Source organism: Sorghum bicolor, chromosome 5, assembly GCF_000003195.3.
Source record: "Sorghum bicolor cultivar BTx623 chromosome 5, Sorghum_bicolor_NCBIv3, whole genome shotgun sequence".
Classification (NCBI taxonomy): domain Eukaryota; kingdom Viridiplantae; phylum Streptophyta; class Magnoliopsida; order Poales; family Poaceae; genus Sorghum; species Sorghum bicolor.
The window spans coordinates 61,913,011-61,984,591 of NC_012874.2; the positions used below are offsets into that span (position 1 = coordinate 61,913,011).

The 71,581-nt window shown below is 41.9% G+C and overlaps 4 protein-coding genes and 2 long non-coding RNA genes across 18 annotated transcripts; 3 read left to right on the top strand and 3 right to left on the bottom strand.

Annotated features, from left to right (window-relative positions):
* On the top strand, positions 14,473 to 19,923 carry LOC8058597. Its single transcript, XM_021462195.1, has 2 exons — positions 14,473 to 14,625; positions 18,360 to 19,923. Exons 1-2 carry the CDS (start codon positions 14,570 to 14,572, stop codon positions 19,654 to 19,656), a joined length of 1,353 nt encoding a protein of 450 aa, XP_021317870.1. The 5' UTR covers positions 14,473 to 14,569; the 3' UTR covers positions 19,657 to 19,923.
* LOC8057032 lies at positions 27,306 to 30,547 on the top strand. Its single transcript, XR_002452846.1, has 9 exons — positions 27,306 to 27,393; positions 27,475 to 27,719; positions 27,797 to 28,173; positions 28,250 to 28,348; positions 28,416 to 28,745; positions 28,825 to 28,986; positions 29,283 to 29,522; positions 29,599 to 29,665; positions 30,100 to 30,547. It is a non-coding gene; the product is annotated as an uncharacterized LOC8057032 (long non-coding RNA).
* Positions 41,543 to 47,702, bottom strand: LOC110435567. Of its 9 annotated transcripts, none has more exons than XR_002453313.1 (7): positions 46,725 to 47,698; positions 46,403 to 46,603; positions 45,740 to 45,831; positions 45,444 to 45,629; positions 43,682 to 44,435; positions 43,302 to 43,542; positions 41,543 to 41,852 (listed from the first exon to the last, which is right to left on the bottom strand). It is a non-coding gene; the product is annotated as an uncharacterized LOC110435567 (long non-coding RNA). The 9 variants fall into 9 exon arrangements; XR_002453308.1 differs by having other exon boundaries at positions 41,733 to 43,542; positions 46,725 to 47,356; positions 47,407 to 47,702; XR_002453311.1 differs by having other exon boundaries at positions 41,733 to 43,388; positions 43,490 to 43,542.
* Positions 48,144 to 52,695, bottom strand: LOC8058598. 2 transcript variants are annotated; one of them, XR_002452861.1, is made up of 8 exons: positions 52,163 to 52,695; positions 51,874 to 51,995; positions 50,737 to 50,848; positions 50,574 to 50,623; positions 50,047 to 50,104; positions 49,857 to 49,918; positions 49,583 to 49,740; positions 48,144 to 48,960 (listed from the first exon to the last, which is right to left on the bottom strand). XR_002452861.1 is itself a non-coding variant. In XM_002450898.2 (8 exons), exons 1-8 carry the CDS (start codon positions 52,221 to 52,223, stop codon positions 48,851 to 48,853), a joined length of 774 nt encoding a protein of 257 aa, XP_002450943.2. In that variant the 5' UTR covers positions 52,224 to 52,442; the 3' UTR covers positions 48,144 to 48,850. The 2 variants fall into 2 exon arrangements, 1 of the variants encoding a protein (XP_002450943.2); XM_002450898.2 differs by having other exon boundaries at positions 49,583 to 49,781; positions 52,163 to 52,442.
* LOC8058599 (putative disease resistance RPP13-like protein 3) lies at positions 58,147 to 60,054 on the top strand. The gene has a single exon (XM_021460692.1). It carries the CDS (start codon positions 58,449 to 58,451, stop codon positions 59,280 to 59,282), a length of 834 nt encoding a protein of 277 aa, XP_021316367.1. The 5' UTR covers positions 58,147 to 58,448; the 3' UTR covers positions 59,283 to 60,054.
* Positions 62,765 to 64,419, bottom strand: LOC8057034 (protein yippee-like At4g27745). 4 transcript variants are annotated; one of them, XM_021460695.1, is made up of 4 exons: positions 64,178 to 64,419; positions 63,855 to 63,967; positions 63,207 to 63,211; positions 62,995 to 63,129 (listed from the first exon to the last, which is right to left on the bottom strand). In XM_021460695.1, the coding sequence occupies exons 1-4, from the start codon at positions 64,402 to 64,404 to the stop codon at positions 63,079 to 63,081; spliced, it is 396 nt and encodes a 131-aa protein (XP_021316370.1). In that variant the 5' UTR covers positions 64,405 to 64,419; the 3' UTR covers positions 62,995 to 63,078. The 4 variants fall into 4 exon arrangements, with proteins under 4 accessions (XP_021316372.1, XP_021316371.1, XP_021316370.1 ...); XM_021460694.1 differs by having other exon boundaries at positions 64,088 to 64,419; XM_021460697.1 differs by having other exon boundaries at positions 62,765 to 63,211; positions 64,178 to 64,391.

Here is a 71,581-nt window from a genome sequence, read left to right on the forward strand (position 1 = left end):
TAGCGACGGTGGGTTATTTTCTTTTGAACTTTTCTGAATCATATTTTAAAATTAATCCCACCTATTTATGTTTTTATTTCTAGTCTTTTTTTACCAAGACTCACATGGCAAGACTAACCCTTCTACATTAAAAGTATTTTTCATATGGTGATGAAGTCTATACCTTTCTACTTCTAAGTTGATTCATTTGAAGTCATCAAGTCGCTTAAAAAAGGATACAATGTTTCTGCATCATAACAAGCAAGTACAAAGAGTCCAATACATATGAAAAGTACATAAAAATATAGCTCTCGACAAGATATGCAAAGTTTTGTTATTGAGTTTTTATATAATATAGTTATGAGGTGTTTAAATAATTGATACAAACTTTCACCAGCATATTAATAATGTATTGGGGCTTGTCACCTTACAAAAAAAAGAATCATAAAAATTGCATACTTGTATGTAAAGCTATGGGCAAAGTACGTACCTCTTGTATAAGGAACTACTTGCCTCTAAAAATGTTCTAGTTTTGGAGGCGATCGTCTTAAAGTGCCCGCCTCCGTAAATTGATTTTTAGAGGTGGGCACACCGTAAGGCCTGCCTAAGAAAATCCTGGCCCAGCACCAAGCCCAGCAGAGCCCATATCCAATCCTACTGTATCGGGCTTATATATATCTGGTTAGGATTTCACCTCTCCCTCACTTCTCCCTCCCTCAGCCACAATTCTCCCTCAACGCCTGTCCTAGTCTCACTTCTCTCCCTCGTCCTCCATCCCTCTCCTTCAGAGGCCCCTCCCTCTCCCTCTGTCGCAAGTCGTCAGCACCCTCCTTCCCACTTCCAGGGAGTTCCGACGACGCACCATGTTCGTCCAGTCCAAAGTAGAAGAGAAGATTCCAATGAGTGCATAAGGTAATTTGCTATCTATGACCCCTTTCTATATCAGCGACCTCCAAGTTGTTTCAATTTTTCCTTATTAATCTGTTATTTGCTCCTTATCTAAATCTTATTTAGCATTAGCATCATGAATAATGTTGCATTCACACATGTTTGCTGGTTTATGCCTCCGTGATCTGTGTCTTGGACTCTTTGTGGCGACGACAATCAAAAAAAGAGGTGTCCTTGTTCTTTTATTTGTATTACCTTTGTACTAGTATTTATTTGTTGTCTTGTTGAGCAAGTTTTGGGAGTTCTTGGCACATCTCTTAGATACGTCGATGATGGGCAAATTCTGTAGACTTCATATGTATATCAATTAGTTTTTAATAGTTTATATGTTGATTTGTTGGTGCCTTCATTTTTCCTAGTCATCCACCGCTTCCTCATCATCATAGTTAGCTGCTTCAATGTAAAATAGTCGCTAAAAGCAATGTCCATCCCAGTTGTAAGATAGCCCCTGCTTACGGTGATCGGCCAATTCTTGTGGTGTGAATCGGTGGTGTGGCTTTGGTGGTACTAGTGGATGTATTGTTAAAGTGGCCGCCGAGGATGTGGACTTGGTAGGGACATGGGTGGAGGACCTGACAGATAGGGCGATCGTCGCGATGAATCACAAGTTGACGACGCCGTCGTGACTGGGCCATGGCATTCATATAGGCTTGTGGCTCGCGTAGCTCGACCTCGTATTTGATGTGCTCTAACAAAACCAGTCGTAAACAACTCTACCTTTTGAGATGACAAGAGGTGTTCGACATGGCAGAGCAATGCTAGGATGCGCTCCATATAATGCTGCACCATTGAGGTGAATGGAAGTCTTGCCAGCCTGCCAAGGCAATTGCTTCAAATTGGTGGTCCGAACCGCTGAATGCCGACGTCCTTAAAGTATGTCCACAAGGGCATGCCTCTTTTATGCTCTAGAGCAAAGTACTAATCATAAGCAACACTAGTGAGGTGGTAACATGCAAGCCAAACTTTGTCCGCCTCCACCATGTGCTGCTCGTGGTGGAATTGTTCACATCTTGTGAGCTAGCCGAGTGGATGACCCTTCCCATCGTAGTGATGCAACTCGACCATATGGTACATTGGAACCGTCAGAGTAGGCTGGGAAATTCCACTAGCTAGTAGCAGTTGAGAATGTTAAAGATATGAAGACTTCTATATTAGGCCTTTATGGCCCAGTCTCCTAGAGCTCTAGTACTCTAAATATAGGCTCTCTAGCCTCTATATAATTTGAGCTCTACCTCTGGAATAGTTATGCTCTCAGATCCCAAGGTTGGTAACATGGTACCAAAGCCATGGATTAGGGTTAGGTTTAGCCACCTCTAAATCACCCACGATCCATTTTTTTTACTTGGGATTCGTCTGCTGTTCTTCGTTGCGGCCGTTGCCGCCCATTCATCCCGTGGCCCGTCGCCACTTCATCTTCGCGTGGCCTGTCGCCGCGCCGTCCCTCCGTGCGGCCCATCACCGTGCCCTTCTCCGTCCGCCGTCCGCCTGTGATCCGCGCATCGGGGTTCCAGTGGATCGTCCTCGTTCCGCATCCGCGGGTGGCCCGTCGACCAACCGCGCGCCGCGCCGTTCCCGTCCGCTACTTCACCCGCGGGCGGTTCGTCACGTGTCGATCGGTCTACACGCGCGCCTGCGGGTCTTCACGCGCGGAACATCACGCGCCACTTCTTCCTCCACGGGAGTCCAGCGGATCGACAACTCCCAGCCGCCGGTCCTCTGTTCCCAGCCGCCGGTCCTCTGTTCCTGCTCCTGCTCGGGTCTGCCTGCTTTTGCTGCTGGTCATTCTCCTCTGTCAGGAAACAGAGGAAACAGAGGATACTTGTGGTGCTCCAGGACTGCAAATCTTCATCAATCCTCTGTGCTGGTGGTAACTCTTCTTTTTAACATCAACAATGTCTCAGTCTGAGAAGATTAATGCAATTGTCATCAATATTACTCTTGATGGTCCGAATTATTTGGAATGGTCCTTTTGTGTTGAAACTGCATTGAGAGGTGTTGGTCTTCATTCTCACTTAACTGATGATCCACCAACTCTCAAGTCTGATGGTAGTAATGCTGCTGCAGTCAAAAGCTGGGAAATCAGTGATGGTAAAGTCATGGCTGCTATGGTTAACAGCGTTAAACCCACCATGATCATGAGTCTGTGTAAGTTTAGACAGGCTAAACCCATGTGGTCTTATTTGAAGGGACGCTATGTTCAGGACAGTGGTGCTCTTCAGCACACTCTTATGCAGGAACTTCATGTCATTGAACAGAGGGACATGTCTATTGATGACTATTATTCTGCCTTTGATCGGTTGATGGGTTCTTTGATCTCCATGGTACCTCAATGTACAGCTGGTCAGACTTGTACAGCACTTTCTTTTATTGAGCAGTTTCTCACTTACAGATTTGTCATGGGACTTAGGGCAGAGTTCGATTCTATCCGTACAAGGCTGCTTCATACTTCTTCTACTCTGACTATGGCACAAGCATTGTCAGAATTACTTGCTGAAGAGACACGTCTACAGTCCCTGTCCTCTTCTGTGTCTCAGCCTCACAGTGTCTTGGCCACTTCTCGTAGGAAGACCAGTACCACCAGAGAACCCTGTCAGCATTGTGGCAAGAACACTCATAGTTCAGATGCTTGTTTTGCTAAGTATCCAGAGAAATTGGCTGAATTTCGTGCCCGCCGTGCTGCTCGTGGTCGTGGTACCTCTTCCACTCCTCGAGGTTCAGGATCTGTTGGATCAGTTTCTGTTGCTGCTACATCATCTACTACAGCTCCTTCGTCGTCTTGGGTGCTTGATTCAGGTGCATCTTTTCATGTGACATCTGATTCTTCTAGCTTGGTTTCTTGCAAACCTGTCACAGATGGTGCTTGTGTTCAGACAGCTGATGGTACATCTTGTCCTATCACTCACAAAGGGTCACTTTGCAATACTCATTTTGCTGTACCCAATGTTTCTTATGTGCCACAATTGTCTATGAATCTCCTTTCGGTTGGTCAGGTTACCGACCAAAATTGTTTTGTTGGTTTTGATGACTCCTCTTGTTTTATTCAGGACCGTCGCAGCGGACAAGTGATTGGGACTGGCCATCGCCGTAAAGGTGCTTCTAGCCTCTACGTTTTAGACACCTTGCGCCTTCCTTCCTCTGTTGGGTCTCCAGCTTCTGTGTCATCTGCTGCATCGTCATCTGCATCTTCCTTCGCTAAATGGCATCATCGTCTTGGTCATCTCTGTGGATCACATTTGTCTTCATTAATAAATCAAGGGTATTTAGGTTCTACATCTATTGAGTCTAGCTTTCACTGTAAGGGATGTAAACTTGGAAAACAAATACAACTTCCATATTTATCTAGTGCTTCTTCTTCTGCTAGACCTTTTGATCTTATTCATTCTGATGTATGGGGTCCTGCACCTTTTGCTTCAAAAGGTGGTCATAAATATTATGTTATTTTTATTGATGATCATTCTCGTTATACGTGGGTCTACTTTATGAAACATCGTTCCCAGTTGTGTTCCATTTACCAATCTTTTGTTCGCATGGTTCACACACAATTTTCTACTCCTATAAAAGTTTTTCGTTCAGACTCTGGTGGTGAGTATTTATCTGATGCTTTTCGCCAGTTTTTGTCTTCTGAAGGTACTCTTCCTCAGCTTTCTTGTCCTGGCGCTCATGCTCAGAACAGTGTTGCTGAACGTAAACACCGTCATCTTATAGAGACAGCTCGCACACTATTGATTTCATCCTTTGTTCCTTCTCATTTTTGGGGTGAAGCTGTTTCTACTGCAGTCTATCTCATCAATAGACAACCATCTTCCAAACTGTGTGGCAAATGTCCTGGTGAGGTACTTTTTGGTACACCTCCCCGCTATGATCATCTTCGAGTTTTTGGGTGCACATGCTATGTTTTACTTGCACCTCGTGAGCGTACTAAGTTGACTGCACAGTCTATTGAGTGTGTTTTTCTAGGGTATAGTCTTGAGCATAAAGGTTATCGGTGTTATGATCCATCTTCTCGTCGCATACGTATATCTCGTGATGTGACCTTTGTTGAGGATCGTCCTTTCTTTTACAACCCCTCTACTCAACCATCATATTCACCTACAGAGTCCACATCCTTTTTGGGTCTTCCTCCTATTTCTATAGATGATAACATCCCCACGCCTTCTCCTATTGTTACACCCATTCCTACTCCGCCGCCTCCACCATCTCATTCTTTTTCCAAACCACCTATCACACAAGTCTTCCGCCGTCGTCCAAAAGACCCAAATACTCTTCCACCTACTTCTCCCACTTTGGCCGGTCCTGATGACCTCCCTGTTGATGATTCGAATAATACTAATGATGAGTCACCTATTATTTCTAATGAGTTACAGGTTGGTCCGCGATATAATCATCGTGATCGCAGCACTATCCATCCTGAAGAAAAGTATGGTTTTCCTCGGGTGAATGCTACTGTTGTTGAGCCATCCACTTATCAAGAAGCATGTGGTATTCCAGAATGGCAGTTGGCTATGTCTGAGGAGCTTGCTGCCCTTGATCGTCAAGGAACATGGGATCTTGTTCCATTACCGTCTCATGCTGTGCCTATCACATCTAAATGGGTATACAAGGTTAAGACCAAGTCAGATGGCTCTATAGAGAGATATAAAGCTCGTCTTGTTGCTAGAGGTTTTCAGCAGACCCAAGGTATAGATTATGATGAGACATTTGCACCTGTTGCTCATATGACAACGGTTCGCACTTTACTTGCAGTGGCTGCTTCTTCCTCTTGGTCCATCTCTCAAATGGATGTTAAGAATGCTTTTCTTAATGGTGATTTGACTGAAGAAGTATATATGCAACCACCCTCCGGTGTTGTTGCTCCTCCCGGATATGTCTGTCGTCTTCGTCGTGCTCTATACGGCCTTAAAGAGGCTCCTCGTGCTTGGCATGAGTGTTTTGTGTCTGTGATACGGGCTGCTGGCTTTTCACCTAGTGATCATGATCCGGCCTTATTTGTACATTTGTCACCGCGTGGTCGTACCTTGCTTCTCCTATATGTTGATGATATGCTGATTACGGGTGATGATAAGGATCACATTTCTCATGTGAAGCAACAACTCAGTGCTGAATTTCAGATGTCTGATTTGGGTCCTCTCACTTATTTCTTAGGCATTGAGGTCAAGCAATCTAGTGAGGGATACTATATTTCTCAGTCTAAGTACATACACAGCCTCATCGCTCGTTCAGGCATCACTGATAATCGAACTGCTGCCACACCCATGGATCTTCACTTGCAGCTTCGTCCCACTGATGGAGTACCCCTTAAGGATCCCTCTCGATATCGACATATTGTTGGCAGCCTTGTTTACCTCACTGTCACTAGGCTCGATATTGCACATGCAGTTCATGTTTTGAGCCAGTTTGTTTGTGCCCCAACTTCTGTTCATTTTGGACATTTACTTCGTGTTCTACGCTACTTACGGGGGACATCATCTCAAAGTTTATTCTATGCGCATAATAGTCCGCTTCAGCTTCATGCTTACTCAGACTCCACCTGGGCGAGTGACCCGACAGATCGTCAGTCCATAACAGGGTATTGTATTCTTCTTGGTTCTTCCCCTATTGCTTGGAAGTCCAAGAAACAGGCTGCTGTGTCTCGTTCTAGTGCAGAAGCCGAGCTTTGAGATCTTGCCACTACTACTACAGAAATTATATGGCTTCGATGGTTGTTGGCTGATTTTGTGATTTCTTGTGATGTCGCCACACCCCTTCTGTGTGATAGCACTGGAGCCATACAGATTGCTCATGATCCTGTGAAGCATGAACTTACAAAGCATATCGGTGTAGATGCTTTCTTTACTCAGTCTCACTGTAATCAGAAAACTATAGCTCTCAAGTATGTGCCATCAGAGTTGCAATAGGCTGACTTCTTCACTAAACCACAAACTCGAGAGCAGCATCGGCTTCACTTACTCAAACTCAATGCTTCCAATCCTCCGCTTCCACCTTGAGTTTGAAGGGGGGTGTTAAAGATATGAAGACTTCTATATTAGGCCTTTATGGCCCAGTCTCCTGGAGCTCTAGTACTCTAAATATAGGCTCTCTAGCCTCTATATAATTTGAGCTCTACCTCTGGAATAGTTATGCTCTCAGATCCCAAGGTTAGTAACAGAGAATCATGAGGCCTGCCAGGAATTGGCAAAGGGGAAGGCAGAAACGGGATTTGGTGGACGTGAAGGGGTAGTGTGATGGAAACTCCAGCATAGATCTTGATGGCCGAGGCGGGTGTGGCGTTCCACCTCTAACACGTGCGAGGGAGGCCGGCCAGTTGAATGGCCATGTCAACTACGAGATATGTCAGAAACCATCTTCGACAGCTGCTCCAGCACTTAAGGGAACGACAGGTGGCATCAACGCCGACTTGCCATCCTTTGATTGTGGCATCTTTGATACCAAATTAATAGAGCCCAGGGATCTAAGACTATAGGTTGTGCGGTGGTTGTGCGGTCGAGTGAGTGCTGGTGGCTGTGCGGTGGTTGCACAACGTCGTGCGGGCGCCATTAGAAGAAAAAATGCAGGAACTGAAACGAAGTATCCTAATTGTACTCGACAACAACTCTGTTGCCTCACTTCGCTTGTCTTATAAGCCGTACTTTTTCTGCAAGCCAACAATATTTTTCTCTCATAATAATAAATCAACGAATAGTATTTTCAGCCATGTTTTTTCAGACGAGCAAACAAACGTTGGATGCAAACAAATGCACACACCTGAACTCCCTATGCCACGCCTCCTATCGTGGGTGAGATCATGGGAGCACTCATGTTTTCTTCCAGTGTTCTGGTCTTCCCCTTTCTTCCCCTTCTCTTGGACACAATACCAGTCATAAGAATGGGGTGCAGCACATCAAATGGGAATCCTCACTAGCAGGCTTTTGGTAGGAAAAGTTTATACTAAATGTTGAATGCTAAAACACCAAGACAACACCACACCACCAGGAGGGCAAATTCTGGTTGTGCAGTGAAGCGGGCAGTAGCACTACCGAGGGCCACTACTGTGAAACTTGTGCAGTGGTGGATAGCGCATAGATCCTTCAAGCAGGGCTTCTCAGTGTCCTAAGGTGGCCACACATGCATGCACGAGGGCATCCCCATGGAAATAGCTGTGGAATCATATCAATTTTTGGATTTTATTTTTGCTTAAGCTTTCAAAAATTTAGGATTTGGGGTCTGCTCCACTGACATCCTACCTGTGTGGACACACTCCTGCTATGACCGGACCTAGGGTTAGTTTTTCTAAAACAAATTTGTCTGCAATTTGGGCTGCCGTTCAGGGTCATGTGCTTGGCCCATGGGCTCGATCGGGTAACTGCAGCATGGAACCCTAGCCCACGTCTGACAGCCCTGATTTTATTTAACCAGTGATCTGACCGAGGCACATTACCAGCGACTTGGCGCTATCAGCTGCCCCACTTTTGGTGCAATTTTCTATAGTGAAGATATACGAACATTCTGCACATTGGATTTAGGTCATATTGCAACTCTATTTTACACCTTTTTATTCAGAATATTTTTTATAGCCTAGGAAGTCCAGTTCAGAATGAAATGCAAAATATGGAAAACTAAGATAATTTGAACTGGTTTGCTTCTGATTTTTTTAGGCAATTTTCTTCTGAATTCTCTGTGGTTACTGCCTAATGGTTTGTGTGCTCTAAGTAGGAGGAATAGAGTTGGACAACTTGAACAAAAAAATTTATTGCTTCCTTTATTTTAGTATCTGAACATCTATCTTTTATTTTGTTTAAATGCACAAAGTCTTTGTTAATACAAGGCATGAGAGCATTATTGCCAAACATATTGTAAATTTACAAAATTAACATAGTAGTGAACGTGTGATTATATACAATATTCATTATGCACAAGCATTGGTGTGTGACAGGCGGCGAGCCCACTAGAGGATGGGTAGTGGAGGATGAAAGGTGGGGGAAGCTAGGGGGCGCAGTGGGGAGGTCGGCGGCAGCTCGGGAAGTGTAAATATATTCCACGCTGTGTGTTCGCTGCATCTATCTATTTATGTGCATCACCTGATCTTTGAACAAATTCATTGAGTGCTGTTTTGACATATTGTACACCTTTTTCAGTATGGACAACATTGCAGTTCTACCGGAAGATGCCCAACTCATGATCTTCTCCCGCTTGGGCAACATCAAAGACCTCTTTAGGTTCGCCATGACGTGCAAGTGGTGGGTGCAACGCTTCACTGATCCGACCTTCCTCTGCGAGCTCTTTAAGGGCAACCGCGCATGCGATATCAGCTTCTTCTTCAAGAAGACAAGGTTCAAGTTCTGTGAGGCGAAGATGAAACTGCAGACCATGGAGGGTGCCTCCATCTCCGCACCGACCTTCATGCTCTCACCATTGTCGCCACTAAATGGCCCCACAGAATGCTCCCTCACAGCCTTCATCCCTGACCATGATGGCACCTTCAACTACGCCGAGCACCTGGAAGCAAGCCATGGAATCATCCTCATGCAGCTTGTGCCCCTCCAGGTACTGGACTGAGAATGGGCTCGCTGGCGGGCTAGGACAGGCTCACTGGTGGGCTCAAGATTTTTTTTGTTTTTTATTGATCTATCGAGGAGGGCATTTTTATGGTGCCCGCCTCCATAAAAACATATTAACCGAGGCAGTCCAGGGCAACTGCCTTTGTTATTACGCCATTAACTGTGACCTTCCATTAGAGGCGGTTGGCCTTGCCCGCCTCCAAAAATAAAAAACGCCCGCCTTACTTAAGAATTCTGTAGTAGTGTAGGGATGGAGGAGAAGTACGAGAAGCTACGCTACTTGAGAACCAGTGATCTAGACATGTGATTACAAGTTGATGAACATCTTCTAGTAGGTGACTGTCGGTATAAATTAAATGCATATCAATAAATACAGTAGCCACCTTTTATTAACCTATACATCTTAGAATTATACTAGGTTTTCATCCCTAGCAACTAAGCTAGAAGTAATGTTGGTATTAATCTATCATTTTATGTGACTAGGCAGAATTATAAAGATGAATATATGGATAAGAATAATTCTACAAGCTAGCGGAGAGATACTTATATCATTGTAGCATTTTACCTAGAGTATTACCAGGTTATCGATTTATAACTTTACCACTGGGAAGGTACAACTTATACATGAAAAACTAGTATTTATGACCATACTTTATGTATGAGAGATTTAATTAGTATAATATATTGTACTCATAATAGGGGTAAGTAACATGATAAAGATATATAGAAATGGTAAGTATAGATCAAGCATCATAATAGATAAACAAGTAAATTACTCAGAGCACTATATCTATAGCTATTAGCCTAGTCCAACTAGAATATAAGAAAAATAATCCCTATTTCATTCTATAACTACTATCAATATATTACTTCAATTAGTGCAAGAACATCTAGCAATCATCGACAAGAATTACTACTATATCTACACATAAGGGGCATTAACAGAAGGAAGTCTAGAAACAAAGTCCGCACAACCATTGCGACACAAGCCCTACTTGTTCTATATAAGGAGAAAGGACTATAGAAGAACCAATAGGTCTGTCACACCTATGAACTACCTCATAACCTGACATATAGAGTGCATCCACAGATATATAATATCTAAGCACTACACTTACATAATGCAAACCACTTACCATGTGTACTTTAAGGTAAGCGCTATACGATCTTATGCATAAACATAACAACAAACTCACTATGCTAAACATATAATCAAAGAAGACATTGAATGTTGTAACCAAGAACATGAACAATATAAATACTAGTGTTGCAATAAGCACACAGAGACGGTGGAGAATACAAATGGAGAGGGGTACAACCACTACTACATAAAACTTGTACAAAGGTGAATGTTTTTGATTTTTGGATGCGGGCATAGAGAACCACCTTCGACGTAAGATCACAGTCCGCCTTAGTTAATCCATGAAAATAAACAAAATAAAATAAAATGGCCGCACGGGCATGGATTTGGGCCACACGAGCTAAGGGCATCATGCCTAGATCTAGGTCGCCATGCTGCCACCGCCGCTGGACGTGAGCCTAAGGTGAGGAGGTGGCCGGAGGCCATGCCGCCATCCAGATCCTAGACGCGCGATTGTTGCCACCGCCAAGATCTAGAGCCGGCCACGCTGTTGCCTCCAGAACTGCACCCAGCACGTCGCCTCCGCCATGCTGGTGGAGAGGGAGACGACCATGCCAAGGGAGGGAGAGGTAGGCCGTGCAACCAAGCTACCAGAGGAGCGCCATTGCCGGATCTGGCCAAGGAGGATCTTAGGTGGAGGAGGGAATTCAAGCGCGCCAGTCTATTGCGTAGCTACTTGGGGGAGGGAGAGGGTGCTCGCTGCGTCGCTCCTTGAGAGGAAGAGGGGCTCCAGGGAGAGTGGGGGGAGGGAGAGGTTGGTGGGCGCCATCGGAGAGAGGGGCATCGCTCGACTGCACGTGGGCGATGGAGGGGACCAGGCGGCTCGGGAGGGAGAGAGTGAGGGTACTGGCTACATAGTCAACCTAACATACATTTATATACTAGTCACATGTATTGGGTGTTGGGCTAGGCAAGATTTTAGGAGGCACGCTTTATAAAATAACCGCATTGGTTAATGATTTACCAAGGCGGTTGCATTATAATGCCTGCCTCGGTAAATAGGCATTAACCGAGGTGGTTATATTATATAGCTGTTGACGCCGTTTTTGGACACGTATCTTTGGACACGTATTTGGGAATTAATGAAATATAGATCGGCTGATGAAAGAGTGGTGACTGGTTATCAGAAGAGTTGCCGATGGGATTGATGCCGATGGAGAAATAGCAGGATGTAGCTAAGTCCAAGGGTGGTGGTCGATCTATGCTGATGACCGATGTTGGTGATTGCCGATGCCGACAGAAGGTGGTTTGCCGATAATAAGCAAGGGAAAGCGTAGGATTGGTAAGGACGATGATGATAATGTGCTAATCGGTTGTGGTGGATAAATTAATGTTTTCCATAGTTATTAGAGTTTGTTTTGCATATGGATTCCGTTCAATTTGGAATTCGAGTCCTAGTCGTGTCTGATTGTAACTCTTTTGAACAGGGTATAAATGTAGACCCCGTGGCAATGTAATGAATATACACAATCAATCAAACACAAGTTTTTACATCTATTTCAGCATCTACTTTTTCGACGACTTCGTCAACCTGGGTATTTTCCTTTTACTTACGAGTTCATAGGAATTCATCGAGTCAATCTTGACGAGTTCTCAAGTTTCGCGTGAATACCTCTTGGCCGTGACATCCGGGCGCATCGCTGTTGTCAGGACCAAAGTATTCGAGTTATCACCTTTGTCGATTGTAAGGTCAAATCGGCTGGCACGCCTTAACATTGAATCGAGTATTAGCCCTTTGTGTTTGCAGATCTAATTTTGCACCAACAATAGCCCGCCTCAATTAATGGACTTTTGGAGGCATTTTTTCTAACCACCTCGGTTAATAAAAGTTAACCGCCTTGGTTAATCTGAGGCATTAACCGATAGTTAGAAACCTTGCCCACCTCTGAGGTCCATTCTAAAATGCCTCACAAAAGAGTTTTTGTAGTAGTGAACAAAATATACCTGAAAACTACGCTCCTAGCAACTTTCTGAATTCAAACTTATAATCTACTTGCCTCCTTCTAAACTCAATCTAACTAGCTAAGCCCTAGAACTAGAGGAGCACGAGATGACTTGGTCTTCAGATGATTTATGCCTGGGGGCTGGGGTCGAGTTATATAAACCGAGAGAATCGCCATGATCCCTTGAATTAAACCAACATTAACATAGGGTGGACATGCATCCTAGGAGGTGGCGGAGTCCTCTAGAAGTAGGATGCGAGGCGGCACAGGGGAGACCGGCCGGCCCTAGGGTGAGGCCGGCCAGCCCTACCTAAAACTCTTTCAAGGTCCGCTTCTGCGTGGTGTCTTCTTGATCCTTCTAAAGTCTTCCAATGTATATTTCACGAAATAAGTTGGTTGTTTTATTTGATGAATAAATCCTCCTTGATTGCTTTTCTAGAATAATCCTTTAGAAAATAATAATTCACCAAAACATGTGGAACTTGTCAGTTTAAACCCTAGACTTACGTAGATTCATTCATTTGTACCCTTTCTAATGTTTATTCAATTATAAATTGTTGACATTATCCATCCTCAATAGTGACCTTAGCTTCTCATGTCAACGATGTGATGTGCTTTTGTGAGCAATGTGAATATTATTGTAATATGAACTTAGTGTGTGATTGGATCGTGGAACGATAAGGATGACACATGAATGCATGTAATATATGTTTATCCTTATATGTGTATATTCTGCTTTGTATGTATTTTAAGCTGACAAAATATGATTTCAAATTCAAAACTAAACTAAAAAAGATTTTTGAATTCTATAAATAGTTAATGAAGTCGGGCGTAACAAACCATCTCGGTTAAACATTAATGGAGGTAGTTGGTTTCAGCTAACCGCCTCGGTTAAAACATTTATGGAACCCTAAATGCCCGCCTAGGTTAAACGAGTTTCCTAACCTCCTTGGTTAAGGCTTAATCGTGACCTTTGATCCGAGGTGGTTGGCTTGCCAGCCTCAGTTAAGGCCTTGTTTAGTTGGCAAATTTTTGGGATTTCAGGTACTGTAGCACTTTTATTTTTATTTGACAAATATTGTCTAATCATGGACTAACTAGGCTCAAAAGATTCATCTCGCAAATTATAGGTAAACTGTGTAATTAGCTTTTGTTTTCATCTATATTTAATACTCTATGCATGTGCCGTAAGATTAGATGTGACGGGGAATCTAAAATTTTTGGCAAAACTTTTTGGGAACTAAACAAGGCCTAAGTGTTTTTCCCACCTCCATTAAAATTAATGTAGTAGTGTCATCTGGTGAACGAGTGTAACCGCACAATACAAGTCTTAGCACTGAGGCTAAACCCAATACCTTGGGATAAAACAAACTGATACAATGCTCCACTGGGAGTCAACACAAACATAAGAAAAAACTCAATCTTCAATCCTTTTGTGGCATATCCACCACCGCTTTCTAAATATCTTTAACACTAAGTACAAGACAACTCTCCTTCATTTGCAGTCAATACTATAAAAATTGATTTTGCGAGGCACTGCCCCCAACATTAATCGATGAGGTCACAAAATTCAACTGCCTCAGTGAATGCCTGGCGATTAACAACGGCAGTTGTTCTTATTTATGGATGCCACAAAAAATGACCACCTCCCAAAATAGATTTATTTATAGAGGCGATTGTTTTAATTACGGGGGGCAGTTAGGAAATACCCGCCTCCAAAAATGTTCTATTTTTGGAGGTGATCGTCTTAAAGTACCCGCCTTTGTAATCTGATTTTCGAAGCCAGGCACACTATAAGGCCTGCCTAAGAAAATCCTAGCCCAACTCCAAGCCCCACAGAGCCCATATCCAGTCCTACTATATCGGGCTTATATATATCCAGTTAGGGCTTCACTTCTCCCTCCCTCAGCCGCACTTTTCCCTCGGCGCCGCACTCAGTCTCTCTTCTCTCCCATGTCCTCCATCCCTCTCCCTCCTAGGCCCCTCCGTCTCCCTCCCTCGCAGGTCGTCAGCGCCCTCCGATAATGCGCCATGTTCGCCTCCTTCAACGTGGAAGAGAAGATTCCAGTGAGTGCATAAGGTAATTTGCTATCTATGACCCCTTTCTATATCAGGGACCTCCAAGTTGTTTCAATTTTTTCCTTATAAATCTGTTATTTGCTCCTTATCTGACTCTTATTTATCATTGGCATCATGAATTATGTTGCATTCACGTAAGTTTTCCTCCATGATCAATGTCTTGGTAGAGATAATCAACCGAATAGGCATCCTTGTTCTGTTGTTTGTGTTGACTTTGTACTAGTATTTGTTTGTTTTCGTGTTGATAAGCATGTTTTGGGAGTTCTCGGCACATCTCTTAGATACATGGATGATGGGCAAATTTTGTCTTATGCATATCAATTAGTTTTTTAATAGTTTATATGTTAATTTTTTACTGCCTTCGTTTTTGCTAGTCATCCATCACTTCCTCTGCTTCAATTTAAAATAATCGCTAGAAGTGGTGACCGTGGATGTATTATTGTTCATCCCAGTTGTAACACAACCCTAGTTTTTGAGAAAATTCTGGTGGTGTCAATTGATGGTGTGGCTTCGGTGGTCCTATTGGAGGTGTTGTTGAAGTGTCTGTCGAGGATGTGGATTTGGTAGGGACATGGGTGGAGGACCTAACAGATAGGGCGATGGTCATGATGAATCCAAAGTTGATGGCACTGTCGTGACTGGGCCATGGTATTCATAAGCCCAAGCTAGGTGCATCGCCGTCTGCATGTCTTGTGGCTCATGTAGGTTGACCTCCAATTTGATGTGCTCCAACAAAACTAGTTGTAAGCAACTATGCTTTTTGAGATGGCAGGAGATGCTCGGCATGGTAGAGCAATGGTAGGAAGTGTTCCTAAAAATCCTGCACTATAGTGAATGGAAGTCTTGCCAGCATGCCAAGGCAATTAATTGATGTAGATCGGCGGTCCGAAGTGCTGGTTGCAGAGGTCCTTGAAGTACGTACGTCCATGAGGGCATGCCTGTGTCATGCTCGAGAGCAAAGTACTAATCATGAGAAACACTAGTGAGGTGTTAAGGTTTTGTGCGCCTGCACCGTGCGCTGCCTGCTGAAGAATTGTTCACATCTTGTGAGCCAACCGAGTGGATCCTCCTTCCCATCGTAGTGATGGAATTCGAGCATCTGGTACAATGGAACTGTCAGAGCAGACCTGCTGGGAAATTCCACGTGTTGGCGGGTGGTTCCGTCAATATGGAGATGATGGGAGCCTCCGACTTGAAAAGGCAGAGACCCCGCCTAGAAACGTGATGGATCGATACCCCGCGAGATGCAGCGGGGGAAGGGGATTGAGACAGCCAAAACGGAGAACGAGACTATGGGATTTCGCAAGCTCATAAATGCGTTCAACTGCCTCTCTTAGAGGGCATTTACAACCCCCTTATATAGGGCTCATTCCTTGATTATAGACTGTTACAATAACGCCCCATGACGGTGGCGGAATATCCTAGCATATTCCCTTCCTAGGGCAACACCACCCAAGGTTATGCGAGTAATTCTTCCTCCTGAGCATCTTACACCTAAACAAGTTGGAGTTTAGGCCCAATTATGGCCCAAGCGAGCCTCCTGGAGCGCCCTGACCCAAGCGAGCCTTCGCTTCGTCGGCCTTGTTGTCACTGCCATGTGGGGACCTTCAGCCCCCAGCTTGCATGACAAGCTCCAGGAGATCTTCGCCGTAGCCGCCCCTCTCATGAGTGTGCAATCCAAAGCACTTAACCACGTTATAAGCGTCGTCCCCCAAACTTTTGCCATTAAAGAAGCGAAGGCTCGGCGACGGTAGTAGGCAGCTCACGCCTGGTGAGCGGGTTCCTTCTGGTAACCAAAACCTTCGCTAGATGCCCTCTGCTGATGAGGGGAGGGGGTGGGTGGTCCACCAACACCATGGGTAGCAGTTGATGAGCACTGGGAGCAGCTGTGTGGTGGCGGGTATGCGCAGCTGCGGTGGAATCAGTGGCTGTGGCAAGAAAGAGTGAGGGGCGACGGGCTGCAGTGGTACAGTGGACGATGGCCGCTGGTGATGTGCACTAGAAGATGTCGTGCATGGTTACCGCAGCCAAGCCGTACCCATAGGAGACCACAATCCCGAAGGGAAACTCCGGCACAGATCTTGACGGCTAAGGTGGGTGGCGTCCACCTCTGACACGCGTGAGGAGAAGCCAGCCAATTGTATGGCCATGTCAACCAGCTGTTGAGAACTTGAGATATGTCAGAAACCATCTTCATCAGTTGCTCCTATGCTTACGGGAACGGCGGGAGGCATCGACACCGACGACTTTCCATCCTCCGATTCTGCCATCTTTGATACCAAATTAATAGATCCCAGGGATATAAGACTATAAGAGTGAGTGCTAGTGGCTCGCAGACGCTTGCACAAAGTCGTACAGGCGCCGTCAGAAGGGAAAATAGAGGAACTGAAACAAAGTATCCTAAATGGAGTGACAACTCTGTTGCCCTTCTTACCCATTACTGTGTAATCCCTAAACTCTAATTCATGTTGGATGCAAACACATGCACACAACTTTCTAAGCCACACCTCCTGTCGCGGATGAGATCCTGGGAGCGCCCATCTTCTGCCAGTGTCGTGGTCTTCCCCTTCTTCCCATTCTGTTGTACACAATACCGGTCACAGTGAAGTGGGATAGTGGCACTACTGAGAGCCACTACTGTGAAACTTAAGCAGTTGTGGATAGCCCATAGATCCTTTGAGCAGTGTCCTAAGGTAGCCACACATGCATGCACGTGGGGCATCCCCATGGTGACAGTCAAAATTCGTGGAGTCAAATCAATTTTAGGGTTTATTTTTTGCTTAAGGTTTCAAAAATTTGGGATTTGGTGTCAGCTCCACTGGCACCTGGTGTGGACCCATGTCGTCCTAATGTGACCTGACCTAGAGTTATATTTTTAAACTTTTGTCTAGTCCTACAATTTGGGCTGCCTTTTGGGATCATGTGCTTTGGCCATGGGCTCAATTGGGTAATTGGCTCACGGAAGAGCCCATGTCTGACAACCATGATTTTATTTGACCAGTGATCTGACCGAGGCACATTACAAACAAAGTGGCACTATTAGCTGCCCCACTTTTGGTGCAGTATTTCGATAGTGAAGATATGCAAAACATTCAGCACATTGGACTTAGATCATATTGCATCTCTATTCTACACCTTCTAGCAGGGACCTTTTTAATCGGAATATTTTTTGTAGCCTCCTAAGTCAAGTTCAGAATGAAGTGCAAAAGATGGAAAATTAAGATAATTTTGAACTGGTTTTCTTCTGACTTTTTAAAGACCATTTTCTTCTGAATTCTCTATATGGTTCCTGCCTAATGGTTCATGTGCTCTAAGTAGGAGGAACAGAGTTGGACAACTTGCTCCTTTAAATTTGTTCTAAACTTCTAATATCTGAACATCTAGATTTAATTTTGTTTAACTGCACAACGTCTTTTGTAATGCAAGGCATGAGACCATTATTGCCAAACCTGTTGTAAGTTGACTTGATTAAGATTATAATGAACTTGTCACTATATATAATATTCATTACGCGCAAGCATTGGGGTGTGATGGGGCGGTGAGTCCACAACAGGATGGGCAGTGCAGGATGAAAGGTGGGGAAGGGGGCCAGTGTCGAGGCTGGTGTCAGCCCAGGCAGTGTGGTTATTTTCCTGGCTGTGTGTTCGCTGCATCCATCCATTTATGTGCATCACCTCATCTTTGAACAAATGCATTCAGTGCTGTTTTTTGACCTATTGTGTACATCCTTTTCAGTATGGATGCCATCGCAGCTCTACCGGAGGATGCCCAACTCGTGATCTTCTCCCACGTGGGCAATGTCAAAGACCTCCTTAGCTTCGCCATGACGTGCAAGTGGTGGGTGCACCGCTTCACTGACCCGGCCTTCCTCTCTGAACTATTTAAGGGAAACCGCGCATGCCTCATCGGCTTCTTCTTCCAGAAGACAAGGTTCAAGTTCAGAAGGCTACTGATTGGCCCAAGGAATGGTGCCTCCATCTCTGCTCCCACCTTCATGCTATCGCCATTGTCGTCACTGATTGGCCCCACAGAAAGGTCCTTCACAGCCTTCATCCCTGACCATGATGGCACCTTCAACTACGCCGAGCCTCTGGAAGCACACCACGGGATCATCCTGATGCAGCTTGTGCCCCGCACCTTTGACTGCACCCAGCCAGCTGTGCTGCTCAGCCTCTGCAACCCAATGACCGGCGAGTGTCACTTTCTCCCACCTCTAGAGGCTCCCCACTTTTCTCCACTCCTTGGGTTGCATTATCCCGATGCTAATTTCCAGGTCACCATGAACGCCATTATCACAGCCGCTGATAACAGTAACCTCAGCGGAGGGCAGCTGCTCCTCATCACCAGTAAAGGATCTGGACCAGACAGTAAGGTATACATTCACTCGTACTCCATTGACACATGCAGATGGAGCACACCGACCAGGTGGCTAGAAGGGAGCCGTTACTCCCTTGTGCGTGATAGGGCTGCTGTTGTTCACCGCGGCGCAGCACACTGGTTGTGCACAGATTGCAAAACTACGGAGAGCGCGCACCGAGATGATGAGAACCTGTACAAACTCAGTGTGGAGGTGGGCACGGCGCGTGTTTCTATGACAAAGCTTCCCTTCCATGCCGCCGGATCACGACTCCTCTGTGTCAGCAAGGACGACAAGCTATCAGTCGCTTGTATCTATGTCATGCATGTGACTCTATGGACACAGCAAGAATACGCAGAGGAAGGTGACAACACCCCTGTGCCATGGCTCCGCACTGTTATCAGGATAACGCCGGACCCAAACTATCTCCCTCCAACTCGGTATGCTACCTGCCGGCAGTGGTTTCGCCTTAACAATGAATCACTGCTCGTGCTGAACTGGGAACACCATAGCTACTCAATCTTCATTCTCGACCTTGAGAAGAAGGTGATGGAAGAGGTCAAGCGCAGCTTCCTGCACGAGACAAATAGAGAGGAAAATCTAGCCTTTGTGCCATATGAGATAGACTTGGTGAAGTTCTTTGTGTTCCGGCTTGGTAGAATATGTGAAGACTGAATAGCTTCATCACCTATGAATGCCTTCATCCTGCTGCTTATCTGGTGGATGATTTGGAAGAATCAGAAATTCAGAATGAGGTCGTATTCAGTGGGTGGCCCGTGGCCCATTGTAAACCATATGCAAACAGACTAAATGATCAGATTCCTGGTATACTTCCCAATATGTCGTCAAATTCCAATGGATCCTTATGCAATGAATGACAGAGGAGATTTGGGTGTTGTCTATGAATTTACACTTTTGGTATGTTCGTAGATATAAAGTGTTTAAGGCATGCTGACAAATTTGGTAGTTTATTTGCTATTGAGTTAATAACAGCGTATTATTACTGACATTCCTTTATTATGCATGTGTTTGCCTTGAAAGTTGATACATCATAGTATTAGTGGAATGGAAGGGAACATATCAATATTTCCTGCATACATCACAATGCCATAAGACGGAATATCCAATATTTGCAGCATGCAATGCTAGGTTGAGGTACTTTCCATATGACAGATAATACTGTTTGGAAGCTCATTGGACGGTAATGGTATATAGGTGAAAGATAAACTGAATGGTGGATAAGTAACTTTAAACTTTTCCGAGACAAATAAGGAAGCATGACTCTTTTAATAGCGAATTTTGCTATTTTGTGATCTACTTGCGTGCGTGTAAAAGAAGTCCGGCCGACATGTTTGGCAAAGACCAAGCTTACCTTATAAATACTCATGGGTACATGGCCGGTTGTTATTTTGCTAATCAATTGACACTTCAATATATTCTTATTCTTATCTACATTTTTTGCAGCACTTAGTTTTTTCTCTTGTCGAGCCCTAGCAGCCCTAGGGTTTGGTAGATCCTTACTGTACTGTTTTATGATGACAAACAGTCGGCTCCCCTCCATAAAAGTGAGTAAATAAATTTTATTTCTTTGCTCAGAAAGCAATCAATCGTTGTCACGAAAGCACGATACTTCGTGTTGTGGCGTGGATCAACTTTATATGGCAACAACAGACTTGTGGGTTATAGAAAAGCAGAAACCCTAATTTAAGAGCTATTTCTGAAGTTGAGTCTACAAACAATAAGCTCAAAAGTAAAAATAGAAGAGTTATCCTTCAATTCTAAATACATGTCGTGTTTTAAGCGCCATTGTTGAAATTGTTGAAGATGCTCTTAAAAACCTATAATCTTGGTGTTGGGCCAAATTTATGTCAAAACTTATGTACCTAACATTTCATCTTCCTCTTAGGAAGTGAGCACGAGTGACGTGGGCGACGATGGACGATGTTGCCAAATTTATCTCCTAGAATTAAGGAATAGTCTAAGATCATCTCTAGTGACACTATTGCAAAACAGCACAAAGGAGACACCTCAACTAGTGACTCAAAACTAAAACAAAGGATAAACAAACACTACACCATGACACACAATTGCCTACAGTCATGTGTTGGCAAAGAGGTTGTTTCAACTACACATTTTTCTGTTGGCAATTGTTGAACCTTTTAATGTCATATAATCTGTCGGCAATGATGTTGTTCGGCTACAAATCAACTGTCGGCTTTGGTTTGGAGACACTAAAACTGTCGGCAAACATTTATAGACACAATAAGTGTAGGCGTATCTGAGTAAAGCCAACAACTCAAGTGTCGGCGAAAGTGTGTACGGTACTCGTACACAAATTATTTTCAAATGACCTTCTATAAAAAAACCATCAATACAAAGGTTGAAGATCTTGGAAAGTTATGTAACTTTGTAGTTGACAACTTTTTCATTTGAATTTTTTTAGAGCTTCAAACAATCAATATATGCTCGGTTTTGGATAATATGTGGGGAACTAAACTCTAATATAGACACAATTGAGTGATGGGTGTAGTGGTAGAGGAGGCTACGCGCGAGGTAGAGGTCACAGGTTCAAATCCTACAGGCCGCGTAGCACGCGATTTTACGCGAAAAAATACGTGACTTGCGACTTCGACGGAGACGGGCGGGCGTGATTCTCTATGATTAAAATCTTTTTTTCCTATTTTTTACAAACCGGTTTGTTCTGTGTACACCCCTTCTGAATCTTTTCACCAAAAGATGTATAGGCGGGAGTGAAAAAGGCTATTCGCGCCATGTTTGCGGGCCAAATCCGTCCGCCGCGCAGACTGACCTGTGAAACGAAAAAAATCTCCCTCTGAGTATACACCCCCTCCCTCCTCTCGCCAGCAGCACGCGGAGAAACACCCTCGCTGCTCACGCGTGACCCCGAGTGCGCCCGCCGCCGCTGTCTCGTCTGACACCAAGCCTCGCCGCCTCCCACGCCAAGCCTTGCCATCGCTGCCTCCCACGTCGAGCCTCGCCGCCGTAGCCTACAACGCTAGCATCCGCGACCGCCCTCCCACACAGCGCCACCGCTTGTCACCATTCGCCGGAACCCTAACCACGCCAGCCACTCCAGCCGCCCTCATTCCATCGCCTACCACCACCTGCTATCTTTGTTGCTCGCAGATCTGCCACCCGAGCCCCCAACAGCACCACGAACCTAGCCACATCCGCCGGGATCTGCCACCAACGCCTCAACTATCAACGGACGACACCTGCTTCGCCAACCCCCAAATTCGCCATCACACACGCATCTGGTGGCGCCCGTGTTCGATTCCTGGCAGAGCAAAAGTCTACTGCCGTCTCCGGTGCCATCTCTGACCAATCTCTTCTCCCATTGATTGTTCTCTGAAAATTGAATGTTCTCTGAAAATAGTAGCAGGCAAGCAGCTTACTTCGATTCCTATTTATTTTGGTTTCAGAAAGGATAAGAAGAAGGTGACAAAAGGACAAAAAGATTCAAGGTTTAGGTTATTTCTCTTGCCAATATTACATTCAGTCCAGATTACCCATGTGCCCACTTCCCCTCTTTAGAGAACGAATGTATTCATCTAAATTGGATATGGTGTTTATTGCATTAATTTGATTTTCTACAGGAACCTGTGTGGAAGTACCAAAGGATTCCATACTTCACCTACAGAGTTGAAACTATTTTGCATGTAAGTCTTTTTTAGCTTGATTTGCAACTTGAAACTATGAAGTCAGAGTTCATACATGTCTCCTTGCGGCCAAAGGATCAATTCTGACTTGATTTTTTTTCTTTCTTAGTTCCAAAGTATCCAATTAGGAAGCACTGAAGAATTGGGTTCATTCTTCTGGTCTTCATCAGCTCTTCTGCTTGATTGGTATGCTAATGAACTTTTTCTATGCATTCGGCATAGAATTGCAGGTTGTCTGTGATCTGTGATGTGATGATTTTGGTTTCTTAAAACTAGACTAAATTTCCCCTATAGTTCCTGTTTTCCCCTATAGTTCCTGTTGATGGCTTATGGTGAGATGATTGTTTTAGCAACATGTGTGGTGAAATTGATTTGATTTGGATAATTGTTTAGCAAGATCTCTATTTTTTATTGAACAACCTAATCTGAATTGAATGATATTTTATATTGGAAGTAATATTTCACTATTTTTGATACTGCATTTTGTAAAAGGTGCGTCATGGATAAAACATGGATGGATCAGCCTAGGTACATTATAAACCTATGACCATATATATACTAGAGCATGCACAGGATGTTTGGTCTGATATGTTGATAATCATGTGTAGGCAAACACTTGTGTATAGAGAAGGAGTTGATATGTTTTTAGAGTTTGCCTTTAGTAATTCTGCCAAAGGAAATCAGATTTTATGTCCCTGCAAGGCATGCAAGAACTCTTGTTGGAGGATCCGTAGTATTGTACTTGAGCACTTGATATGTGACGGATTTATGGAAGGATATATAACATGGGTGAATCATGGTGAACCTAGTTCTAGTTTTTCCACGAATAGCAGACAACATGAAAGGGTAGAAGTAGGGGACCCAAATGAAGAGGATGATATTTCTGGTTTACTTGAAGACATAGCAATGGGTTTAGATGTTGAGGGGGATTTAGAAGAAAACAACACTAAGCAGCACGATGAGGATGTGGAGGCTTTTTACAAAATGGTAGAAGATGCTGGCAAGGAACTATATCCAGGTTCCAAGTTCTCGAAGCTACGTTTCATTGTAAGGTTACTCCATATCAAGTTTGTTGGGCGATGGAATAACAAAAGCTTCGACATGCTACTAGAGTTATTTAAGGATGTCTTACCTGAAGAGTCATCACTTCCTAAAAACTTTAATGCAGCTAAAAAAATGGCAAAAGGTGTAGGACTTGGGTATGTCAAAATTCATGCATGTGAGAATGACTGCATACTATTTTGGAAAGACCATGCGACCAAAAATGATTGCCCAACATGTAAAACCTCAAGATGGAAATCAGAAAAGAGTAGTCCTAGTGGAAAACGTGTGTATAGGGTTCCTAGGAAAGTTCTACGTTACTTTCCTATAAAGAAAAGGTTGCAATGGTACTTTATGTGCTCAAAAACAGCAAGTGACACAAGGTGGCATGATGAAGGACGCACAAATGATGGTGTGCTGAGGCATCCTGCTGATGCTCCTTTCTGGAAAGATTTTGACTCTAAGCATCCAGTGTTTTCCTCAGAGAGTCGAAATCTTAGACTAGCTGTAGCTAGTGACGGCTTTAATCCTTTTAGGACCATGAAATCAACTTATAGTATTTGGCCTGTTATTCTGATCCCATACAACCTTCCACCTTGGAAGTGTATGAAGCAATCAAATTTCATTCTATCCTTGTTGATCCTTGGACCTAAGGCACCTTGTGGTGATATGGATGTCTTTCTTGCGCCGCTGGGGGATGATATGGTAGAAATGTTTGTTGTTGGTGTAAAAACATATGATGCTTCAAAGCGTGAAACCTTCCAACTGCGTGCTGCCATAGTTTGCACCATATCTGATTTTCCAGGCCTAGGCTATTTGCTAGCATGTGTCACTTCTGGCAAAGTTGCTTGTCCTGAATGCCACTTAGATACATGCTCTTTCCAGTTGAAAAAGGGAGGCAAGTGTGTCTACATGGGCCATCGCAGATTCTTAGATGCCAAACACAAATTTCGGTTTGATACAGATTCATTTGATGGTACCACAGAACTTAGGCCAGCACCTAGACCTCTTAGTGGAGAGGAAATATTGGAGTTGACAGCCAATATATGCCCAACCTTTGGAAAGGACCCAATAACCAAGAAGCCAACCAAGCGTCAGTGCAATCCAACTACAGAGGGGCCATCCAAGCAAAAACGTAGGAAAGTTGATGAGCCACCAACTATTTGGAAAAGGAAATCCATTTGGTTTAAGTTGCCATACTGGAAAGACCTACTTCTACGACATAATTTTGATGTTATGCACATAGAAAAGAACGTGTGTCAAAATATTATTGACACACTTTTGGACACTGATGGAAAATCCAAGGATAACTTAAATGCTCGCTTGGACATCCAAGAACTTGGCATTAGAAGTGATCTTCATCCTGTTAGTGTAGAAGATGACTTCTATTTACCTCCAGCACAGTTTACAATGAGTCCTGAGGCTAGGGAAGCATTTTGCCAAGTATTGAAGGAAGTGAAGTTTCCAGATGGTTATGCTTCTGATATGCGTCGTAACGTGCAAGTTAGGGAGAAGAAGGTAATTGGATTAAAGAGCCATGACAACCACGTGTTGTTGCAAGACTTACTTCCCATTGCTGTTCGGAATAAATTGCCAGAAAGAGTTAGTGCAGCACTAATTCGCGTGAGCAATTTCTTCAAGAAGATCTACTCACCCACTATCCGTATCAGTGATATGCAAAAACTAGAGGCTGAAGTAGCCGAGACACTAAGTGTTCTTGAGACTATATTTCTGCCATCTTTTTTTTGATATCATGGTACATTTGCTGGTGCATCTACCTGCTCCAGCAAGACTTGCTGGTCCTGTACACTATCGTAGCATGTGGGCAGTAGAGAGGTACCAAACTATTTCCAATTGCTATCGAACATATTTGTAGTTAGGTTCCACACTAAAACTGTTACTTCATAGGTATTTGATGAGGTTGAAGGGCTCTGTCCGTACTAGAAGTCATCCAGAGGGATCAATTTGTGAGGCTTACAAGTTTGATGAGAGTCTTACATTCTGCTCCAAATTTTTGAAAGGATATGAGACTGGACAAGTAGAAAATGGTGAAAGGATGGACTTTGAAATTTGTACTACACCATTCTTTCACAGCACAGGGCAAGCTTTGAGTGGCAAGTGCACTGTATCATTAGAATACAAGACTTGGGTTCAAGCACATAGATATGTATTGTTCAATTATGATAAGATAGAGCCATACTTGAAGTAAGCAATCCACAGAACTTGACACACATTGCATTTCTCGTGTTATTATGTATACATTTCTCAATGAGTACCACACCTTTGCAGCAAACATTTGGAGTACCTTTCCTCGATTGGTCGCCACAATCAGCGACAAATGACTCGTATCCATCATGAAACTTTCCATGATTGGTTTAGAAAGCATGTAAGTAAAGGCGTGATTAACATGCTCTATTTAGATCTAATACACTTTAATTAACTAGACATAATATGATATATTTACAGGTGGAAGGGTTAGTTGAAAGTGGTGGAGAAGTATCGGAAGAGATACAAGTTTTGGCAAATGAACCTTTCATGATTGCAACAACTTACAATAGTTATGCAATTAATGGATTTAAATTCCATACATCCTCCTATGATGAGGGTAGACCTGTTCAAGGCAATGGAGTAGCATTGATTGCCCAGACCTCTTGCTTTGAAAATGGAAACAATGTGGAACCAGTTGTGAGAAACAAGATATACTATGGCATCATCAAAGAAATCATTGAGTTAAATTATCGCAGTAGAGGAAATGTAGTTTTGTTTAAATGTGATTGGGTGGACAATCACATTGAAGACAAATGGGTAAAAAAAGATCAATTTGGGGTTACCAGTGTTAATTTCAAGCATTTATACAATACTAGAGAAAAAATGTTAGATGAGCCTTTTATCTTAGCATCACAAGCTGTACAGGTTTACTATGTTAAGGAAGGCCCTGAATCAGATTGGCATGTTGTTGTCCAGTCAAAACCACGTGGTCTTTATGATATGGGCGATGATAATGAAATACGTAACCCAATGCCTGATTTGGATACAAATGTGGATCTTAGTGGTCTTTTTGGAGATGTTGTACATGTAAGAACTGATATAGATGGGGTCATTGTTGCTGAAAGAAAGAGGAAGTAAGTCTCAAATGCCATCAATTGTTGCTGGTCCTATGCAGATTTTTCTTTCACATTGTTGGTGTTTGTCTGCACTAATTGTTTTTTTGACAACCGGTCTGAACTAATTGTTGATTGCTTACATATTTGCATTATTTTATGAGAATCCTATACTAATTCATTTTTTCAGGAGAAACAATGCCAAAAGCAGGGGGAAAAAGAAAAGTTGTGGACCCAACTGATTATGAGAATGACGTGGAGCCAACTGTTTATGAATTGCAAAGGGATGAAAACGTCAGGTTAAGGATACAGAAAATGCAAGAACTGAATATTATGCCTACTACACAAGAACTTAGTGCCATGCACCAAACAAAGAACAAAAAAGGTATGTATTCCCATGAATCTAAAATGTTCTCAAACAATAATACAAAGTGTCTGTGGAAATCTAAAATAATTATATTCCCAAATTTAGCCCCAAGGTCCTAAGGCAACACCAACTGGACGTAACTTACGATCTAGCTGTAGAGTAAGTGCCCCACAGGTTGATATCCAGGCTACGAATGAGCATGCTGAGAATCAACTTAATGAAGGTATTTGTCTCTTGTGAAAACTCATAATGCAATGCATCATGCTTACTTTGTTGGGTGTCCTATGCTATATTGGTTTTCTAGATGTTCCTGAAGAGCCCAAAAAAAATGTTCGAGGACCTACTACAAAGGCTGATATCTATGCAAGGCAAAATAAACCTAAACTCCAATTGGATGTCAATATCAATGGTCAGCCTTGCGGACCATCAGGCACTAAATTTGCTAATTTCATTGGAACACTTGTGAGGACAAAGGGTTTCCCAATTGCACATGATGATTGGAGGAAGGTCTGTCCACGCCAAAAGTATAAGCTTTGGACAGATGCAAAGGTACTAAAATTGGTTGCAAATGTATGTATTGTATTCATGTGATTGAGTCCTAATTTACTACTTGTGTGTTTGTACAGCTATATTGGCAACTAGATAGAGGTGTCTTCCATTGGTTTATGAAGACAGCAGCTACAAAGTGGAAGGAGTTTAAAGCAGAATTGAAAAAGGTGTATGATGATGACATGGAAGATGATGAACTGTATGCTCTCTGCGATCCAAGAGTTCATATGGATGACTGGAAGTGGCTAGTTAATCATTGGAGGACTCCAGAGGCAGCTGTAAGTTACAAATTGCTTGCCCATTTTCATAATGTATATGGTGGAGAAACAAATTGCTTGATAAACATGACATAATTTGGTATGCCCGTTCTTTGAGGGGGAAAGCAAATCGTTCAAAGCTGACCCAAAACCATACAACTGGAAGTAAGAGCCATGCACGTGTTGGTACTGAAATGGTATGCAATGTCTACTTGTAGTTTGTTTTCCCTTTTATTTGTGTCCTGTGACTACAATAACATACATATGGTTCAGTGTGAGGAGCTAGGGCGCCCCCCTCGTAGAGATGAGTTATTTATCAAAACTCACACACACAAGAATGGAGTACCTCATAGAGGAGCTGCAACAACAATTGTAAGTGTGACAAACACAACAATATCTCATGCCTTCATATTTTGCTAATTTTTTTTATTTGCTGCAGAATGCCCTCCAAGATGCAATTAGGGATAATCCTGAATTGAGAGACAAGAGTATCCAGGAAGGTGATGATTATTCCTATGTTTGTGGGACAGAGAGGAATGGATATGTTCGTGTTGTGGGTTTGGGGCCAAGTCCAGCAGATTTGGACATGCCTGGGGCTAGGAAATGCCCATCAACAAGGCTTCAAATGGAGATAGAAGCTCGTCGGGAATCTGATAGGAAGGTGGAAGATCTATCAAGTCGTCTAGAAATTATTCAGCAAACTCTGGATAGATTGTTGCAGCAACAAAATGCCAATAGCACTCCCCATGGATCTAATAATGAACCACAGGTGGCAATTGTTAACCTTTATTTCTTACTATTTTCGTTGTCAGTGCAATAGTTGTTCAATGGTATTTAATTTGATTTAGATCTTGAGGGCTGCACCAACCTATCATGATGAAGTACACGAAGAAGATGAAGAACAAGATGCTAGATCATCGGCAGGGGATGATATGGCTAATATGAACATAGAAGACGAGGATGACTTTCAAAGTAGATGAGTGGTCCGTCAAGAGGAGCAACATAGTGAGGTAATTTCTTTGTTCTGAAATCAGCAGGATAGGTCATATATTAGCAATAGCCATATCTTTAGAAATTTGATATATTCACCAACTTTGTTTTCTTTCCTTTTTTTTTGGTTGAGCTCAGCTTGTTCTGAAATCAGCAGGGTGGCAATAGAGATTTTTACCAACTGCGTTATCATCTTGTTATCAGCTTTGTTCTGAAATCAGCTTTTTATCAACTCTGTTATCAGGAACAAATCAGCAGCAATAGAGATTTTTACAATCAGTTTTTTATGGTGTTCTGAATTTTTTTGATGCTTCAGGGTGGTAGAGATGTGATACTATATAATATAGTAAGGCCCTATGAAGTCCCTGTGGCAAAGGCTACCATTCAAACAAAAAACCCAAGGGCTATTGTTGGGGGTACTGCTCTTGGCGTGGAGTACTGTGAAGTGGTTGTGAACCATGTGTTTAACCGGAACGCGGTACTACCTCGTCCATATGAAGGGGTCACCACCATTCTAGAGGCTCGTGGGAGATGTATTGCATGGCCACATGACAGAGTAATGGTCTAACCTCTCTATATTCTTTAAAAAATGATCATTATATTTGATTAGTAATATATTTGTTTTCTATTAGATGAGGGATGACAAGTCACCTCGGCACTCAAAAGGCAGTGGCACTAGAAGGACATCACAGCTTGAAGGTATTATACTTGAACATTTTGACTTATATATGTGGTCCAAACTGGTTGAAATTTAATGGTCCAAACTGGTGATATAGTCTCTGTTGAATGTTTCTAGTCTTCTATATAGAAATAGTATCAGTTCTAATCTTCTATATACCCTGAGGCGCTGATTCAGTAAGTTCAGTAGACACTAAAGCTATAACTACTTTATATAGAAATAGTATCAGGTCGCTGCAGCTGCTCTTGCTCCATTGAATTCTTTCTTTGCTGCCAATTTTTAAGCTGTTGGTACCCTAAGCTTGTCGCTTGTATAATGGGCATGTATCACTAAATAGTTTATAGTATAGTATACTATACAGTAATATTATTTCACTATTTGCACCTAATAACAAAGAAAGAGTTAATGATATAGAGCACATTTCACTGATATTTCGTCTTCTTTTTCATGTTAGGTACTTAAGCTATGTGGTGTTGCAAATATTTTGGACTGGGCAACCTTTTGAGCTTTGATCAGAGAGCTCTTTTATGTTCTCTAGAGTGGCAGCAACCATATGTGCACCAAGTTAGTGTTCAAGTATTTTGGAGTGGCAACAAGTGTCCGAGAAATGCAAATGTTGCATGAAGACATGAATTGCAGTTCTGTTCTTTTGTTTACACCTACTAGGCTACTATTTGTAGGCCAAAAACATATGGAAGTGTTGAATGCCACTTTTGCCGGTTGCGCCCAAGTCATGATCTATTGATCTCTTAGCTTTAGCCATAACCAGTTAGTATGTAAGACTTAGTATATGCTTATATATAAGCCTGCTAGAGACTAATCTACATCCTGGACCTCTATGTATGGTTGCATGTACTATGATCATCACTTGACCTATATATGTATGCCTCTATGTACCATGATCATCACTTGACCTATTATGTATGATCACCATTGGACCTATATATATATATATGTATGTGTGTTTATGGCTCTTCATGCTATGATCATCCAGTTGGTGTATGTATGGAGATCTGATATTTTAATTCTGTAAGACCATGGATTTTGCTCGATCAATGTGATGTGTATTTATTAAAATATTTAAATTGTATCTACACCCTACGATCTGCAATATAGTTTTGCCGACACTTCTACTGTTGGACAAGGCATGGTATATGAAACACCCTAGAAACGGTTTCGCTAACATACCAACTGTCGGAAAAGGTCCAAACTGTCGGCGTAGGTCCAAACTGTCGGCAAAGGGTTCACTGGCGGTGAAAGTTCTACTGTCGGTGTAGGTGTGCCTTTTGACTACAGAAAATGTGTCGGCGATGCCTTTAACTGTCGGCAAAAGTTTCGCCGACTGCTTCTACCGCGACTGTTTGAAAATTGTCGGCAAAACCTTTCGTGAGACATTAAGTGTCGGCAAAGGTACCCTTTGCCGATAGTTGGAAGTGTCGGTAAAGCCATGTTGTGTTATAGTGAAAACACGTCACTGATTAGTTGTTACCCATGCCTTAGGAACAAGACGCGTCACTAATGACAAGATACTTGTGACTCGTCCTAAGAAAATGCGTCACTGATAATAGAAGTGACGCGTCTTAGCTAGGCGTGTCACTCTTATATATACACATTAGTGATGCTTCCCAACCACATGTGTCACTGTTAACAGCAGTGACACATTTTACGTAGACACGTCACCGATATAGAGAGATATTAGTGACTCTTTCCAACAAAACGCGTCACTCGTAACAAGAGTGACACGTATTGTCTAGATGCGTCACTCATATTTTTAATACAGTGACTCTTCTTGTTGAGCCGCGTCACTGATCACCTGACTGAAAATCTCCATGTGTTTAACTAGACGAATCGTCGTGTTCCTGCCGTGTAGTAGTTGAAATCCTATTGTTGTGGTTGTCCTCCTAGTCGAGCCGCCACTAGAGAAGGCAGCACGCGCCGCTGTAGCAGCACGCCACGCACGCCCGCTGTCGTACCTCTTTGATCTGCCCCCTTCATGCCATCGCCCGCCGCAACCAGGAGCCACGGATGAGGAGGGACACCACTGGGCTTAGGGGCTAGAGCCCGCCACATGAGAGGCAGCAAGGCCTAGAGGTCATGTCCTATGGCCTGCAGCAGCAGCACAGTGTGTAGAATTGCCCTACTGGAAACTCGAATTGCCCTGTGTGTGTAGCATTTTTCTGTGTGTTTTTTCAATACGCATAAAAATTACGATTATTCTGTTAGTACAAAAATATCCTGATAGAAAAATGCAAACGCACAGAATAATTGTATGATTTTTCTGTGCGTGACATTATACGCACGGAAAAAAATCAACACTCACACAAAAATTTAATTTATTATGTCGGTTCTTTAAAAACACACAGAAAAAATACATGCACGCACAGAAAAAAACTTATTATTTTGTGGGTTATTTGAAAACACATAGGGAAAAATAACACATGCACAGAAAAATTCGAACGGCCGCTAGGATTTGGCATTCGCGCTCTCCATTTTGGCATTTTAGCTTTGCATTTCGCCGTTCGCGTGTTCTCGTGACAAGAAAATACATTAATTAATAAAAAATTTAAAAAAAACAAAGAAGTCCTAACCCAAACCCGTCGGTCGATGCCCCTAAACACCCTCACACGCACTGGCCCAACAGCACGCAGGCACCTATGGACTCACACCCACACGCTGTGCCGCCGCCACAGCTACGCACGCCCGTACTCTCTGTTTCTCGCCTCCTTTCTCCACGGCACCCCACCCCACCGGCTACCTACCGCCGCCCTAGGTCGCCGGCCGCCGCTCCCTCGATCGACGGCCACCACCCCTCGATCGCCTCTTCTCCTCTGCCCGCTACCGCCACTCTCGCGTCCCTTCCTCCGCAATAGGGTCTAGTCATCCCAAAATCCAAACCCTAGAGGGTGAGAGCGAGATTGGAGGCGAAGGCAATGGACTAGCGGAGGAGGAGAAATCCGTCGAGCTCATCCAGCACTCCACAAGATGCGGGCGGGACACTGCAAATGAACTGGTATGACCAGTAGCCGGTGCTCAGCCTCGATTTCCACCCCGCCTCCCGCCGCCTCGCCAACGTCGGCGCCGACCACGACGCCAAGGTTGGTTGCCCCCGCCTCCCCTACCCCTACCCCCTCTCTTCTACTGCCATTGCCTTGCTGCTTCGACATTTGCCCCTCCCCATTTCAGGGGTGGCCTTCCGTGACTGGTTTGGGATTGCAGATCTGGGTTGTAGTGTCAGATGGCTAGGACGACAGGCTCCCCACAGCTCTACGGTCAAAGTCATTGACTGTCTCTCTTTCCCACATTGGTTTCCTACAGGGGAGTATCTTGCCTCTGGTGCTGACCGTACGCTCAGTTTGGCATCTAGGATTATATGTCAAGTCATAATTGGTTTTGCCAACCATCCTAAAACTTCAATTTGTTTGAACTGCAATCTCTATGCTAGCTTATATTCAGATTTGTTTGAAACTTATATCTACGTGACAATATCCTTGAAACTTATATTCAGTTTTGTTTGAAACTTATATCTACCTGTATTAGTAATCATGTACATCAGTCTATGATCACTTTTCGGCAAAGGAAAGTGTTTAATCAAGCTATGTAAATTAAGGTATCAACAATCAGTGTAGTTAATGCCTAGTACTAGTTAATTGAATGCAAGTGACCACTGAATTGTTTTTTTTTAATTTTCTGAGGAATTAGAATCATTCTCTATGCAATCAAAGCAGCTTACAGGGAAGTGCAAAAAACTACTAATCTCAATTTTTGCTTATATGTGTGCTAGTTATCTAAGCTAAGTGTCAGGGGCTTGATAAATAATAATACACAAACTGCAAGTGTGCAGATTGCTATAAGATTTGTCTATCTTCTTATATGGCAGAGGATAGATGAGTACTTTTTTTTATTTGGTCTCAGATATGTTCGGACACAAGAAGGATCTGATTGGGTACCAACCCTGGTTATTTTCAAGTTAAATCCTGCAGCTTTATGTGTTTAGTGAACCCAAAAGGTTTGTTAATTTCTGTCCTCTTTCTGTTCTGTCACGTTGTATGTTTTCTCTCAACTGGTGAACTGAACTAATTATCCAAGTGCACATGCTCTCCTACTGAACCCTGAGTTGACATTCTTCAGTAGATTGTAACACCCTAAAAATTCTCTTCTTTAAAATAGTTCAAATTTGATTTTTGGAGTCAATTTTGTGAGCATTAAAATATAGGAAAATAATAATTTTTTTTGGGAAGTTAAAATTTAATATAAAGTTAGAAACATATGTTGATGCATACATGCTGCAGCATTTATTTTTATGATGTGTGAATTTAAGCAAAAGGAAATTTGTTCAAAATTCAATTTATAAAAGCATTTGAAAATTGGTTTGAAAATAAGAAAAGAAATCTTGTTCCCCTCCTTCTTTCGCCTTGCTGGCCCAGCCCACCCCACGCGCCTTCCCCTCCCCCCTCGTTGGCCTAGGCCAGCCGGCTGACCCCTTCATCCCCCCCTCACCTCTCACCCGCTGACAGGCTGGGCCCGCCTGTCATTCCCCTCCTCCATCCAACTGCTCCCTCCCTCTCTCTCTCTCTTCGCGCGGACGCCGAGTCCAAGCTGCAACCGCGCGCCCCGCTCCCCACTCTCCCACGTTCTCTCCTATGCCTCGCTCCCTTTGAGCCGCGCCTGAGCCCGTGCCGTTGTCCCGCGTTCATTTTCCCCATCCCAGACCCCATTCCCTCTCCCTCTCTCTCTCTCTCTCTCTCTCTCTCTCTCTCTCTCTCTCTCTCTCTCTCTCTCTCTCTCGGCACTTCGAATCTCGCCGAGCCACCCACCGTCACCATTAGCGCCAACAACTCCTTTGTGACCATTGAGAACCACTGGTCGAGCTTCGTGTTGAGGTTGCGAACCTCCCTACGCTTCCCATCCTCTTTTTCTTCCTTTAAGAGCTGCTCTAACTCGCGCCGAACTTGTGCATGGGGTAGCTGTCCGCCTAATCGCGACGCCGGCCATCCCCGAGCCTCGCGTGCCCGTCATTGTCGCCGAGTGGTGAGTTCGCAACAAGCTTCTCTACCTCCCTATGCTCTCGGTTTGTCAAACGGTGCGCTAGAACGTCGTCTCGCTCAACTCCGACGATGCTCCGGCAATGGCGCTGCCGCGGTCTGGTTCTGTTTCGGCCAGCGGTTGTCTCTCTCCCTCTGCGATCTATTTTGAGCCGTCCAATCGAGATCCCACGGCCAGGAAATGCCCATACCCCTTCGGGGTGAAATTTGTTAAAGAACCCCTGCGGTTTTGGAGTTTAGAACCCGCGGTCCAAAGCGCCTCCTAGAGTTACGCCAACTGAGTTTGAAAACGTATTCCTCGCTGGTTTGTTTACAAAATACGTTTTCACAAAATTACAGTTTTGCCACTGATTTTCTTTTGCTCATAGAATATTCATTTTAACTCCGATTTGACCCGTTCAAAATGCGTTAGATTCGTAATCACGAGATCTACTTGTTAGTAAACTTAGGTTAACGATTTGAAACTTTTTAATTTCTTGACCCTATTTAATTATTTTCTCTTCTAAAGAAAAATCTTAGAAAATTCATATCTTCTCCGTTTTAGTTCCGATTTGATTCGTTCAAGTCGCGTTAGTTTCATAATTTCATAAGCTTCACATTGGTACCACTGTTGTCTAGGTTCACCACTATTAGTTTTCCTAAATAAATACGAGTCCTTAGATTGCTTTTGATGTCCCGTTTATGACGTAGATTTTGGGTCGTAACTCTGTTTTCCGTGAATTTCTCGTTGACGTGATCGTAGCAGCGTGTAGATGATTTTGGAAAACTTCTATTTAAATTTATTTACTACTGGTGTATTGTTCTAATTGTAATCTTGTTTGCTTCGTGTATGTCTATCTCTGATTGTTTGTGTGTTGATGATCGATGATCAAGATTAGATGGTGGGCATTACTTCGGAGATCAAGATCAGAGCTTTGGAAGCATGATCTTGTGCCTAGATTAATATAAAGCAACAAATGATAATAATGACTTTTTAGCAACTTGAGGATTTATTCGTAAGTGATAACCGGGATAAAAGTGCAACCATGAGGGCTATGATGGCTCTGGCTTTAGTCAAGTATGAGTAACTTTTCTAGCTTGTTAGAGGTTACCCGCGTGGCGCAAATGGGGGATAGCAAACCATGGATTCCCTGTAGGGTAGAATCACACGGACTGACTACCAAAACCAAGCGGCCCTAACTTGTTAGACGAACCTTTGAAAGACTTCATAGTGATCCCTGTCGACCTTCCTTGGTAGTGGGTTAAGAGGCTGATCACCTCAGGTGAAAGGGTAAATCGTGACTCATTAGTAAAGATGTACAACCTCTGTAGAGTGTTTAATAAACTGGTATACTAGTCGTGCTCACGGTCACGAGCGGCCTTGGGAATTCTTACATTAAGGGTGATGAATCTTGTTGTGTTAAGATACTCATTGTTATTGTTTAATGCTCTATATTATTTATGTCACATTGATCATGAGACCGTGGGATCTATACTATCTAGTTGCTTGCGGAGTTCGTCTTGGACTAACTCTTGCTATCTCCCCCACACCTCAGGAGAAGTATTGGGTTTGTGATCAACCAGTCAGTTGGATCCTGTAGAGTGAAGTTAATACCCGAAGTTTGGAGTTATCTTTCGTGGTTTGCTGCCTAAGGTTGTTTCTGATTTATTATGTACATTATATAATTTATGCGTTGTCCTTTGATATTACCCCTTATTTGTAGCTATATGTGAGATTTGTCTTCTAAAACTCACATATGATGCATATCTGATTTTGTTCTTAAAATCGGGTGTTACAAAGTGGTATCAAAGCAATGCTGACTGTAGGACGCAAGCCTAGTTAGAAATGGGTGTTTTAGGATGCTTCTATCTTTGTTTACATCTTGCTTTCACCTTAACCTTGATAATTGCTAAAATTTATGCTTACCTCTGCCCTATTCTGTTATAAAACTCTGTCTCTATTCTAAATCCAACCTCCTTGTCTATTTGGATGGCTCATGACGAGGAGACCTTTGGCATGAATGAACAAAAGGACTCAAAGATGCCACTCGTAAAAGCATTCGACAAGGAGAAGCTTCTAGCCATGCAAAAGCAAGTAGTGGAAGGAATGGCTCAGAATGGGAACTCTCAACAGTGCATCTCAGGACCAATGAAGAGATAAGTAGCTGAAGCTTGGAAAAATATGAGAGCCCATAGAGGTGTTGGTAGTAATACATCGGGATATCAGGATCAATGTCACTGTTGTAAGCATTATGGTCTTCCTTGTCTTTGTAATAGGTCATCTAAAAAGGAAGGTAAGGTAGAACCAAATTGTGGGACTAATGAGTATAAGAAAAGGAAGGCAAAATCACTAGAGCCAGCATTGAGAAGTGAACAACATTCAAATCCTAAGTTGTCACATTTAGCTTTGAACTCTAGCCATGAAAATCCAAACCTTGGAGATGAAGAAACTTCTCAAGCTAACCCCACTGCTCATGAGGTATGCATAGATGGATGGACCATCACTTATAAAGAGTTTCAACCTCGAAGGATCAACCAAGTTAGGAAGAAAGCTAGCCAGCCAGAGACAAACCTTCAGAGTGAGCGAGCTGATAACACACCGAGCAACACCTCAGTGGAAAATGATATCACAAAGGATCCAGATAAGAAAAAGTGTTATCACTACCGACAGGAAGGACACTATGTAAACTCTTTTCCACAGAGGAATCAATAGATGCATCATAAAAGTAGCCACACTGAGTTTAAGATATAGGAGTTTGTGCACTTGTGTAATAAAAACGCTAGTAGCAAAAGTCGAGTTTGTGTGCCTTGTGAACCTTTACTGCTTGGTTGAATTGTCTTTATGTTTATGTTTGATTTGGATCTTTGTAATGAATGTAATGATCTTGTGAGTCTAAGGCATAAGGATTAATGACATAAATAGTTGGGTTTTGGTTTTTCTCTTGTTATCTGATTCTGCCTTTCCGGAGTATCACTTCTTTCTCAGTTCATATCTTTGATCTGGGATGACCAAAAATCTTGAGGAAATTCTGGATGATAGTAGACTTCAATATCTTTCTCTGACCTCAAGAATCACCCACATAGCTATTCTGGTATTGGAGTTATTAAAATCACAAGATGATACAGTGGTGCTGTCAAGAATCTGACCAGTTTTGATTGATTACTGTTTGGGACAAATGTAACTATAGAATTTGGAAAAGTGGTCTATAGCAAAGTTTTAGATAAGTTGCCAAGCTTTCTAACGGTATAAGCTATAGCCCTATTGGATTAACAGAACAAGAGTTATGTCTATTTTTACTGTGCTAGTAATTTTCATATCACGAGAAAATTTTAGGATATTTGTTTCTTCCTTGCACATAAGTTCCTTGGAATGTCAAAAGGTCTCAATGCAAGATAACTTGTCAAGAAAAAGTGCAAGCTACCTTCCTTGTGCCTCCTCGTCGCCTTTTCTTAAGGGGGGTAGTACCTTGATATCACGGGAAGATGCATTCTCAATTTATCTTGAAGAGAGGGTTGTCTCTTGAGATATTCTATGATTATGATCATCTCTCCTTGTCGTGCTACTGATGTTGGTCACCTGATGACAGGGAGTGTAGTATCCCATGGATCAGGAGCCCTATATGATGCCTCTTACTAATATGTGTGAAGAGAATGATGATCCTACCCTTGAAGAATGTTATGAGTATGATGAAGCTGAGTACTATCAAAATAATAATACTGAAGAGCAAGTTGGAAGTGAATCAAATCATAATCCACAACGGCGAAAGAGAAAAAGGAAAAGCCGTAAGAAGCCTGCTCATGGAAGCAAGGTCGTCCTCGAGCTGCAACTTAGCCAACTTATAACTCAACTCGACACAAACTTAATACCTAAAAATAAGCCTTTTACATCTTGGCTTATTTTATTGACCCAAAAGAAATTGTGACTCTTTACTTTTGAATCCGAAAGATACGTAGAAACCCTCTGCATGATGAACCTACACGTGTGCAGCCACCTGGACCCCATGGAGCCCACCAGAACAATTCGGGTGCACGGGTATAGCCACCTGGAATTAGTCGCGATAACGACTAACGGAGACGTCCTCGCGGTGGCTGGTGGCGGAATGCGGTGGCGCTAGGCAGTGTGTCCTCACTGATAACAAGGAGGGGAGTGGCTCCACTACCACCGCTGCCACAAAGTTGGAGGTCGCTGCCTGTGGGAAAAACACCATACTCGTGCCGGAAGACAGCAGCAGGTCGGCGCGCTTGTTGGTGGCCATCCCATAGGGTGAGATCGTGCTCCGCTGTGTTGAGGTCGACCGTCGCTAAGGTTACCTCATGCATAGGCTGGCACATCTCCTAGAGTCGCCGGCACGTTAGGAGTCTGTGCGCCGCAGCATGCAGCTGCACCACCGCAGACACCTTGCATGCACTCGCCCGTGCAATCGCCTTGCTCTTCGTGAACTGTTGCAAGATTGTGGGCGTCGCCGCTTGAAGATGGGGCGCTGGCCCTACCGGCGCACTAGGAGGCAGCGCACCGCTGCCTGCAGCTCTGACGTCGTTGCTTGGATGCTATCCACGCCCCCATAGAAGACGCCATCACAGTGTTTTTGTGGCGGCACAAGGTTGGGGGCTATGAATGACAGAATCGGTGAAGGAGAGGAGGAAAACGACACCGGACTGCTGCTCTCCTTGGAGGTCAGGAGCCCGTTGGGAGGTTGCGGCGGCGCCCAGCTGACTGGCTGTGGGAAAGGTCTAGGCGTTGAACTCGTAGGCAGGAGCTACCGCGCAAAGAAGACCTCCGAAATGATTGGAACCGACGCCGGAAGGGCTGGGATGCCCCCGAACCCTATCAGGCCATGTGGTATAGGCAGTGGTGCAGAGGACGACGTTCGGCTCGTGACAGCTGTCAGGCGCACCGACAACTCCCCCATCTGGCACTGCAAGCCGTAGATGGCCACCCTCAACGCGTTGAAGGCGTCCGGGGAAGGCGTAGGCTGATGTGCAGCTAGTGGCGCTACTGTGGCCGTGGTGGTGGTGAACACTGGCGGCGCGTTGAGTGAACCAGAACCAGCCATGGCTGCGGTGGTGAGGAACATGGCCGGTGCAGGAGGAGTGGCAGGGGCGGATCAAGGCCTGAGATCTGATACCAAATTGTTACGTGGCAGAGGGGATCGATGGCGGTTGACGCGGCTGCTTGCGTGCTAAGTACCCGTGGAGCTACAGTACTCGCGGGTACTGTTCACGCGGATGTTGTGGCGGCTAGGACTGCGAGGGCGAGAGGAGGCCGGCTAGGGGCCTTGCCCACGGCCGGGTAGGAGGGAAGGGATTTTCTTTTAATCTCTTGCTTGATTAGATTGATACATCTCCTCTTCTTATATAGAGAGGTTTATTTAGATAGGTTTATTTAACTTACAAACAAGGCTTACTTGATCCCTAAGCAAGCGACTATTATCTCTAATTAACCCTAACACTAATTGGCTACTGCACCGGCCCAGGGCTAATAGGTCCCTTACGTACTCTAGCAATGACACAGCTTCCTAAAAACTGCTAGTGTAGGCTTCCTATATTTCTGATCTTTTCTTTGTGGGTATTTCCGTACCCGTCTTCAGATAAGATTATATGCTTTCAAAATTGAAGGCAATTACATGTGCTGATTTGCAACTATATCTAAAGGTAATTACCTGTTGCTCAAACTCAACCTCTGATCTTGAAATCTTGGTAACCAAAACCTGCTCAATGACTGGCTCAGTCTCAAGTGCTGATTCACCCAAGTCTGAGTTGTCAGTCGGAACTGGATGCCACCCTAGTACTACATGTCCCAGTGATTCAGCGACCTGCAAGGACAAGATTATTAATCAAAGAAATGAACTTAACATGCAAATCCTGCATTACTCATACGCTACAAAATTTATTAACAGTGTCACACCAACCTTATTATATAAACTCAGCTTTGCCCTTCTCACGACGCTTTTCACTGGTTGGCATAAGAAACGTTCCAACAACATACTCGCCTGGTGACCATCACTCAAATCCAACATCCTTTCGCAATCTGCAGAAACACAAAAAGCAAAAGCATTGACTAAATATTATAAAAAATGATCTATATTTTCAAATTCGCAACAAAAGAGCAGAACATTAGTGCGTCAATTTGCAACGATCTATACACTTAGGTATATTTTCTAGAAATTATATTGCACTATGATAATTTTGAAATTCCAATAAAGAATAGAAGGCCATCCTACTTCTGAACTACCCAGATGAACGAATTGGTCTATAGTCAGCAGGACAGTCTAAACGTTCATCTACAAAGACTCCAGCTTCTTCCTGACAGTAGCAGTTCAGGGACAGCGAGAGGCAATAAAGGTGTTATGCAGATCAAATGCCACGGCCCGCAGCAATCCAGTTCAATATATATATATATATATATATATATATATATATATATATATATATATATAGGACTGCGCTAATGGATACCCTGGGTACTTATTAATATTTGGTACCCGACCCCCTCCCGCTTCCAACCTTATGTCCACAGCACTCTCGACCTCCGATCCCTCCAATCGGGTTTTGACAGTCCGTACATTTCCCTAGACAGTTTTTTTCTTTCTTCTCACGTGGCCCGGTTTTGCATTGTGGACCATATCTGGTTTTTTCATTCCGCTTTTTTAGATTTTCTATCGCTGGTTTTTCCTCATTCTATTTTTTCAGTATTTCCGTCATTTTTTCATGCCATCTCTTTGTTTTGATATTCTGTTTCTTTTTTTTTCATTTTTTCAAACCGCCCCTATTTTCTCTGTTACTTTTCACGTGAACAGATATGCAACTGGTCTTTTTTTTTGTTTTTCATGTGAACAGATATGCGGGCATGGAGATTCCGTATTGTTACTGGACATGTTTTTTCACAGATTATTTTTCGTCCCGTGTTTTTTTATATATATTACAAGCAATCAATATGAACCAGTGATATCTGTGATTAAAAACGAATAACGTCAAATTAGGAAATAATACATGTACTAATAGATCATGATACATTGACTAGGAAAGGAAGATGGTTGAAAAAATAAAAAAGAACGGGGGCAAAGCATGACTCCAAGCAGGCTGTGTTGCATAGTGGTCGTACAGTTCTTATTAGTACATGTACAACTGGTTGATGCGATTGGTAGGAATGGTGCCGACTCCGAATGGTGCATTTGCCCCAGGTTGACTATAGCAGAACATGTGTGCATTAGAGGAGGTCAAACTTACAAAAGTAAATGGTAGTACAGATCAAAATTCAGTATAGTGGCAGAGCAAGTAACGGGAAGTTGTACATGGTAAAAGCGATACAAATGCTCACGTTTGTAGTAGTCATAATAAATTTGTTCCTTTAATGTCAGCTAGTGCATACATAAATCAAGATAGATAAATCATAAAATCGTGCTAGCTGCACACTAGTTGCTGATGAGTACCGATGAGGCCAACATCACCTACTGGTCGAAGAAGGCTAACTAATAAAATTAGAAAAAAAAATATGTAACTGGTGAGAGCACACATCAGTAGGCAGGTTAAATAAAGATTCATGTATAGTGGTAAGCTTAGAACCTCAAGGCTCTCAATTTTTCTCTGTCCCAAACCAAAGACAGAATATAATATTTTTACGGTATTGGAAATATTTGGAACAAAGATAGCACCACAACTATATTATTTTATCAAGCTATAAGTAAGAGTTAGAACATGTCTGTCTTTAAAACTCCATATAATTTAAAAAAATATTTGGAACAAAGATAGCACCACAACAGAGATAGCACCACATATATAACTATGGGAAAGAAATTTACATAAAAAAGGATGAGAGCATATGAAGAAACTGTTAGAACATGCCTGTCTTCTAAAACTTCATATAATTTAAATCTTAACCTTTTTTATACTACCTCAGAGAATCTACGATTCTCTTGACCACTATATTTTAAAGCATTAGCACTGTGACAGTAGGCTAGTGCAACTATACACATGTCAACATGGGTCCAGGGATCAAAACATTTAAGGGATAAAAAACAGGTAAAGTTGCAAATATTTAGCAATGTCAGGGTTATATTTAGGTTGTGATACTCTGACAAAGGGTATTGCAACCACATTTACAATGATGCATGCAAGAGTTCAAATGGAAGGCTAGAGATGATCACATGATAATGTAATAAAAAGGCACAATACTTTTTGTCCTACAAACTTGAAATATCAACATAATGGTCAATTCCAATGCAGTGTTATTTCAACTATAGTTGGAGATTCAGACTTAGTTACCTAGTTTACTTTTACATCATATACAACAGGTGGTCAATAGAAGATAGATTATTTATCCACCAATTGACAGTAATAGCCAATATTCCACAAGGCTAAAACAAACTACAATGAGCAAAAGCTTCCAGCACTCTCAAACAAGAAGACCAGAAGTTTCCAACAAAATTGATAACAGAAATCTGAATCTCTCATTTGACGGTATATTTGGTTCAACGAATTTCAAGGTAGTAAAAGAAAAGCAAACGTGAATGCATTTGTGGCCATTTTGAGGAATAACAATAGTTTAAAAGCTTCAGCCGAAACTGCACATTTGATAGTCCAACCAAATTTGTGAGCACATTTCATTTAAGCTTAATTAAGATGGATACGAACTCACAACCAAGAGCATTGAGACGAGAAGCTGGGCAGCATACATCGTACACCCCATCCAGATAGCTCCACAGTATCCGGAAAATGTTGCTTCCTTTGCCATGAGTTGGATGAATAGAAAATGCAACAACATAGTCAACATACCAAATCTTGCATGACTCAAGTGTTAATTGAAAGGACAATATAATAGCTTACAAGAAATGAAATCAACAGAGCACATCTTGACTGCACAGATAAGCTCCTAATGTCTAGAATTTAAAAAGTTAAGCACAATATATTAGCTTACAAGAAATGAAATCAACAGAGCACATCTTGACTGCACAGATAAGCTACTAATGTCTAGAATTTAATTTTTGGATTAAAGAATTATGTATTTAAACTAAATACCTTTGTACAAAATCAGTGACAATTTATTATGATTTCCTCACACATATTACTGACATGGTCACAAATATTTGCAACTATATGTTTAGGTATGTGTCTTGCAACCATAGCAGAATCGAGCCTGTCATCCACCAAAGACACTGTCCCCATGTTAGGGAATGAAACAATAGTGTATCTGTCAAAAAATTCTGATCAGCCCCTCTGAATAAGTTCAGGGATTCCTCGTAAAACAAGATCATATCAATATACATGCTTTGTTTACCATGTTCGAATCTTGCATAGCAAAAGGAAAAATGAGAAGTACAATTGTGGAATGGAAAAAAAGAAAATATAGGCATTAGGCAAGCAGAGAAAACTGAAACAGAATAGCATGGAGCCATGAATATAAGCACAACTAAAAGATCCTGATCCAATTAGACATGATGGAGAAAACATAACAGAGGGAGGCCATGAGTATATATTGGCATAGAATGGACTAAGCCCAATTCAGTAAACAGGTGGCAGTAGAACTGTTCACATGAGTGCAAGATTTTTAGAATTAACCGCAATGACCAATACTAGCATAAGGTCTAACTAGGAATAGAGTACACGAGGAATTGAACTTACCAAGGTGGCAAGATTGTAGCTTCCATTGGCACTGCACTATGAAGATCAGCCAAGGAAATCTATATCTAATAGATGGATTGATGGTCAACAAGTGAAAGATATTACACCACAAGTGGTAGCGCTAGTGCCCAAGTGGGATCTACACAAAAAACTAAGAGAACGAAAAGATGATAAATAACAATGATAAAAATATTAGGTCTAACCAGAGGAAGCATAATCAACAATATTGAGCAACAAATGAACAGAACATAGACAATAAGGGAAAACAAAAAAAGTGAATCCCAAGGGGAAATGTAAATCATATACAACTCAACCTCTAACTGTTCTCATATACAAAATCAAGGTAGGAAAAATAATATAGAAAAAACATAATTGAAAGACAAATTAACTATCAAAGTTAAAGGCATGCTATTAACATGTACTAGAAACCAAGAAACAATGATTCCTTGTGTCTCCTCCCCCACGATCTCAAAATTAGAAAGAACAAAAAAAACTCGATACGATAAAAGAGAGGAGATGGGAGCGAGGGAACCGTGTGGGGGAGGGCTCAACTCCGAGGTGGGAGCGCGGGGATCCGGTGCAGGGGGAACGCCCGTGGGTTGGCTCCGTGCAGTGAGATAGGCTCAGTGATTTGGACTTAGGCCAAAGAGTTGCACAAAAGGAAAGCCAAAGAAAAGAGGTCTGAGCAAGGCCATGAAAAAACCTAGAATCCTACTATCTTGCAGATTAGCATACTAATAGGCTGCAGAAAAATCATCAGATCAAGATGGATTGTGACTACATACTAGTTTGGTGTGCCTACTACTGTCAGGAACTTCAGAAATAATTCCTCAAATAATCAGGTACAGAAATAACATAAGCCTGTAAAGAGCTAGATAACAAATGTTTCTACAGCAACAGCAAGTTCAGGAAATAAACGAAGGCATTGTTTGCATTTATATGCGATAATCCTAATTAAAATGCATATATATTCTATAGGTAGAAGCATCCAAAGCCAGATGAACATTTTAATGAACTTCAGTTTGCACTGCATCCTTTATAAAATAGGAAACTCTAGGAAGCACCACATCATATATATTCACTAAATAACCAATGTCATAAGTTGTGCACCAAAAAATGACTCCCAAAAAAGAGGTAGCAGAGATAAGATGAAACTAACCTGCTGTAGCATCGATGCATTTGCATAGAGTACACTGCTACTGACTAAAAGCGATCCATTATTGTAAGTTTCATGCAATCGATCACTTTATTCAGGAATGAGTTAATAGAGATAAAAATATCGTCCACTCCACTTTCAATCACAGGCCATCCAGCCTCAGCAAGCCCATTGAGGGCTTCTTTAAACCTTTGAAAAAAGTAAACCAAGAAGTACAATTGTAAGTAAAGAAGATTCATGATAAGAACAGTCAGAAATATGTCTGTGCTATTCAAGAACTCAACCTGGTCAGCTTTTACCTAATATCGTGTAAAGCAGCATGCTACTGTGTCCATCCAATTATTACAGAATGGGTATCTTCATGAGCAACCTGCCTAAGATAGCGCAAAGCCTGTAATTGAAAGAAAATAAAAAATAAATTAATTGAAACACACAAGTTTAGACTAGCAAAAACTATTGTTATTATTCAAAAAGGCTATTTATGTCCCATTGCTAAGCTTAGAATGATTTCAAGATAGTTGAAATCAAAATTATTTTATTTGAATAACATGGGGGGTGTCATGTTCCGAATGCAATCGACCAAGATGTATTTTGCAATCTACAATAGAGCTAAGCATTATAAGATATATATGTAGCTAAAAGAATGAAATGTGTAATTGAAAAAGAGTTTTAGACATTATGATCATCAATCCCAGGGAATATCTAACAAAATGGGATGAAACTATCAAACAAAGAGTCAAATACCAACACAAATCAAGCCTGCAACTCGAAAAATAAATCCCATAAATAAATAATTTGAATGATAAAAATTTCGAGCACCTAGCGTGCAACCAAAATTGCTGCACCTCGTCAAGCAAGAACACAGCAGTAGTTCCAAGGTCTACAATCTAGAAAATTACACTTGAGAATGAACTAATACATCACAAAATCAAAATAGTAGGACGGGTTTCTCTCTATTATACTTGGATTACTCATTTCATTAATGCATTCTCCTGCTTATGCTAGTGCTGCCTTGGACACCAGCACTCCCAACGCAGTGCCCTGCCACTTCAGACTCCAAGAGGCAGCGGATCCCAATTAGATCAAAACATCTTCTGTTTTTCAAATCCCGTTCCCTACTCTAGATATGGCATCTGCAATGAATTCCCCTGCTTTCGACACACCTGCATCCAATGCAAATGCAAACGCAAACAGGTTCAGGACATTCTAAAGATGGCAATGACATCAAGACGAATAGCCATGAGCACGCAGACATTTGATTGAGGAAGCGATGTGGGGGCGTACCTCGGGTATAAATAAATGTTAAAATCACTTGGATCTGGACAGAGTAGGATGGGATCGAGCTAGGGAGGAGGAAAGGGCGCGCCTTGTCGATCTGCTCGCTCCTCATCCCGCTCAAAGGTCGAAGAGGGCATGGTGGCTCGGCCTCCTACCTGCTACCGACGGGATCTGAGGGGGAGAGGACGGCGCGGCCTGTGAAGACGCCCTGGACGATGAACGGGGAGAGGACGACCTGAGACCGACGGCTCGGACGAGCTACGCTCGGACGCGCGACGCTCGAAGCAGCGGACCTGCCCGGACGCGCGACGCGCGGAGGCACGTACCCGCCCGGACGCACGCGGAGACCGGCCGCTCGCCGCGGACACGCGACGCGTGGAGGCGCGTACCCGCCCGGACGCGCGCGGAGACCGGCCGCTCGCCGCGGACTCGCGACGCTCGGAGGCGCGGTCCGCCGGTCCCGCCCGGACGCGCGAGGAGACCGCCCAGGACTCGCGACGCTCGGAGGCACGGTACCGCCCCGGACGCGCGAGGAGGACGCCCCGGACTCGCGACGACCTTCCGCCGACGGACGAAAGGATGACGCAGCGATGCTCGGAGGCACCTTCCGCCGACAGACTCGCGACGCTCGGAGGCACCTTCCGCCGACGCTCGGAGGACGCCCCGGACTCGCGACGCTCGGAGGCACCTTCCGCCGACGGACTCGCGCGAGGAGGACGCAGCGAAAACCGTCTGCTGGAGCCTGTGAGGGCGCCCTGAGGCCTGGACGACGGACGGGGAGAGGACGGAGGCGATGTTGGGAAGCCGCAAAACCGTCTGGAGTGAGCTCGGATCGTGGGGAGGTGCGAGCGAGGGTCGGGCGTCAGGTATGGGGCGACATCGGGAGAATTTGTGCGGACCGTGGCGACATCGGTAGAATTTGTGGGATCGGAAACAGGGCAGCGTCGGGAGGATGCGAGGCATCGGGCTGATTTGAGCTCGGGTACCAAATATTATTCGGTACCCAGGGTGATATATAGAAAAGATATATATATATATATATATATATATATATATATATATATATATATATATATATATATATATATACCGGCGGAGAGAGCACCTGCAGCAATTGGGATTTGGGAGTTTTGGGTCACAACAAACCAACCAACCCCAGATACACACGTACATCAGGAACAGCGGAGTAGTACACATACGAGTAGATGTGTGGATACGTAGGACAGCACAGCATAGTACTTACGACCAATGGTGGTGGCGAGCCAAGCAGCGACACCAGCCAAGGACACGGCATGAACGCGGCGAGGCCGGTGAGGCGAGGTCAAAGGGGAGATGCTTCTAGCTGTAAGTTCATTTCATATACAAATTCGAAAATGAACAAGGGGTCACAAGATGGTCTGTGTTACTTGGTCAACTGCAAGAATCTCAAATAAAATTACTTATTTGTGGCATTAAAAGACAGTGAAATGCCCATAAAGCAAGCAAGCAACAACCACCAATGCCAGCATAACACCTGTGAAATAGTTTCAAGTACCTCTTATTTAAGGTATTGGATATGCACACCTCCAAGCCCCCAAGGACCAGATATAACCTAGTTCAACATTCAAATACTTCTCCGAATCAATCAACTACTACACATAAGCTAAAGTAATGCCATGAAGATCAATAATTGCTTTTACAGAAGAAGACAGTAGCAACCAGAGCTATCTACAATGAAAACAGAAAAGGCTGTATGTCAAGCCAATGCATTTTCATCCTGTCTAACAACACCTCAGAACTCCGGTAGCCATTCAGGACATGCTTTCAGCTTCCACAAGGCATCATACATTGTTTCCAAAGCAGAGACAATGTAGTTTGATGTTAGCGTTAGAGTACTGGACCATCTGTGCCACTCAACTCAAGATACCACACTATCTGCAATAAGTTATGCCTGGCCGAGAGAGCCACCGATAAGTACATGCTCAATGGTGATCCACGATGCTCTGTTCTACAAAATCCAATGTGCAAGTAGTATGTCAAATCCAGTTAAGGATCAAAAACAGCATCATCACTCCATGGGCAACTGACTATGAGGCTCTTAGATGAACAGTTTGGTCCTGTTTGCAACATCTTCAAGCACATCATCTTCACCTTCATTCCTTAGGTAACTGATCATGAGGCTGCGAGACAAACAGTTTAGCATTCTCTGCAACTTCCGCTTCAAGCACAGCCTCAAGGACTAGGTCTGAGCCCGTTGGTCCATCTGTGGAAACAAAACAAAATGGAGATGATATTGGTTTGCATTGCTATCAAGGTAGTTGCAGTAAGATAACGTCACAGAATACACTGGATGAAATATATAATTAATGTAACACTAGGGACTCCAAGCTGAGTTCCTACAAAATTGAGTTACATAAGTTCATTGTTGCCCTTTTGGCACTTTAAATACTACTAGATAGTAATTTTGAATTTTTATGGACTAATTTATGATACATACTTGGGCTCACAATCTAAGATAAAATTGTGAAGGGCTGTTTTTATGATACATTGGCAGAAATGTTAATCAAAACACAGAAAAGGCCATTATACCACAGTAATATGAAAGATAACTGAAAAAATAGAAACAACTCCACCGAGCAGCCTTTATGGATTTTTGTAATGCACCAAACAATTTTAGCATTTGCTGAACCAAGTCATCGAAGTTTAACACAAACAATGAGTAGCATTAGAAAAAAAAAGGTTAGGCCATGCTAGAAATTATGCATAGATTTTTCATTATATATCAACCACAAGAATAACAGTCCTCTCTATGTCATTACATGACAACATCCCAGTTTTTCGAAAAAAAAAGGCTAAGAATTAGACATTCATGATTTGTTATATACCTGGGCGGCTTGGAAGTAATCCAGCACTTTCAGCTGATATTGGCAGTACATTTAACAGCCCATTGCTTTCCTTGAATTGCTCTTGGTAGTTCCCACTCAAGGAAGAACCCATCTTAAGTCCTGGGGCTTCAGATAGCCTTGCATACGTCATTGCTTGGCTGTGCAGATTTGTCAATCCTGAATTAGCCATTTTCATGTCCTACAGGAGCAAAAAGGCACTGAATAGTAAACCAGCATTTGCTTAGAAATTGAAGAGATGATAATATAATCATACCTTGGATTCCAGTGTCATTGGTTCATCAGCCACATCAAGTTTTCTAGCTTCAGTTGTGCTCACTGAAATATTGTAAAGATCAAATTAGCCAATTATTGGCAAACATAGTTCAGGGAAAACAAACAATATTGGCAAACAATCAGAAAGAAATAAAAGGATATTTATGAAGACAAAGAAACATTAAACTTACCAAAGTTTTTAATTTCATCACGAATTATACTGCGAATTTCCTGACGAAATTTTTCTTGCTGCATTGTCAAAAAAGCTCTGTTAAGTATATCTCTTGATGTAGAAGTAAACCAAAAGTAAACAAATAGAAGGAACCGATGTTTCAAGTGTAGTGCAAGCATTGCAATGAAAAGTTCCAACAGTATGTAGCCATTACAACCACAACATGGTCAGCACTCAGATCTATCTACAGAAAAAACAAATAGAACAACACATAACTTAAAAAAAAGCAAATCCTTCGTGTGATTGCTTCTTCTTGTGCATGTTTTAAGCCATCGAGTAGAAACGGAACATGGACAGAATTCGCAGAATAGGACTATATCAACCTAAAATGTATCTGTAAGTCATACAACAGACTGTATGTCATAGTATAAGGCTGCTACTTAGAGCAAATTCACATTTAAGCATTTTTTATCTATTGAAATATCAACCATTAGTATCTCAAGTAATCATATTGAAACTGAAAAAAAAAATGATATACCACCGTACGTTAGTTGTAGGACCATCATCAGAGTCAGATTTCCCTGCTTCAGCCATGCCTGCTCATGTGTAAATCAATGATGAATTTTGGAGCCAAATAACTTAAATACTGTAGTGAGAAATACTAACCATAGAAAAATGTGACTTTATTGCAAAGTAAGATTACTATTACCAGTATTATGTTGCTTCATCATAAACTGCCCAGGAGTTAATCTAGATAAGTTCTGGACTTCATAACGAATCGAGTCTAATTGTGTCATAGCATCTTTAAGCTCCTTATGAACCTGGATACAAGAGGAGAAATATTAATGACGATTCTACCATGTGGGTTTCACACACATATATTGAATATCCGTATATCAGAAACAGTGTAAGGACCCACAATCAATCCATCAGTTGAACTATTAATTGCGATTACAGAGGAGGAATCAGTTCACTAATAACAACTTGTGCAGCAACAATAAGTATTATTCATCAAAATAACTAGCAACTATATCGTGATGACTGATTAGCCTCAACAGTATTGGTGGCTAATGTTGAGTTTCCTTTTCTTCCAGAATTACTGAAATCACCGTTGATTCTGGTTATAAAATTGATAACTGGTGTTCATTCAGCTGCCCACCTATGGTGATTATGATGATGCGACACATGCAAAAAAATTCTACGAAAATTATGCTCATGCGCTGAAATGGACAACCACCACCACCAAGTGAACCCTTTCTTTTGGTAAGTTCAAACCAGAATTCTTGGTGGTGATTGTCCACATCCGCATGTAAGTAGGGTTTTTGCAAAAAAGAAGGGTTTGTAAGTGTAGCATTAATAGGTGATTATATGTCTCAACTGGCACAATTATGCACCAAATTGGTGAAGTGAAATGATATGGGCACCCATTCATTGGGTGATTACAGGACAATGAATATAATGCTTAATTTTGTCAAGGTAATAGTTCAATGGCTGACAAACTATGCATCAGTCAACCTATCTCAAGAAGCTAAAGTGCTTTAATATAAAGCGAGCTCTTGACCAAAAAGGTAAACTTAAGCATGGTTTGTGATTGTTAAAGTGTTCAGTCATTCTACCCACAGCAGAAGGATTTATCCTACAACCCACTCAGAAAACTGGATGCTAAAACGTCAATGTGCAATTTTTCTTAAAATTCAGCAGATTGCCTAGTGGAAAAGGAAAAACCATCATCCCCAGAAGGGCAATTAACCTCTGTGGAATTCAGCATACAGCATCTCCACGACACATCCAAACTCGCAACATTCACGGGGTATCACGGCGAGAAAAGGGTGTATTCAAAATGTACCTGGGTGGCTGCAGACTGCCCCAGAATCTCGTCCAGCTGCCGGCGAGCCACTATGAGCCGCCCCACCGCTCTCCCCGTCATCCTCCCGGCCGTCCTCGCAATCTTCACCATGTCACTAGGCTCTGAACAGAGAGCGAAGACACCATGATCAGAGCGGAACATCACTTCCAAAAAAAAAACGTGCCGATCCCGTCCTACAAGGGAACCATCTCCCCATCGGCCGCCGCAAATCGACAGCCGAGCGGGGAACAGGGGCGCGGTGGCGCGGAGGGGTGGGTGGGTTACTCACTCATCATGACGGAGCAGGCCCCGAGGATGACCAGCAGCTGGCCGGTCGAGAACCCCAGCATCTTCGCGCGGACAAGCTGCGGCCGCTGCCTGCGCGGGCCGCGGGGGCGGTGGGGTGGGAGGGATCCTCGCGGGCGTTCCGGCGCACGCGCACGACGGCGGCGGTATGTGAGACGGCGGCGATGAGAGGGAGAGAGAGAGATGGCGTGGGGAAGGAAGTGGGCCGGGCCTGGGGTAACTGAGGCTGGAAATGGTTGGGCTGCGGAGTTGGCTGGCGTCTGAGAGGGCTCACAAATAAAAACGCTGGAGTGCTGGATGCCGGTGGCCACACATGTCAGTCTCGTATAGGCAACAGAAGCATAATCCATGGAACAAAGGTGATAACAAAATTCACAAGCGACAGAAGTTCCACCACCTAGGACATGTTTAGTTTTCCATAAAATATAAAATATCAATTGGAATGATGAAGTACAAGATGCTAAAATTTTCTAGGTTATGTTTAGTTTCATTCAAAATGTAGAATTTATTGCCTTTATTATGGGCTCTTAAGGCTATTTTGGTCTTTTTTAGTCAAAATACAAAATGGAGAATGACAATCATTTTTCCAAAAATTTTACATGGTGTTTAGTTTTATTATGCAAAATAATGAACTAAAACCTAGATTTTTTTTTGGAGGGGGGGGGATAAAAGGGGACTAAACACCCCTCAAATTCTAGAAGGAACTGATTTTGTTTGGTCTTTTTGACAGGCTCTTTTTTTCTTGGCTCAGACTCCTTCGAAGGAGAGAGAGCTGGAGCCGATGAAGCTGGAACTGGAAATATAGTTTCATCAGAAAATGCTGGTTTTATGGGCTCCTGGTTCCTTTATGAAATAGAAAAAAAAATGGTCTCTTACTATATTGCAGAATATTCCTTAGAGACCAAAACTGTTTTGTTTTGTGAGGAAAAACTCCCCCAACAATAAGGCCCTGTTTGGAATGCGGGATTTTTCTCGGCTTCTTTTTTTTCTAGAAAATAAACTGATTCCTATGAATTGCTACGTACCAAATAATTCATGTAAAATTCATGCGTTCTGAACAGGCCCCGAGGCATTCTAGAAGGAGCTGTTGATGAGCTGTTACAGGATCACTATGTGCGCGCTTCAGGTCTTGTTTAGTTCACCCAAAAACAAAAAAAAATTCAAGATTTCTCGTCACATTGAATCTTGCGGTACATATATAGAACATTAAATATAGATAAAAAACAAGAACTAGTTGCACACTGTAAATTACGAGATAAATCTTTTCAGCCTAGTTAGTCCATGATTCGATAATATTTGTTAAATAAAAACGGAAGTACTACAATAGCTAAAACCAAAAATTGTGAGGAAAAGAAGCCAACGATTACAGGACCGACTTCTGTTTATTTATTTATATGATGCTAATAGCTTTGAACGGTTCATTTTTAGACACCGGAGTCTCGAGACCTCTCCTAATGTGAACATATTTTCTTCTAGCTGTCTGACTGATACACTAGACTTGGAAATCATGACTCCACAGTGTGAAAGACCATTGTAACATCCCTGATGTTACGAACACTAAAACTGGATCATGTCATCATAAGCATTGCAAAGCATATTTGTTGAGCACATCATTATGCATCAACTTAAAATAAGTTTATTTTGGTTGATTGTGCTTAGGGAATTAAAGTGTGTTTATTTTATGAAGTGATGCTTGTGATGGTTGTTTAATCCCTAGTTAAGGAGGGTGGTAAGGGAATAGCTAAGGAAAAACCCTAATTTCAACCTCAGTTTTTACCCCTTTTTGTGTAACTTAAAAACTAAGCAAAATTTGGGGATGAGTTCAAAAGCAAAGTTGTAGATCTTGTCAAGGTGTACAACTTTGGTGTTTTGAGTTTTTGAAGTTTCAATACAAAATTGAAAGTAATTTTGAAAATACAGATTTTCAGAAATTGTACCCTTTTCCAATTTGAATCTCCAATTAAAAATCTATTTGGAATCCTAAAAGGTGACCAACATGAAAGTTGTAGAGCTCAACAAGAGGAACAACTTTCATTTTGGGAATTTTTCAAGTTATTGAGAAAAATCAAAAGTAATTTTAGAATTCCTAATCTGCCCCAATTCAAAATTGGAATTTTTTCCCAATTTGAGATTTGAAATTCAAGTTTTTCCACTTAGAATCAGTTTTGAGCACCAAAATACATTTTGTAGCTTGTAAAATTCTACACAACTTTTATTTTGGTAGAATTTTGACTGCAGTTCACTTTTTGGTCGAAATTTCGCATAACAGACAAAAAGGGAGGGGGATATGGATGGCTACAGTAGCCGATGTGGATCTCGGCGCCCTGTCCAGCGCGGCCGCCGCCCGCGCAGCGCCGCCTGCGTGCGTGAGGGCACGCAGCTGCTTGCCTGCCTGTGTCGCCAGGCGAAAAGATAGAGCATCTCATTCTCCTCATAAAGTTTCAAAAAGCAAGGAAGGTATGTATCCCCTCAAAAGAGCAAAAGTAGAATTAGACTTTCACCATTGTTATCACCATCATCACCATACACCATTCATTCGCCACACATGCACATCTTGATTTGACTTATTGACTTGTTTCTCTGGATCCATGGTTTGACTATACAATAAATATCTTGTAAGTATGTATACTTTATCTCCCACCTATGAGCTCCAGATATTAAAGCCTTATTAGAGTAGGGTGAGAGAGAAGGCAATGTCACTATGCCTTATACCACAAATACCACATATCTTGAGAGAAGGCATATACCATCACTGCCTTGGTAAGGATCCAGAAATACCACAAAAGAGAGATTTAGAGAGTCATACAAGGAATCTCTGAGTTTTATTTGAAAATCTGCAAAAACTCCAGAGCTATAGCTGATCAAGAATAAGAGACATGGCACTTGGCTAGACTGTTCTATCTTTTAACTACTCAAGACAGAAGTGACGGTTACAAGTCCCATGGTGAAAGGTAAAGTAAGTAAGTTTTAGTTCTTGACAGTTTACTCTAACTCAGAGATGAGATCATATTTAAAAGCATGTGTACCGTCAAATTTTTAAGATATTGCAACAACTTCTGATCCATTGCTGAGTCTATCCTTGCTCAGGGACGAGCAAGAGGTAAGCTTGGGGGAGTTTGTTGACGGTCCTTAAGTATCAAATTTAATTATCAAATAAACAAAGAAAAGGATCTAAATGAAATCAACATCTAGACTTAGGGTTTTATCTGACAGAATTCCACGAGTTTTGGTGTTTGTCTATTTCTGCAGGGGGTTATCAGGAAATACGGAAGAAAGGCCCACACGTCGGGATTACATAGAGATATCAACGTGCCGCGCAATTATTTTACATCTAGAAGACTCCAGAAGCCACGGCAAGGAAGCGGAGGCCGAACGGAGCCACGACCTGGGCGCCCACCCAAGTCCTTAGGGCGCCCGCCCTGCTACAGTGGCCAATCATGTTCAACCTCGCGGATTATGCTCCACCGACCTAAAGGATCAAGAATAACCGTTCAATCAATGTCGGTTTGATCCGACGGCCCAGGTTCACTTGAGGGGACTATATAACCAGACTCCCTGGCCCCTGGAGGAGGCACCCCTTGATCATTATTCATTATTCATAGACAGAGCAAAAGCTAGGGTTTAGAGATGAGAGCTCTCCTCTCTTCTCTAAACTAGAGTAGATCTAGATAGTAGCGAGATGGAGAGCGAAGGAGGATAGAGGAGAGGCCGGCCTGTCGGTTCTTCCTCCAGTTGTACTTCGTCATGATCAAGCTCTAATCAAGCTTGCTCATGGGATGACTCTGGTAATCTACTTCTAATTCATTATGCAATTACTAATTATGTATGTTCTGGTTCACAACTCTTTTGAGTACTTTAATCTATAGGACGCTATAGGTGAGAGTTGTAGTATAGGTGTAAGCGAGGTGCTTATATCTAGATTACTTGTGGATATCCCCTGTCTAGCTGGATCGTGTGGTAGGCCGCGTAGGTGACAGTTACGTTGGTCCTCTGTAGTCCATCTCTCGTTAGCAGGACGGGTAGGGTTTATCGGCCTATGGATAAGCATCCTTTGTGGTGTAATCTTATCACGTGGTTCGTCCCAGACATAGACATACCCCTTTGAAGTAGAGAAACCATAGTTATCTTCTCTATTCTGCTACCATCACCCATATACTAGAATTGCTCTATTCTCTATTCCCATATTATCACTCACTGTTATCTTACCTTTAATATTGTTCTTATTCAATTGTACTATCTTTCCTATTTACACCTACCTATCTATCTAGGTTAAGTTAGAGCGTAGATCAGTTCTCCCGTTTCCCTGTGGATACGATAAAACCTTTAACCGGGTAAAAGCTTCAACGGTATCCGTGCGCTTGCGGATTATCTGTGTGCGTATAAATACCATAGTACACTCTAGTGCCATGCTGGGGATGACAACCTAGTATTCAAGTGGTGTTAGCAAGTGTCAACAATAGCTACACAACCTTGCTTAATGAAGATGATAAAATTTGCTTAGTAGTAATCTATGCTTTGATAGCTAGATTAGTTTGTTTCTATACCGTGAAGGTAAGTTGTACTCGAGGTAGTTATATTTGTTGTTATCATCCAAGAACATGTAACCTGTCTTTATCAAGTCATGAGCATCTCATTGATCATGCATATGCACTTCTACGTGTAGACTACGCTCCAGAGGAATCTGATCCTCAGTGGGTTACTTCTGAGTTGGTGGATCCATCTAGTTTTTCTGAGTTGTCGGACTTTCCTTCTCACCAAGGCAAGCCCCGGACATTAAACCCTATCCTTGTATTTTCATAAAGTTATTTATATCACTTGAGTTAATATGATGCATTAGGTGAATAGGAGTTGAGTGAATCTTATTTGCTGCATTATCTACCTTGATGATTTCAATATTAACCTTGATACTTGTTTTATGAAAATGCTTAGTATGCTTAATCCTGTTTATTAGATAGGTTTTCAATTGAGAAAGTTTGAAGGGTTGTTGTGGAATACTTTTATGGTCAATAATGTTTCAACTTGAGACCGGTCGGTGGACTTGCTTTAAGAATGGAGTCTTAAAGTAGTGTCTCCAACTGTGTCGATTAAGGACCGTTCCGTTGGTGGCCTGCTATGATTGAGACCTTTGAGTACAGCCCACATGTGATGGTAAGCCTTACCTATAGCTATTCCGATACTTGAGAACGGCTAACCGCGTACTGGGAGTGGAGAGATGGCGAGAGTAGCGTGTACCCACCTTACGGATCCGAGATGGCCGAGAAACATCTAGATTGGCTGTAGGATGGTGGTGTACTGTACTCTCGGGTGACGCTGGACCCGTTCTTGTATGGGAGGATCTATAGAAAAGGTTGACATATGTCGTGTGGTACTGAATCCCCAGCTGGGTTTAATCGATTCGAATCGCCGTGTTTCCTCAGATATGGAGCCTCAATCCTCACACCATCATTGTAGTAATAAATGGATCTTTGGTATAAGAAAGAGGTGGTATGCTTATGAAAGTTTGATAATAATTTTGATTAGTCATAAATGATGATTTTGAGTTAAAACTTGAAAATAGGTTTTACTCTTAGTAAGCTTTTATGCAAAAGAAATGCGTTGAGCTTGCTAAAGCCTTACCTTGAATCCCTATAGTCTACATACCTGAGTCTTCACCTCTTTTCTAGTCGGTTAAGTCTTGTTGAGTACTTTTGTACTCAGGGTTTTATAACCCCTGTTGCAGGTGCTAATGGATGTCATGTCGGTGGGCGCGACATGATTTATCCACCTCTTCTACTTTAGAAGCTTCACCTAGGATGCTTCCGCTACTCTACACATCTTTTGGAAATTTAGTTAAGTTTGTACTTCATCATATGTTGTAAATTAAGTTATAATTTTTTCCGCACTCTGATGTAAGTTATTTTTGTAACAAATGTTGTAACGTTGTGGTAACTCCATGTTGATCCTGTATGAGTTAAAATGTGGATGATTCGGGGTCCTCCGAGGGCACCCGACAGACTATCCAAGTTATATGACTCTCATGTGCAGAAGTCAGAGGTCTTAAGGACAATATCAAGTGCATGTGGGCCATATAATTAGGGTGGTTCTGCCACAACCATGGAACCCAATCCTTACGACACGCCCAAATCAGACTATAAAATGAGTACCCCGGCCATGTCCAACTGCACCTTCAACAACAAACCACCACCAGTGCTACTATTATAATCAGGTATTTCAGAATTTTATTTCCTGTCGCCAAACATACACACGACCACTTCTTCCTCCTTTTGGACATGGAGCGTGCATCCTTGGTGGGTGGCGCCATGGCGTCCCTCGCCGTGAAGCTCAACTCCATCCTCATGCCCAAGTATGAGCTCATGGCGGGCGCGAGGACCGACGTCCTCTTCCTCCGTGCTGAACTCGAGAGCATGCACGCCTTCCTCGAGAAGCTCTCCGCGGTGCGTGACCCGGACGCCCAAGTCAAGGCCTGGACCAAGGAGGTGAGGGAGCTAGCCTATGACATCGAGGACACCATGGACGAGTTCATGCACCGTGTCGAAGCTCATGGTGGTGGCATCACTAACGTTGAGTCAAGTAGAGGCCTCCTTCCAGGGTTCGCAAGCCGTGTCTCGCGGCTTGTGAGCACGGCGTGGACGCACCTCCGCCTTGCCAACAAGCTCAAGGGCCTCAAGGCCCGTACCATTCAGGTCAGCGAGCGGCGGTCGAGGTACATGTTCGGCGAGGACCTTTGGGTTTCTAGAGACCACATGGTTGTCGATCCTCGGATCAATGTCCTCTATGCCGATGTGCCAGATCTTGTTGGCACTGATAGCGCGGTGACTAACATCGTCGACTGGTTGATGGATGGAACCACTAGTCTCAAGGTGCTCTCCATTGTTGGGTTAGGCGGTCTGGGCAAGACAACGCTTGCCATGGAAGTGTTCCGAAGGATTGGAGGACAATTCAGTTGTAGGGCTTCAGCTGCCGTATCACAAAAGCTTGACGTGAAGAAACTCTTGAAGGACTTGCTCTCACAGATTGCTCAAGAAGAGGTTGACCGCATGGACACGTGGGAGGAGGGTCAACTCATTCGCAAGCTGAGGGAGCGCTTGTTAAATAAAAGGTAAGCAAGGTCGAGCTACCAACGATTTTTTTCTTACAAGTTATGCATTGAGGTTAAGTAGTTGGTATCAAGACAGAGAGTGCCTATAACATGGCATGTTAAAAAGACATGAACTTAGGATCTATATATAGCACACAATGCACATATAAGAAACACACACACACACACAAAAGTAAGTCAGAACGACTCATAGTTTAGAACTGTGGGAATAAGAAGCCCTAGCGACAATGTGTTAGGACTGCCCTCAGGCCTCAACAATGGAAGACCTTTTTTGGGGGGAGTTTCTGGCCTCACAGAGCCTGGTTTTTATGACAACATTTTGAGCTATATATCCAACTACGACGATGGAAAACCAAACAATGCTAGAGCTGCCTATGCTATCTTAATAAAAAGACATGGACAAATCTCATGGAACTTGATTTGAGATGACTTGTGTGTGAACAGGTGGGAGCATGAAACTACTTTTCTTTGGATTATTAAGACCCTAATTTCTCTACAACACTGCTATCTAGCCTACAATTAATGGCCTAAACAAGTTGAACTATCTGCAGAATCTGGGTGCCTGTGAATCAAAATCTGAACATTATATATGAAAAGACCATGTGCTTCAAGGCACCAATACAATTATTCCATTAAACAGAATGAAAACAACGATAAAATTCTGGAAGTTTTCTAACTATTTTAGAGAAGAACAAGATCCGCACCCTTATTTTCATGGGACAACTCAACTATGCAAGAAATATAGTATTTTGTGTTTGCTAATACTAAATAATGATGGATAGCCCCCATGGCATTTCTATGCTTTTCCAGGGCCTTTAGTTATGTATTACAACAATATGGGAAATTTTTCTACTTAAAGAATAGAATATTAGGAATTTTCTAACTGCATTGTAGAAATGGCCTTGCAGCATATAGACCTCACTTTTTTATGATATCACCTCAGAATGTAGACAGTTATGGCAACTTGTGCGACAGTTATGGCACATAACTTAAATAACAGTAGATATTTCTATTTAATTGTCATACAAGATTTTAGAATATAATATATGCATTCAGATTGATATTATTATATAATGAGCATAAATCCCATAGGTTATTTGAAAGATATGTTCAATTCTAAGTCATAAATATATTCAACAAAGAAATAACGCAAATTTGTTTACTAACTGTGTGCTGGTAATTCACTGCTCTAGAGATGGTAGCTCCACCATCTGGTATCTAAACCTGGCACAATATTTGATACAGGTACCTTATTATAATTGATGATGTTTGGAGTAAATCAGCATGGGAAAAAGTGAGATGTGCTTTACCTCAGAATAATCACAACAGCCGGATCCTAACAACACCACGAATCGAGTCAGTAGCAAAGTCGTGTTGCTCTGACCCTAATGATTGTGTATACAGAATTGAACCACTTGATGAATCTCATTCAAAGGTCTTATTTTTCAAGAGAATATTTGGCAACAAGGATAGTTGCCCTCCTCAACTGAAGTTAATTTCAGATCAGATACTGAAAAAATGTTGCGGCTCACCGTTGGCTATAATAAGCATAGCTAGCTTGTTAGCCAGCAAGCCTGTCATGTTGAAGGAACAATGGGAAAAATTGCTTGTTTCCATAGGTTCTGCATTAGAAAAGAATCCTGATTTAGAAGGCATGAAACAGATACTTTCCCTCAGCTATTATGACCTTCCTTACCACCTGAAAACATGTTTGCTATACCTCGGTTTATATCCAGAGGACTTCAAGATTGAAAGGGATAGTCTGATTCAGCAGTGGATTGCAGAAGGATTTATTGGCTTAGAAAGAGGTCTAAGTGTGGAAGATGTCGCGGAGGGATACTCCAATGAGCTCATCAATAGAAGCATGGTCCAACCAATGGAAATAAACTGTGATGGTAGAGCTCATGCTTGCCGGGTTCATGATGTGATGCTTGAGCTTATAGTATCAAAGGCCATTGAAGAGAATTTTGTCACTTTGGTCGGTGGTCATCCAGTTCCAACCTCATTTATTCAAGATAATGTTCGCCGACTATCTATCCAGTGTGACTCACAAACATCAAAAATGCAAGGGGAAATGAACTTGTATCATGTTAGGACACTAACCTCATTTGTACAAGCTACTCTCATACCTCCTTTATCTGAGTTTAGAGTCCTGCGAGTGTTAAATCTCGAGGGATACCAAGGATTCAGCGAAAATTATCTGAAAGAGGTCAGAAATTTGTTTCATTTGAGGTATTTGAACCTCCGGAATACATGGATTTCTAGTCTCCCACCACAAATAGGAGACCTGAAAACTTTGGAAACACTAGACATAAGAGATACAAATATAGAAGAGTTACCTGGAACAATAACTGGTCTTCACCAACTCAAGAATATACTCAGTGGTGGCCATACATGGGGAAAAGTAAAGCTACCAGATGGTATAGGGAGCATGGCATCCCTAAGAGCCATACTTGGTTTCGACATTTGTCGCAGTTCAGCATGTGCAGTACAAGAACTTGGTAATCTGCAAAGTTTGAAGGAGATTGCAATCAACTGGACAGATTTTACTTCTGGAAATGTGAAGCACGAAGAGGCTTTGATGAGAACTCTAGGGAAATTGGGCACAAGAAACCTTCAATCCTTTGCAGTCTGCAGTCGCAACTTAGGTTCCCTTGAGTTTCTGGATTCTTGGTCGCCACCACCCAATCGCCTTCAGAAGTTCAGACTATCAGCATATTACTTCCTCCCAAGAGTACCATGGTGGATGGCACCACTCTGCAACCTCATTGATTTAAACATTAACATTGCAGAACTAAAATATGAAGACATAGTAATACTCAGAGAGTTGCCTTCCCTACTTCGTCTTGACTTATGGTTGAAATCACCTCAGAAAGATGATACAATTGTCATTCATGGAGTAGGATTCCAATACTTGAAAGAGCTCTTCTTCAGCTGTGAAGAAACTTGCTTGCTATTTGAACCAGCATCATTCCCGAAGCTCGAGAGGCTACACACAACAATCCATGTAATCAGAGCAAAGCCATACAGTCACAGATTTGGCATTGAGCACCTTAAATCTCTCAAGCAAATCAGCATCCAAGTTTTCTGTTATGGCGCAAATGCATCTGATATCAAGGATGTTGACCATGCAATTTCTACTGCTGTGAATTACAATCCTAACCATCCTAGGATGAACATCGAAAAACGTGGCATGGATTTGAAATTATACGAGAGAAACAAGAGAGAACATTCTGAAGACAAGAATGTGGAAAAACATCCAAGCAAAGAGGATATCAATCATACAGACAAGAAGAGAAGGAAATTACATATTGAAGAACATCATTCGTCAAGTGCAAGATGATTCCTCTACAATTGTAATTTGAATAACAAAAGATAGTGTTAAGGCAGGCTGATATATTTACATTAGGACTTTTTATTTATTAAGAGTGTAACATGTTATAGCCTGGAATTAGCATAGCTCCTGATGGGTCAGAGCTGGAAAAATAACAAAAAGAGAGCCATTCATTTATGGCTGATGATGACGGTCACCAAACAGATAAACACGCATGTCTTCTTTACATAAATGAACAGTAACAGATGCAGATTACAAATGGCATGAACACAATCGTGCAGCCCAATATTGGCACCTACAGGCAACAGCAGACAGCTATGTACAAAGACATTGACCACAGCTTTCAAAATAAGTTTGCAACACACTGATCACTACCAATTTTCCTTGACAATCTTTGCTTTCTCAAATATGAACTTCCCTTCCTTGTATCTCTGCGACTCCTCATAAGCCCTCTCATATTTCCACCCTAGCACCTCACGGCAATCACGGCAGTAGATATCAGCGACGGTGTGAAGGCCTGTCATGAGTTGCCTATCCTCCTTAGGCCCCACAGCTATGTTCATGGCATGGGAATACAGAAATGCACGGCCGTACCTTCCCTAGAACAGTCAGAAGAGCAAAAGGGAGAGACAATATCATCCTTCAAAGACAATGAGACAAACCAAAAAAAAAAAAACTCTATCCAACTACAGCTTGTTCTTCATCTAAATGAATCGCCACTGTTGTCGCAACAAACAACTACACTCATGTTAAAATGCATTCATGGTTTGTCAATTTCTGTAGACTGTACCAGAGCAATCTCTGATGTAGTAACTCTGCACAGAGACGAATTCAGGTCTCACTAGGAAATACAGCAACCAATGAAAATCACTGTTGGAAAGGAAGGGTTGTTACTAGGAAATATGAATGCAGCAAGTAAACAGGCTTTCTCAGGTTGCTGCCGAGCTTCTTCAATTCTACCGCAGCCAAACTACTAGTGTTGTCATTAATGGACTAATTAAGGAAATTCTTTACTGTTTACTCGCTGACTCATGGCAGCTAAATTATTGGATGTCACAAACAATGCGCCCAAAACTACTTTTTTTTTGGCGAGGACGCCCAACACTACTGTTACTGTCTCGCAAAAAAAACAAGCAAAAAAAAAAAGAACACTACTGTTACTGAAGAACTAGGCCCATGGTTAGGAAGGAATCTGAAATCCCCCACCCCCAAGAACTGAGACGGAGCTCGGCAGCTCTTCACCTGAAAGGCCTTGGAAATAATGTCGTCGTGGAGGCAGACGTGGTTCCGGCAATGGCAGCAGCTGTACACTCGCGGCCCCACCAAGTCCACCATCGTCGGCGCCCTTCCCTCCCCTGCATCCAATCCACGAAATCAGGATGCCGTTTCACCCACCCACCCAAGAACTGGAGAAAAACAAGCCAACGATCGATTCGATGAGAGGAGAGCAGACACAGGGAAGGGAAGGAGAGTACGGATCAGTTGGGCGGGAAGAAGAAGAAGAGCAGCAGCAGCACGCAAGTGACGAGGAGAGAAAGAGGGAGAGTCGGCGGGGACAAACCAACCCCCGCAAGAAAACAGGCGGCGGCGACGAATGGAAAAGGCGAACAAAACCCACAGGATTCACAACCGCCCGCAAAAGTGAAATCCGACACCAGGGAAAATTCGGCCCGGGGCTGGGTGGCGCAATTTCAAGGCGAGAACATTCTTCTTGAGGGGAGGAGGGGAACAGAGATGAGACTGGTGGATGGAGTGGAATCCCGAGTAAGGCTATCTCCAACAGGAGACCCATTTGGGCAAAATGGGTCTCCAACACAATACCTATAGTCTCCAACAGAGTACCCATCAGAAGATCTATTTTGGATATCAGGAGAGGTATAACCCAAATTTGGGTATCTCTCTCCTCGAGACCCATTTGCAGAGAGTGTTGTCTTTTAGATCTTGTTGTTGGAGAAGACTAAAAATAGGTATGAAACCTTTTACCTGTACCGCGACCTAAAGGACAAATAGGTGTTGTATTTTGGGTGACCATTGTTGTAGATAGTCCCGAGTAGGAAAAAGGGAGGAGGGTGACGGAGTGATGGCGGCGAGGTTTGGATTATACTACTTAGGGCGTTGTTTAGATACACCCAAAAACCCCAAACTTTAAAGATTCTCCATCACATCGAATCTTGCGGTACATGTATGAAGCATTAAATATAGATAAAAAAGATAACTAATTGCACAGTTTATCTGTAAATCACGAGACGAATCTTTTAAGCCTAGTTGCTCTATGATTCGATAATGTTTGTCAAATAAAAACGAAAGTGCTACAGTGTCAAAATCCAAAAAGTTTTTGGATCTAAACAAGGCCTTACTACTAGTAGTAGGATACTAAACGCTGGTTATTATTAGGGTTAATTAAGCGGTTTGGGATTAAGGATTGTGGTTCATCATTGCGGGATTAGGCCTTGTTTAGTTCCGAAAACTGAAAAGTTTTCGGAACTGTAGCACTTTCGTTTGTTTGTGGTAAATATTGTCTAATCATAGACTAACTAAGGTCAAAAGATTCGTCTCACGATTTACAGTCAAACTGTGTGATTAGTTTTTATTTTTGTCTATATTTAATGCTTCATGCATGTGCCGTAAGATTCGATGTGACAGGGAATCTTGAAAACTTTTTGGATTTTGGGGTGAACTAAACAAGGCCTTATTGGGGAGCATCATCTTCTGAAATAAAAAAAAAAAATCCAGACACTAGTAGCTTTCTAGTTTCTAGTACATACGAACAATGATCAAGATATACTTTACATAAACTAGTTTGATATTGTAGATAATGACACATTTCTCTAAAATCTAGGTCATCAAAATTAGAGAATTGTCGTTACTACAAAGCATAATTTGGAATGCATAAAAAGTATAAAGTTCATATTTCTTGCAGTCAAGTCATGAGTGACGTAGTCATTGGCAGGTGGCACTGATGGTCACCTTGACACTACTGCAAAGGGTTTCATCGCCTATTTCTTAATGCACCGTTGAGCAATGCAGAACAAAGGTCACCCTTAAATGAAACTGATAAATTGTCCTCATGTGTAACCACCATGGGAGAGGATGAAATGGGATATATTTCTGATAAGTTGTGCTGATAAATTTAATCGAACAAGACTTACATGATTCTTCGTTGATGATGTGGAACATGCCACATAAGACGAGGTGAGAAGTTGAGTCTAAAAGATACGTCGTCCGTGTACCGTCGTTTTAGATTCATGGTGTATACCAAGGATGAGCGAAATTACCTACACACCTGTAAGTGTATCTAGCCCTTTAGTGGGTTTTGGTGAGTTGAATGACAACACCATTAAAGGTCTAACAAGTTTGCTAAGTGTTGAATAGAAAATTAAGAATATTGCATACACATGAATATTGCACAACAAGATGTGTCAAAGGTTCAACAAGAAGGCAAGCTTGATGGTACTCCACATAGTGTTGAAATAAAAGCCAAAATTGAGTATTGTTGTGTTGGAAGATTATGGAAACAATCTAGTTCAAGAAGAAGATAACAATATAAATGGAGTTGATGAAATGGCTTCTATATTATGAGATATCATAGTATCATGAAAAAGTAAGTATATTTGCAAATGACAAAAGATACGTGAGTGAATGATTTTGGATTGGTCTCAAGTGTGGCTTGCTTTGCATGAACAAGAAGAGTCTGATAGTAAATGAGCTTTGATCAAGGTTGAAGATGAATCAAGAATCTATAAATGAGGAAATATCAAGCTAAGGTCAAATGATAAAGGACACAACTCATATTGGATATAAGTCGGTCTCTATATTGGTTTGCTTATATGGATAAAGATTTGGAAAATCACTTTGCATTGATTTGATCAAGCTCAAAGTATAAAGATAGATATTGAAGTAAGTGTTAGGAGTGTGAAGCCAAAATAAAGAGGATATAAGGAATTGTGAATTGGCTTGACCACATTGATGTTGATCTATATATGAGCCAAACTGAAGCTTGATTGACCACATCTATTACATTGATGTTGCTTAATATTACTTAGGAAAATCACTTTGCATTGATTCGATTCTCAATAGTATGATCTCTGTGTATGAGCCAAACCGAAGCTTGATTGATCTCAATATTCATATCTAGAAGATATTCAAGTAAGGATCATAATATTGAAGAAATGGTTTTTCAATGGATGCTTAATATGATGTGACTTCATTATGGCTTGATAAGGTGAAGATAGCAGAGAAAGAGCTTCGAGGGACTAAGTGAAGGTGAAGGGCAAACGATGGCTTAAGCACCAAGGTACCATGGCTAAGGTGAAGAAGAGAGTACTTGCATTGAGTTGAGAAACTAATCAAGCTATTAGGAGTCATGTTATATTGAGAATCAAATCTTTTGTTGTAGTGACTTGAAGCCATGAATTGAACTCATATGTATGGAAATGGTTCAAATCACATGCTCAAGGCGAGTTTGCTCAAAGAGATGAGACAAAGGTGATTGCAAACCATTATGAAGTGATATTGAGAAGAAATGACATATGAAAACATTGAAGACTCAAGTGGTTGAAATAGTTATATTCTCTTTATCTTAAGTATAGGTATGTTGTACTATCAAGGAGGATGCAATAAGAATCATAGACAAATTTCAAGTGCTCAAACTAACTAAACCCAAGTGCTAACATGAGAGAAACACAATTGCACAACACATGCACTTGTTGGTTTTAGGGCTTGTTCTCTACTGGGCTAGCCCTCAAAATAAGCTCTCTAGAAAGTCCAAATTCACCGAAAACAGAGTTTGGAATAAAAAGTTATGACTTTTTTTCGTATAGTGACTTTGTGTTGTCCTAGAAACCTGCGGAGGTTCTGCATGCTTACGCGGAGGCTCTGGGACAGGAAGGCTCCATGCCTATACGCAGAGGTTCCGAAGTCTGTAGGTCATAACAGCTAGTTTTGACCTCCAATGGCTAATTTTTATGGGGTGAGTATTTATATCTATCCCCACATCTCTTGAGCGTGCTGCTGGTTTCTATTTTATTCCCAACCTATACCAAGCCTTGTGAGAGCTCTCTCTAACACCTCCCTTTGTGAGAGTGAGTGATTAGTGGTTAATCAAGTGTTAGAGAGCAATTAAGAGCTAACCAATCCTTGAACACTTGTTGGGTTGCGACAAGCATTTGTGGCACATTTGTTACTCTTGGAGGCGAAGCCTCCTAGACGGCTAGGTGTTGCTCGACGAGCTCCCATGCTTGTGGTGAGCCGCTGGAAGTTTGTATTACCCGGAGATCTTAGTGGAACTCTCAAGCTCAACCTTGATGTTGAACTTGAGAACAGGATAGGGTTAAAAGAGACCCAAAGCCTCTGTGGCTTCCTCAGCATGGACTAAGCCATGGCGAACTGAACTATGGGATAAATCATGTGTCTTATCTCCTATGTTTTGAATTGCATTATTTGTGTTCCACTTGATACTTGATTGTTTGTGTTTGTGAGTGCAGGTACTTCATGGACTTGTCACTAGGCATCACCAAACATACCTTCAAGTTTGGTTTGAGTTCTTAATCTCTAGGTATAGCAGCTACTGAGTACTCTGTGCTATCCGGAGGTTCCGTGTCCCAGAGGTTCTGCGTATCAGCCCCGGAGGTTCCACGGTCTGCTAGTCTGCTGCAAGTTATTAATTATTGATAATTTTTAGAAGAGAGAATTGGCTGTGGGACATGCAGAATGGTGGCCATTTGCCAGCGGACACTAGGAAAAATTAGATTGATCAAAGACACTCTGTTTCTTGTCAAATTTGCTGGCGGACACTATGTCTAATCAAACATTATTACAAAATAGATATAAAATCATATAAGTGCTAGAAAATTGTACTATAAATTTTTTTACACTCTACATGATGAAAACTATAGTGTAGAAATATTGTTTTGCACTGAAATGACCATTTTGCCCCTGTTCCTAAATAGACAAAGATAACCATGGTTAATTAGTTAATATATTAGTAAGATACTAAAAATACTAAACAATATTTTTACACTATAGTTCTCATCATATAGAGTGTAAAAAAATTATAGTATAATTTTCTAGCATTTATATGATTTTATATCTATTTTATAATAATGTTTGATTAGACGTAGTGTCTGCTAGCAAATTTGATAAGAAACGGAGTATCTTTGAGCAATCTAATTTTTCCTAGTGTCTGTTGGCAAATGGCCACCATTCTGCTTGTCCTACGGCTAATTCTCCCTTTTTAGAAATGTCTATTCACCCTCTCTAGGCGACATCAAAATCCTTTAAACACCCCTACAATTATAATCATTACAATATCCCATACAGAGTTAATGGATATGTTTCCTACTCCCTCTGTTCCAAAAATAGAGGCCTTCTTTAATTCCCCGGCCTCCTCCAAAACACTTTTCACCCTATCGCAACGGACGTTTGGACATATGCGTAGAACATTAAATATAGATCAAAATAACTAATTGTATAGTTTACATATATTTATGAGACGAATCTTTTGAGCCTAGTTAGTCCAGCTACAGTATGCCAAAAACTTTTCAGGTGAGAACTAAACTGGCCCAGACTTGCTATGGGAACCATGCTGGTCAAAAATTTTTTTAACTTTGACTAAATTTGTAGAAATTACGTGTAATATTTATATCTCTAAATAAGTTTATTATGAAGATAAATTCAATGAACTACCTATTGGTACTAATTATTTACCATAATATTTTATTAAATATATTTGGTCAAAGTTTAAAGTTGCTGACTTTTAGAAAGCGAAAATAACTCTTTTTTGACATAGGTCTCATTGGTATAGTCACCAGTGCACACAAATACGTCAGGTCACTCACCACTACAGCTAAGGTTTTCACCCAGAACGAGCATTATTTTGCTTTAAACAAATGAACCGATGACACTCTTTCTCAAAGATTCGCCTTGTTTAGTTGTAAAAATTTTTATAAAATAGATATTATAGTACTTTCATTTGACAAATATTATCTAATCATGAACTAATTAGGCTCAAAAGATTCATCTCGTAAATTACAGATAAGCTATATAATTAGTTATTTTTTAATCTATATTTAATGTTTCATGTATATGTCGTAAGATTCGATATGATGAGAATCCTAAAAAAATTTGCAAAATTTCTCGGAAACTAAACAAGACCTTAATTTTAGGACAGAAGTAAGTTGGATGACTTGAATAGTCTGTCACATAGTTGAGAGAGAAATTTGAGTCAAAGATAAGGTTCAAGGATAAAAATGTCAATTCAGCCGGAGAAAGAAAACCACCCTATATTAGCTTACCTAAAATGGAAGTCATTTTCGCTTCTTGATAAGTTGTTTTTTAAAACTTTGACCAATTATATATTAAAGAATATTAATATTTATAATACATAATTAGTACCATTAGATAGATCATTTATAATAAATTTATTTAGAAATATAAATGTTGCACGTATTTTCTACAAATTTAGTTAAAGTTGATAAAGTTTGACCAACACATATCCCATAACATTATCTATTCTAGGACAAAGAGAGTAGTAAGGTTGATAGTGATAGTGACAACTTCATCCATCTCTTAGGTTCCACCCCTAAACTTTAGTCATTGTCCTAAACGACACATACGTGGAGTATTAAATATAGACTATTTACGAAACTAAATGTATAAATCGAGACTAATTTATTAAGTCTAATTAGCTCAGGATGTGACAATGTGGTGTTATAGTAAATATGTGCTAATGATAGATTAATTAAGCTTAATAAAATCATCTCAAGTAAAAACTTATATAATTTGTTATTTATTACTATCAAACACCCCGTAAACACATCCCAATCGAGCACCTTTTAAATATCTATCCCTCCATCCAAATACCCTTGAGTCACTAGCAAGAGCAAGAGAAATAAGTAAACTAGCAGTCCATTATTATTCTCTATGGTTTGCTGGTTTCCTGCTAACACAAGTACCCAACCAAATCTAGGTCCAGTTTAGGATTAGACCTTGCTTAGTTGTACACAAAATCTAAAAACTTTTCAAAATTTCCTATCACATCGAATGATCGTGTGGCTTATACATGGAACATTAAATATAGATAAGAAAATAATTAATTGCACAGTTGAACTATAATTTGTGAGTCTATGATTGAACAATAATTATCAAATACAAACAAAAATGCTACGATACGCAAAACCTTTCATCCAGGAACTAACGCCATCCTTAATAAAAGTTTCATGACACAGTTTGCAACACATCTATATTTTAGAAAACAGTGCACAAGAGTTTTATGGGGATGAAACTCTCTCTACTTCTATAAAACTCTTAGGTCCTGTTTAGTTCCCCACCCCAAAAAATTTCATCCATCCCATCGAATCTTTGGACACATATATAGAACATTAAATGTAGATAAAAAAATAAACTAATTACACAGTTTGGTTAAAAATCGCGAGATGAATCTTTTAAGCCTAGTTAGTCCATGATTAGCCTTAAGTGCTACAGTAACCCACATGTGCTAATGACAGATTAATTATGCTTAGTAGATTTGTCTTGCAGTTTCTAGACGAGCTATGTAATTTGTTTTTTTATTAGTTTTAGAAAACCTCTTCCAACGTCCTTCCGACATTAAGACATTTAAAAATTTTTTATCTTCGATCTAAACAGGCCCTCAGTATCTCTCTTTTTATTAATAAAGTGTCACGTCAGCATATTTTATATGCATAAAATTCTAATAAAACTTTATTAAGACTTAGCCTAAACAAGGGGATATTTGGGAAAAAGAGTGTTCGGAAACAATAGTACTACTACTCTACTCGTATCCCCCATTTTGTGGTAGGCAAAGCTAGGCCTTGTTTAGTTCCTAAAAATTTTACAAAATATGAATAGTACCACTTTCGTTTGTATTTGACAAATATTATCCAATCATGTACTAACTAGACTCAAAAGATTCGTCTCGTCAATTTCGACCAAACTGTGCAATTAATTTTTAT

Excerpts from the sequence above, each read along its gene's own strand:
- LOC8058597 (XM_021462195.1), top strand. The coding sequence starts at position 14,570 with ATGCGCCATGTTCGCCTCCTTCAACGTGGAAGAGAAGATTCCAGTGAG. Across the intron at positions 14,626-18,359 it reads GATTCCAGTGAGTGCATAAG|TATGGATGCCATCGCAGCTC; the intron begins GTAATTTGCTAT and ends CATCCTTTTCAG.
- LOC8058598 (XM_002450898.2), bottom strand. The coding sequence starts at position 52,223 with ATGCTGGGGTTCTCGACCGGCCAGCTGCTGGTCATCCTCGGGGCCTGC. Across the intron at positions 50,849-51,873 it reads GGCAGTCTGCAGCCACCCAG|GTTCATAAGGAGCTTAAAGA; the intron begins GTACATTTTGAA and ends TCTTGTATCCAG. Across the intron at positions 50,105-50,573 it reads ATGATGGTCCTACAACTAAC|CAAGAAAAATTTCGTCAGGA; the intron begins GTACGGTGGTAT and ends TTGACAATGCAG.
- LOC8058599 (XM_021460692.1), top strand. The coding sequence starts at position 58,449 with ATGGAGCGTGCATCCTTGGTGGGTGGCGCCATGGCGTCCCTCGCCGTG.
- LOC8057034 (XM_021460694.1), bottom strand. The coding sequence starts at position 64,404 with ATGGGTCTCCTGTTGGAGATAGCCTTACTCGGGATTCCACTCCATCCA. Across the intron at positions 63,968-64,087 it reads TCTTCCCGCCCAACTGATCC|GGGAGGGAAGGGCGCCGACG; the intron begins GTACTCTCCTTC and ends GATTGGATGCAG.